This window comes from Gymnodraco acuticeps, unplaced genomic scaffold (assembly GCF_902827175.1).
Source record: "Gymnodraco acuticeps unplaced genomic scaffold, fGymAcu1.1, whole genome shotgun sequence".
Lineage (NCBI taxonomy): Eukaryota > Metazoa > Chordata > Actinopteri > Perciformes > Bathydraconidae > Gymnodraco > Gymnodraco acuticeps.
The window spans coordinates 94,713-166,801 of NW_022989830.1; the positions used below are offsets into that span (position 1 = coordinate 94,713).

Sequence of the window (72,089 nt, forward strand, 5' to 3'; positions counted from 1 at the left end):
AGAACAATTGACTATATCTTCACTTCTAAAAGGGGTAAATTAATAATCTTTTTTCTCAAAGCAATGACAAACTTGTGAGTTGGATGTAGAAAAGTCAGAATCAATATAGATTTTTTTTATTTTAAAGTAAATTCAGATTGAACATAGTAAAAAAATTTAAATTATAGTGTCCGTCCAAAAAAAACATGACTTATAGTGAAAACCACCCTTGAATGATGGGATCGGAGACTAAAAGCTTTAGGAATCCAAACTATAACATATAATAAGTACCCTGTATCAAGATTGATGCAAAACAAGTGACATTTGACCTTTTTAGAGAGATTTAGCACCAAAAAACCCACTTCTGGGGTCATTTGGGTGGATTTGACCTATCTCTGGAACCCTTTGGTCGATTTTGATGATTGACATCTCTTTTGAACCGTTAGAGCCAATAGAATCGATGGGAAGTTCCTCAAATCCATCTAAACATTACCCATTGGTGAATGAGTGATGCGCAGCCAGAATGCCCCGGAATCGGAAGCTACTCTCTAGCTATCATAGCAGCTAATATGTTATTGACATAAAAATGAAATGATGGATTATCAGTAATCATTTCAAAGGGACAGACACATTGGATTAACCTTCAGCCGCGTCTTTATCGTTTTGATGCCATTGAACACAACTTTTCAGAAACAGCAAAGGGTAAGACAAATTGGTCGTGTTTGCTCCACGTGGTGTGATGTCTGGTTTTGTTTCCCATGCCGCGTGTTCTGATCGCTCCGTGGTGATACTTATAAGTCTGGAATCTGTGGAATCTCAGCTAATCGATATCTTGTTTGTGCAGATCCGATAAGTAATAAGGGTATTTTACCTTGAGTTCTGTGCTAAGTGCGTTAGCATTTTTTCGCTCAGGGCTAATTCAGAGCCTTTGTTTTTACCCTAATGTTTCGTTTCGCTAAAAGTTGTTAATATTGTCTGATAGCTGAGTTTCTTCCCGTTAAGTGGGTATGACACATTCATAGTTTGTTAAATGCAAGATGTTGCGTTTTGCCCCCGCCCGCGGGGCCGTGGGGTTTAACTGGTTAAAGTATCGTTATATTTGGACTAAGTTCCTTTATGTCGACATTTGTATGTATTGCTTCGTTAATGTGGCGCTAGATGTAGTTACTTTGAAAAAACAATAACGTAAAATGTTTAATTATAATTTTATTTAGTAGTTTTCTGTTCTCCAGAGGTTATTTTAGTACATTTGAAGGATTTGTTGTGTTTTAAATTGAGTAGAAGCCGGTAATACAGCTTTTTGAATGAATATTTCTATTAAAAAACATGCCTTATAGACGTTTTATATTAAATGTTGCATAAAAAGAACAAAGCGTACTGGAGAAGAAGTGTATGTAAAGGAGCAGTACATTGAAATACTCCATAAAAGTACAAATATGTCACAATAGTACAATACCACTGTTTATAACATGTTTGATTTTGAGTTTTGTATAATTTATTTTCATAATGTGACATTCTGTGTTATCTTGGTTTAAATAACATCGTTTTATCATTTAAAAGTGATGGTAATTAAATAAATAAAGTATTTGCTGGAGAATGACTGTTTAGTCATCAAAACTCTTATTATGTAAAATATGAGGAAACTAAGAGATTTATCCTCATTTGACACAAACCTGCTTTAGGGTTATTTAAATATATTGCGCCATCTTGTGGCTGCAGGAAGAAACTACACACAAACGAATTTATAAAATAAACTTTATTTATAACACGCTGCCGCTCCTTCTTTATTTAAAGTCTCACAGCAGCCCTATCATCTGGGATCATTTCTCACAAATAGTCACACAAAAATCTGAATATTCTCTACTTAAAATGTGCATCATGTCAAATATAAATATGGTGGGTTTTAAAAGAAATTCTGATCTAGAAAGAGTGCCTGGTGTAGATTTACGGAGGGGTTAAAGGTCAGGTCAGGGAGGGTTTTGGTTGGTATTTCACTCGGTTGAAGTCGTCGACTGTAGTTTCCACCGGAGGCTTCTTCCAATATTGCTCCAGACCCAACGTCAGACACAGAGCAATGGCCGCCATCTGGAAACAGAACAAAAATCATGCTTTATTTAAAAAACATTCTTACATTTATCTTATTTTCTGGAGGAAACTCTTGCCTGTCGTGTCAAATGATCATATAATCATTTAAAACATATAGTCTTAGGTCGCATTCACACCTAATAGTCCGCTTCTCTGGTGCGCACCAGACGACAGTGTGTTTCATTTTTCAGAAGGTTCGGTTTGCGTTCACACGGCAAAACTCAAACGGACTATACACTTTAAACACAAGTCATGTGCTCAGAAATGCTGTTCAACCATTGGTCAGACATTAAGGGGGTAAAAACGCAAATCCCGGTAATTTCTACCGGAGCCTCCGCCACGGAGCATCGGCACTTTCAGCAGGTTATTCTCATGCTGCTGTTAATCTGGAGATCAACAGACTCTAGCGGCCCGCACATATGATTATATCATCAGACAACGTCCGTTAAAAAACATTATAACACATGAGAGACGTTCTGCAGTCAGGAGGGCGTTTCACCGACGACAGTGTTCTTACTTTTATGTAGCTGACGGAGCCTTTTTACTTTACACAACACTGTTCAACTCTTCATTCTGCTTCACTCTTTCACTAAACAACCGCGGATGTCTTGAAAGACTCTTTCGCTAAAGATTTTGAAGATATCCGCGTTCTTGTGACTCGTAAATACTATGTTTTGGTGCGGACTGCGTTCACACCAGAGATGAACCGCTCCAGAGTTCACAAGCAAGCGGTCCGACTCGAGACCTCTTTTAGGCGGACCAGAGTCCGGTTGTTTAGTTCACTTCAGAGGTCTCGGACTGCGTTCACACCGACCCAAACGAACCGCACCAAGCGGCTAAACGCACCAGGGTTCGATTCAACCGAACTATACAAGGCTGGTGTGAATGCGACCTTATACTCTGATTGCCTTTTACTCTGTTAAATTGTATTTGTAGTCTTGTATGTGTTTAACAGAGGCAGATGTTAATGGTTTACATTTCAGAAGGGCAAGAGGAAGTAAAAGGTGAATTTGCAAATGGTTAAGGACTGGGGGTTTTATGGTTTTATGGTTTTATGGTGGGGATTTTTAGATAATGCTTAAGAGAATTTAACCTGTTAGGCCCCGAGCCTGTTTTTTAGGTCTCAGGCTCGAAAATGACATTCCCAGAACAAATGACCATATCTTCCCTTCTAAAAGGGTTACATTAATAATATTTTTTCTCAAAGTAATGATAAACCTGTGAGTTGGATGTAGAAGAGTCAGAATCAATATAGATGTTTTTTATTTTAAAGAAAATTCAGATTGAACATAGTAAAAAACTGTAAATGATAGTGTCCGTCCAAAAATTATTTTGTACTTATAGTGAAAACTAACCTTGGATGATGGGTTAGTAGACTAAAAGCTTTCGGAATCCAAAGTACAACATATAGATAAGTACCCTGTATCAAGATTGATGCAAAACAAGTGATATTTGACCTTTTTAGACAGATTTAGCACACAAAAAAACTCTTCTGGGGCCATTTGGATTTTCCATATCTCTGGCCCCCCTTCTTCGATTTTCACATGTGACATCTCTTTCAGACCGTTACCCCCAAAACACACCAGGAGCGTCTGCGTCGCGTTACGGCCGCGCCGCGGCGGTCGTAAGGATCGCGGCCACTCTAGTCAATGGGTGCTATTACACCACACGCGCCGTGTTACGGCTCAGACGCGTCCCAGAAGCGGCTCGGCGCAGCGCTTCTCTAAAATTAGGATGAATCCTATTTTTGCCGCGGCGCAGCCGTAAGGTAAACTCCTCCCCCCATCCCCCCGTAGTCTTTCAAGTAGGAGAATACATGCCAGCGTTCTCCTCCGGTTTACAGGCACTGTAAATGATATATATATATAGAATAATTATGATGATGAATGCATATTTTTTTACCACTAAAATACAGCAACACATCTTTGATTCATGTCGTTTATAACTGGAATATTACAATTATTATTAACTGTGTCTGTAGTCTACAACACAACAAAATAGGAAATAACAACAATAAACACGATTTAAACAGACACAAACATAAACCATTTAACTACGTATAGCCTACTTACTTGTAGAAGTACAAATGTCCAGGAAATATTCCAAAAATCAACAACAACTGCGAGGCTGCATACACGACGCTCCGCTTCCGCAACGTTTTGAAACGCGTCTGGTGTGTGTTGACGCAGGAGGAGGTCGCAGCGTGGCGCAGCCGCAACGTAACGCGGCGCAGACGCTCCTGGTGTGTTTTGGGGGTTAGAGCCAATAGAATCGAGGGGAATCTCCCCACTCACACACATGGTAAAACGAAAAGGTGGGGGCTTCGTGAACAAGTTTTGCTCCAGAGTGAAGCTGTCTCTAGGTCTGACATCTCAAAACCGAAAAGCAGATTTATTGCTCATGGATTATCAGAAATAATTCAAAGTGACACAGACACATTGGATTAACCTATGGATTAACTTCAGCAGCTTTTTTATCGTTTTAATGCCATTGAAGACCAGTTTTGACCAGACTACGACACAGGTGTGCCATGTTAGCGTTTTTAGCTAACGAGCGCCACATGTTTTGATGTATGTTCTTGTTATTATCTCCGAGAATTCGTATAATTGAGTGATAATGAGGGTACCCATCGATTCTGTGTCTCCTCACGATGGGTTGAGATGTGCAGCAAAGATAAATAATAAGGTTTCGTGAGTGAATTTCGGTGCAGTCATCTGTTAGCATATTTCGTTCATTGCTAATTCAGAGGCTCAGTGTTAGCATTGTGTGGTTTTGTTTGAAAAACAAATTAAAATGATCAGTTAGATAAGTTTATTCCGTTACATGGATATAAAACATTCATAGTTTATTAAATGAACATGCCCTCAGACACTGTTTCCTGCTAGATGTTGCAAGAGGCCCTCGTTACCGGGGTCTCTCGGGCTTAATGTTCTGCAACAGTTGGATGCAGAACTTCTCTATCCTCTGAGGGTGAAGTAGCTCTGTTCCGACATTTGGGATGAAGATAGAAACTCTCAAAATGTACTTGAAATATTGTACCGTGAGGGTGGCGACGGCTGAAATGATTCCTATCCTCAGTTTGATGGGAAAGCTCAGGTAACTCTTCAGGATCGGACCGCAGGGCTGAGGGTCAAAGGGCGACGTTTAATGAAAAACAATCATTAGAAACATGTATTTTTCTCTGCTAACTATCCAAAGTAAAGGCAGTTATGTGAGTCAAATGGGAAGCGTCCATACAGGTCGCATGTTTGTGTTTTTATGGACGAAACTAAGAGAAAATAGGAGGACATATAGCAGAAATGCAGGGAAATTAAACAGTTTTCGATACCATTTTAGTAAGAAAACAAACAGTGAATACATTTTTTTCAACAAACACTCCTTTATGATTGGTTACTAACTATTGGTTACTTCTCCTCTCATGATAACATTACAATTTACCTTGGTCCGAATTGTATTTTTTGTAATTATAAAGCCTAATTTTAACATCATGCAACTCTATAGAGTCTCACTTTACAGGAAAGCTAACAGCTAACGTTAACTAGCTGTCCTGCCTATTTCAACACAGAATTCAGCATTATCAGAGAAAACAAGTGAGTTTTTCTGCTAACAAAACACTATATATTGACTACTGTACGCCTTTAATATCGAGGCGTTACTGTACTTTGACTAGATAGATAGATAGATAGATGGATAGATAGATAGATAGATAGATGGATGGATAGATAGATAGATAGATAGATGGATGGATAGATAGATAGATGGATAGATAGATAGATATATAGATAGATAGATAGATAGATAGATAGATAGATAGATAGATAGATAGATAGTAGGGGTGTAACGGTTCACAAACATTTCGGTTCGGTACGTACCTTGGTTTTTTGGTCACGGTTAGGTTCGGTACGTTTTCGGTACAGCAGAATTTTTTTTCACAAAACAGGTGCAGCATTTCGATGAACTGAAATAATCTGTATTTGAACTTTACTGTACTAGTACTCACAAAACATAAACTATTAGTTTTGGGTTTTTAATTATTATTAAACTGTGAATATTCACTCAAATAAATACAAAATATAATAAAATGAACATTAAGGTGCAGCATTTCGATGAACTGAAATAATCTGTATTTGAACTGTAGCCTACTGTACTAGCACCTAAGCAGCCAGTTTGACATTAGGACTTGCTTGTCATTGTATTTTCATGTTTTTTTAAAGAAAGATGAACTTGTCCACATTGCTTGCCGAAAGGGCAGATCTGCTGGCACTAACAATGTCTCCTGCTGTGGAGAACACCCTCTCTAGGGACAGAGGTAGCAGATACAGCCAGGTAGCGCTTTGCTAACATGGAAACATAAGGATATTTGGTGTTTGTAATAGCTTTGGCTCGGTCTGAACTCTCTGCGAGTGGTGGAGGCTTAAATGCTAGTGGGAGTTGGGTTTGCACTTCAGTCTTTTTTCTTTTGGTACCGGTGATATTCACGTTCGGGTGATGCCTTTTCAAGAGTGTGCAAGTTTGATGTATTGCCAGCCGCGTAACCAATTTTAGTTGAACAATGCCGACAAACAGCTTTGGTTCGGTCCACCTGTCTTTGTCCGTCATCCTTGTACGTAACTGCGAAACCAAAATGTTCCCAAACCGGAGACTTCAATGATGCTGGAGGATTTTCGAGCTCAACTTTAACTGCGTTCGCCATTAATTTTCGACAGTTCCTCAAATTACTGACTACATTTGAACGCATCCCTCTGACCAGCTCTCATAGTATGCCTCTCGTCCAATGAAATGACTTGCTCGCTCTATGACGCGTTGAACCCAATGTGAGCAAATTACTCTGAATGCTGCGACGCAGCACCTGAGATTACTTCCAAAAAGTTGTTCACGTTCTCAATTGTTTACGTTTAACGATATATTCGTTCGGTACACACCTGTACCGAACCGAAGGGCCCGTACCGAATAATTTCGGTACGGGTACGTGTACCGTTACACCCCTAATAGATAGATAGATAGATAGATAGATAGATAGATGGATAGATGGATAGATAGATACCTCGGAGTGAACCCAGAGTGGAGGTGGAGTTCGGAGGTCGCTCTCCACCATCACACAGGAGCTTGGGGAAAAGAGAAGATATAACAGTCACAAAACACAACAAAATAGTCAAGTTTCTGCAGTATTTAATTCCTCTGGCACAGGAGCGTAAAGAAAGTTATGTTTGTCCAAAAACTTCTGATGTTCTGATGTTCTCAAAGATACATACTGACATACACCTGAACATCAGCAGGAGAGGACTCTTTAAAGTAGAGACACTACATACTGATATACACCTGAACATCAGCAGGAGAGGACTCTTTAAAGTAGAGACACTACATACTGATACACCTGAACATCAGCAGGAGAGGACTCTTTAAAGTAGAGACACTACATACTGATATACACCTGAACATCAGCAGGAGAGGACTCTTTAAAGTAGAGACACTACATACTGATATACACCTGAACATCAGCAGGAGAGCACTCTTTAAAGTAGAGACACTACATACTGATATACACCTGAACATCAGCAGGAGAGGACTCTTTAAAGTAGAGACACTACATACTGATATACACCTGAACACCAGCAGGAGAGGACTCTTTAAAGTAGAGACACTACATACTGATATACACCTGAACATCAGCAGGAGAGGACTCTTTAAAGTAGAGTCACTACATACTGATATACACCTGAACATCAGCAGGAGAGGACTCTTTAAAGTAGAGACACTACATACTGATATACACCTGAACATCAGCAGGAGAGGACTCTTTAAAGTAGAGACACTACATACTGATATACACCTGAACATCAGCAGGAGAGCACTCTTTAAAGTAGAGACACTACATACTGATATACACCTGAACATCAGCAGGAGAGGACTCTTTAAAGTAGAGTCACTACATACTGATATACACCTGAACATCAACAGGAGAGGACTCTTTAATTAAATCCATAAATGTTTTACTTTTTAATCAGTTTTATTTATATTTTGAGATATTTCCCAATTTGGGATCAATACATTTAATACTTAAATTCCTTCAGAAAACGCTTTTTTTTAATAATTATAAATGTGTCCCAAATCTTTTTCTAACTCTACACATAGTTTGATAAATGCCAACAGACTTGTCTAGCAGCTGGTCGGCGGCGGGCGGTGTGCAGAAGCAGGAAACAGGAAGTTGATTGTCCCAGTCCTCAAAACTCCTCAAACCACAACAAGAGTCCTGAGAAAAACACTCAGAATTAGTTTTGGTGCTTTTATTCTGAAGACTACACTGTTGCAGGACTTTAGACTTGTAACAGAGTATTTATATCAGAGGTGTCCAAACTTCCTACGAAGGCCTGGGCCGCTCACTAGAGGTCAGGTTTATAGAGTGGTGCCGGGATGACGTACCCGGAGGTAAGATGCGCATGGGTTCCCTCGACAAAAACGCAACGGGATTTCTTCATAGGTTTTTGGAAAATAGCTCGAAATAAGGTCTGTGGAAAATGAACCACGTTTTGTTCAGCCGGATAATCTCCACATGTCTACCCTACTTTTATAATGTTCTAATCATAAATCTAACAGCCAGAAGCTAAATGCTAACGTGATGCTACAAAGGAACTACAGCCGAGTCCAGCAGCACGACTTCAACGTCACGCCAACTTAAGATCCATATTCAAACATGCAGATTCAAAATGGAACGAGTTGAAGCGTTTGTTTGAACAGTTTGCAGGAGGCAGGGACTTGCTTTCAAGCAGAACAGAAACTAACTTAGAGGCGCGTTTCCCACTGCAGGCCTCGCTCGGTTTGGTTAGGCCTCATTAGGCCCGGCTCACTTTAATGCTGCGCTTCCATTACAGTTTAGGAACTGGGGCAGTTACTATAGTAACGCAGTGTAGGCGGAGCCGTGACGTCATCTTCAATGAGAGCCCCAGAAAAACAACACAGCCGTTAGCTCTTAGCACTCAGAGCTCACAGCTCCTCATATCTGTTCCGAAACTAGACTAAAGTTAAACAAGTACAAACCACAGACTGCCTGTGTCATGGCGAATACAGTCGCTGGTTTATTTATGTCTGTAGGCCGTTGATGTGAGTGTGGACGGTCGGAGCATATACTGCGTTAGCTTAGCCAATCTCCATTCAGAAAACACGCATTTTAAAGGTTTTTCGCCTGCCGTCTGTCTGCAGACTTGTCAAAGCATTAATTCATGGTTTTTACTAACCGGTATCAGTGTGTTGTTACTTCGGCATCATTTTTTAAACGTGTATTACAATTAAATCACGGTCAAATATGTTCATCTTGTTGTAGTTGTAGCCCCCTTGCCAGCGATTCTCTCTCTAGTTTAGCATACTCAGACTGACTCAGCCTGGTTGTTCCTGGCCCTAGAACCACGATTTAGTCGGGCCAGAAAAAAGGTGAATTAGGACCCGCTAGCCGGTACTAGGCCAAGTGGAAACGCAACCAAAAACGGGCCCCGCACGGCTCGGCACGCTTAAAGCGAGCTACCCGCTGCAGTGGAAACGCGCCATTAGCGGAGTGTTTACGTGTTCGGCGTAATGACGTACAACGGCCTCCACAACTTCTGTAGTCCTATTCAGCCACTTGGTAACAACCATCGTTTTTCAGACAACTCTTCAGAAATCACCAGTGGGGTCACTGCTGATGGATTTAATGTCGTAGAACAAAACGTGATTCGTCTCTTCAATGTGTCTCAACCACAGACCTTATTCCAGATAGTTTCCTAAACCCTATGGAGGAATCCCATTGGCTCTGAGACGAGGGAACAGGAAGTGGTAAAATGCTAACTCACTTCCGGGTTTTAGGACCCGTCACTGCACCGCTCTGTTGCCTCATAAGTTAAATTATAAGTTGGACAAATCTAGCGCATGTAGGTACATTACTCTTGATACTTTAAAACAGCTCACAGCTCTCCAGAGGGTTTGATTTATTCTGTTAGCAGCTCATTCCTCAAAACAGAAGCTTCAGACTGATTATCATGAGGAAATATGAAGGGTCTATTTCAAGGTTGTTATATAAATGTGTTATTGGGCTTTTTTCTTATCAACTTAGATTTGTTAGAACATGTTTTCAACTTTAATGAATAACCTCAACACCTTCAAAAAACTCACCTCTTCAACCTGGCTTTTAATGTGTGATTGTTGTTTTATTGTTTGGTTTTAATTTGACTTTAACTATATCTATTTGTTGTTCTTTTCTTTTCACTTTGAGCACCTGTAAACGCGCTTACAAAATACATCTATTATTATTATTTAATCGACTGAATTGATTTGAAAAGTGGTCTTATTAACACATGAATACTGTGTAATATATTTAAACACATATATTTAAGAAGTAAGACAAGCAGAAGTTTATTATACTTAAGTCATTATACTTTTTCAATTTGATGAGGGTCGATTCAAAATGGTTTGCGGGCCGCATTTAGCCCCCGGGCCGTAGTTTGAACACCCCTGCCTTATACACTCTGGTACCTCTACTTTTACTCAAGTTAACTGTTTATATATCGTTTTATTCCCTGTTTCTCTCTGTGCGTTTCTTACAGAGAACTGCAGTTTGCTCAGTTCCCCCTGAATGTAACTCTCTGTTCTGTACAGCGGCGTGACGTTCAGGAACACCTCGTCAACAGCGCCGTCCATCTGCAGAAAACAGAAGAAAACAGTAGGAAAAAACGTAACATTAAAGCTCCCATGTCATGCTTCTCTGGTTCTCACCCGTCCCCTTGTGTTATGAAGGTTCTTCTGCATGTGAACGGTCTGCAGTCACAAACCCTCAGAGTGCACCCTGTAACGAGTAGAACTCTAACACAGAGAAGACCTGTCTGTGCTGCCCCAGAACGCCTCGTTGGACATTTCTCTTTTTCCATTTCTGTCTTCCTGGATATAGTGACGTAACGATACCCAGGTCCAAATGGACCAATCCGTGGGGCTCCTCACTAGTGCTGTAGCGACGCGTCGACTTCAAAATATCGTCGACGACATATTTCCGCGTCGACGCGTCGCTACACACACGTGGGTCACCCAAAGCAACAAGCAGTTCGCAATCGCACTTCAAACACAATGGAGACTGAAACGGCTACCAACTCCTCCTCACAGGATTGCGCACGAAGCCCCCAAATGAAAACATCTCGCCCTAGGTCTTCAAAAGCATGGGAATATTTTAAAGTTAGTCCAAAACGCAAAGATATTTATATATTTATATCTCACTGAGACTGCTGCATAGCCTAGACCGGAAGCAGCAGCTAGCTGTGGTGGCTACCATTAGCAGCTAGCATTTGCTCTCCGATTTTTACATAAAATGGAATTATGGATTATAAATTCAATCATTTTTTTATACATAGACGTTAAAAACCTATGGATTAACCGATTCAGCCGCGTTTTTTCTCATTTTAATGCCATTGAACACGTCTTTTGATCAGATTACGGTGGTGAGACGATCTCCCTAGAAGCTCTGTGAAGGTACGTGTTGTGATGACTGTATTTGCTTCCCCTGTCGCAAGTCCGGATCACTCAGTGATGAAACTATATACCTACATAATCTGTGGAGTCTCAGCTTTAATCGGATATATTGTATGTGCAGCTACGATAAGTAATAAGGGTACTTTTATCTTGAGTTCTGTGCCAATGTCCGTTAGCATTTTTCGCTCAGGGGTCATTTAGATGCTTCTTATGAGACTTGTGTTTTGTTTTGGTAAACATGGTTTGTATCGTCAGTTAGCTGAGATTATTTCCGTTAATCTGGTATAACACATTAATAGGTTCTTAAATATTAAGATCCCCTGAGACACAGTATCGTGAACACATTTTTTGTTTACATTACGTTTTTTATGAATTGAACAACAGAAAAATAATCGTTAGATTAGTCGACTAATCGATCAAATAATCGCCCGATTAATCGTTTTCAAAATAATCGTTTCCCCCCAGCACTACTCCTCACACACACTCTTACACACCTTATCGTTTCTCAGCCGCCGCTCCGTGGATCTCCACTCACAGTTCGCCACACACCCACGTGTGTGTGCTCAGGCTGAGTTCAGGCTGAGGTTCGGTGTGTCTCGCAGACCCACGCAGCAACCAGGAAACGACACCAGTAACCCAGCTCACACTGTCCGCAGCAGCGAGCCCCGCAACGTCCCGCCCACACGGCACCCAGACCTCACGCAGCATTCTCATCTGTCTGTCATTACTGGTGTCATTTCCTGGTTGCTAACAAACGCCATTGTAACACATAATCACTGATGTTCAGCTGTAACGGTGGTGGACTCATCAGAGCAGAGTGGGCGAGCTGACCAATCAGAGCACAGTGGGCTCACAGGGAGGGGGGGGGCAGGAGCTCCAACAAGCGGTGTAGGACAGAGAGTGAATACACAGACTATACAGAGATGCTGTGAGAAACCAATGTGAGTTTGGAACATTGAACAATGTAAATATATTCTAGTAGACCTCAACTATGGAGTTATGATCAGCAGAAATGGCCATGGGACCTTTAAGGCTCTTAATAAAGTACTTTAAAAACGGATTTATTTTTCTTCAGAGTCTAATAAATAATAAAATAATTGAATAAAATTGAAATAATTACAGTTGTAAATAAATCAAAGTGTTTAAGAAATGATCAAATATATTAATTAAAATAAATAAATAATTTACGTTCTTAATTATATACTGTATATATATTTATTTTTTATTTTTATTTCTTTAAACATATGATATAAATAATAAAATAAATTAATGAAATTATAGCCCAACATTGAAGACATTCAATTCGTTTTTTGTTCTTAAAAAATATAAATAAATAATTAAAGCTCAGCTTATAGTTTATTGATTATTCATAACGTTTGATAAATATTTTCATAGATATTTAAAATAACAATAAAATAATTCAATTGTATTTAAAATAAATAAATAAAACTAATTTAATTAATTAATTAATTAAATAAATAAAGAAACTGTACAAAATAAAATAGCGCAATGTGATATTTTTTAAGGCAATATTATTATTAAAATCTTCTCTGTGCTGCAGTGACCACAGCGGCCTGCAGGGGGCAGCAGCAGATCAGAGATTATTTATTATTTATTTATTACACACCTGAGCCTGAACCTGGACCAGCGGAGAGGCGACGACCATCAGAGCCACAAACTCCACGAAGATCAGAGCGGAGAACTGGAGAGAAACACAAGTGAGGAGGGTGTGTGTGTGTGGGGGGGGGGGGGTGGTATGTGTGGTCTAGCATTACAGTCACGTGTGGGGACTCGCCTCCCTTATGGGGACATAATGGAGGTCCCCATAAGGGGAATCATTCATTTAGGGTGAAGACTTGGTTAGGGTTAGGCATGTGTTGGTTCTGGTTATGGTTAGGATAAGTCTCCAGGAAATGAATGTAAGTCAATGTAATGTCCCCTGAAGTGATGTATACATGGTGTATGTGTGTGGGGGGGGGGTGTGTGTGTGTGAGGGAGAGAGAGAGTGAGTGTGTGTGTGTGTCTGTGTATCTGTGTGTGTGAGAGAGTGGGTCTCTGTGTGTGTGTGTGTGTGTGTGTGTGTGTGTCTCTGTCTGTCGGTCTGTCTGTGTGTATGTGTTTTTGTGTGTGTGCGTTTGTGTGTGTGTGTCTCTGTGTGTGAGTGTGTGTCTGTCTGTCTGTCTGCGTGTGTGTTGGTGTCTCTGCGTGACAATTTGACTGGGGGGCCAGTTATTTTCTGAGGGGAGCACAATAAATGCAGGACGAAAAAGAGAACTAGACAGTATGAAGTAATTGCGCATAAGAAAACAATGCAATCCAGTTATTGGTATTTGTTTCAGTACACTTATTTATTTCAGATAGATCTTATAGTTATTACTGTTAGCTTCAGCTTAAGTTATAGTGCAATGTTTGCACTAACACCATATTTATATAAAAATAAAGGCAATGAACAGTTACATCTCTACTCTACATAAGGGTGTCTGCACAATCTCACAATCTCACATTACAGCAACACAATCCTGAGTACCAGAAAATATACATTTATAAAAAAAAAACTAAAAAAAAAACTTGTCATTGTTAGGGGGGCCACAGGGGGGTCAGAGGTCAGTGTTAGGGGGCACTGCCCCCCCCCCTAGAACCGCCCCTGGTGTGTGTGTGTTCTCTGCGTGTGTGTGTGTCTCACCACCAGCAGCAGTGTCTTCAGGTCCAGAGCAGCAGCACACACTCCTAACACAGACAGGATGACTGTGATTGGTCCAAATCCCTGAAGCAGCTTCAGACCATCGCTGCTGGAGAGCTGCTCGAACAGCTGGGGAATAAAGCTCAATAAATCTGACTTAATTATCTTTCAAGAGTCAAAAGTTACTAAATACTAAAATACATAAATACAATTAAATCTCTAAATTCATCAAAACTAATCCACCTTAGTGTTCACTTAATAATAGATACAATTAATGATAGCAACTTTTAAAGCTCTCACTTAATCACTTTAAATTAAATAGTTTAATACATAATCAATTAAACAAACATGTAGCTCTAAATAAATCAAATTAAATTCTGATTAAATTCTTTATTTAAATAATTTAAATAATATATAAAATTAATCACATTACATTTAGATTATAGTTAAAAATAGTATTAAAATAATTATGAATAAAGCTCTAAATTATTCACCTTTTATTCAGCTTTCTTTCTTTTTTAATAAATAATTAAATACACATCGATGAAATAGAAATAATTGAACAGATTTATTTTTAAACATAAAAAATGCAATAAATCATTAAATAAAACAAACAATAAATCATTAAATAAAACAAACAATAAATCAAATGAAATTCATACTTTTGTCTAAAAGCATTTATTAAATACATAAATAATGAACACCATATATAATGAATTGTACGTGATGATTTAATAACGTTGACTGCCTTTTTCCACGAGTTTAAATTATTTACAGACATACAAATGCCAATGTATTAAATATCCTAATTATGTAACGTATTAGTTATTTCTTTAATCCCTTCCCTATAACGATAATTACCTCTGGAGCTCAGACAGACCAGGCCGGCTGTAAAACGGTTTTATTTGTTGTGTTTTGGTTAATCACACACACACACACACACACACACACACACACACACACACACACACACACACACACACACACACACTGTTACCTTGGCGACCGGTATGTTTCCGTCGATGGAGGAAAAGCCGACGCCGATCATCACCAGGCCGGACGCCTGAGGAGACGTTCAATTAGACGTGTGTCGTTGTGTGTGTGTGTGTGTGTGTGTGTGTGCGTGTGTGTGTGTGTGTGTGTGTGTGTGTGTGTGTGTGTGTGTGGGTGTGTGTGTGTGTGTGTGTGTGTGTGTGTGTGTGTGTGTGTGTGTGTGTGTGTGTGTGTGTGTGTGTGTGTGTTTCACAGAGAGTCAGGAGGAGGAGTTTAACTGCAGCAACATTCCTGAGAAACTGATTTTCCCCCGAGAGCTGCAGCGCTGACGTCTCCGGGTAAAACTTTTAAAGAACTAAAAAAAGAAATAATTCCCCTCAGCTGAAAGTTTCCGTGCTGCAGAGAATATCCTCTGAGTTCTCATGTGCTGCGGAAACATTAGAATACGAATCTGAAACTCCTTTGTTTACTTCCAGATCACGGTGACAACACACAGAACACTAGCGCTCCAACACATTGTACATGATAGGCTAAAGGGGGCGGGACATCTCTAAGCTGGTTGACCAATCACAACAGAGCCGGCCAGCTAACCAATCAGAGCAGGTTTCAGACAGAGGGTGAAAAGAGGCAGAACAGCGTTACAGAGAAGCAGTCGTTGTTAATCCAACAATGATGACGAAATGAAGTAAAAGTACATTAAATCAAAATATACCGTTTTTTACTTAATAATTACAAATAAATTGGACAATTGTGAATCAATAGAAAGTAACAAATAAAATGAAATCATATATAGTCACACTCAGTCATTTACATAAATATATTTAACTTGTAATGTTGTAAAGATTTTAAGATATTTTTACGACGTCTTTCACGACTTTTAAGTAAACGTTAGAATCCAATTGTGAAAAAGTTTAAAATATTAGAATATAATATTAAAAACAAGATATTTTGCATAGCTATAAACACAATTATGAATGCATTGTATAGGAAGTAAAAAGCTTAAAATAATGCATGCACTATACAGTTAGCGGCCAGTCGTTAGCAGTTAGCGGTTAGCGGTTAGCTCACCATCAGCAGCACAGTGACACAGATGGAGAGACCTCGTAAGTAACTCCTGTAGCGAGCCATGATCCCAACTGAGAGAGGAGAGAGGAAACACAGAGAGAGAGGGGTGGGTGTGTGTGTGTGTGTGTGTGTGTGTGTGTGTGTGTGTGTGTGTGTGTGTGTGTGTGTGTGTGTGTGTGTGTGTGTGTGTGTGTGTGTGTGTGTGTGTGTGTGTGTGTGTGTGTGTGTGTGTGTGTGTGTGTGTGTGTGTGTGTGTTGATGGATATTGTTTAAAGCTCACAGGAGTGTTTGGCTGCAGAACGAAGAACATGACCAAGTTAGGAAGATCAGCTGGAGAGAGGAGGAGAGGACACTAGGGAGGAGGAGAGAAGGAAATGAATGAAGGAAAGGGAGGAGGAAAGGAGATAAAACAAGTAGAGGTAACAACAGCAGGGGTTAGAAAGGAGGTTAGGAAATGAGAAAAGGAAAGAAGAACACAAAGGGTGAAAGGAGAGGAGGGGAAACAAGGTGAGGAATCAAGTGGGTAGGATACAAGAGAGGAGAAGTAAAAGGAGAGAAGGACACAAATGGGGAGAGGAGAGGAAACAAGGTGAGGAATTGAGTGGGTAGGAAACAAGGGAGGAGAAGTTAAAAGAGAGAAGGACACAATGGGGGAAGAAGAGGAATCAAGGTGAGGAATTGAGTGGGTAGGAAACAAGAGAGGAGAAGTTAAAAGAGAGAAGGACACAATGGGGGAAGGAGAGGAAACAAGGTGAGGAATCGAGTGGGTAGGAAACAAGGGAGGAGAAGTTAAAAGAGAATGACACAAATAGGGAATGCAGAAGAGGAAAGGAAACAAGGGTGGAAACTAATGAAGTTAAAACAAGGGGGGAAACAAGAGGAGAGGAAACAAGGAGATAAGGAGGTTATCTGAGGTAAGAATCGTCTATAATTAAGGAAAGGAAGGAGGAGTGATTGATGGAGAAGGAGATAGGAATGGAAGGGAGATAAACAGGAAGAAGGATGGAAGGGAACGAGGACAGAAAGTGAAAGTATGAAGGACATTAAAGAACAACAAATAATGACGTCAGCATCGAGGCTTTGAATAAATAAACAAAGGCTTTAGAAACCGGAGAACGAATGATCGCCTGAACGTCAAAGGAAACACTAAATATATGAACATAATTATTGTAAAAAGTCTCAAATCACAAAATTAAAAAGATAAATAAAACATAGAAAAAATAAATGCTAAATGTACCTAATTTGTTGTATTGAGAAAAAATAAATAAAAACACCAATCACTAATAATAATCTCTAAGTTAATTTAAAATGTACCTTTTTAAGTTCTAAAAAGTCTCAAGAAAGCGAACAACTGCACCAACGGTCAGACTATAGTTGAAATCCTTTCTTTGTTATATTTATTAGATTTGATTTATTATTATTCTATTGGCGCAAATAGTGAGAAATCCCCCAAAAGAAACTCACCAAAATGTATACTCACATTTTTGATATTGTAAATTGTCTTAGAAATATATAAAAAACTAAATCTCCCTTTTGTTCCGTCACAATAACATGTCCAAATATTGTTTTAAGATCTCAGAGCGAAACAGTTTGCCCGTAAAGATCGTTGAGAAGAAAATAATCAAACGTAAACGAACAGAGGAATTCAGTGAGTCATTGAACGCAGCGCCGTGTTGACGTTAGACTAAAAATAACTGAAGGGGACAGACTCACTGTCTGAGTGCGTGTGTGTGTGTGTGTGTGTGTCTGAGTGCGTGTGTGTGTGTGTGTGGTGTGTGTGTGTGTGCGTGTGTGTGTGTGTGTGTGTGTGTGTGCGTGTGTGTGTGTGAGTGCGTGTGTGTGTGTGTGTGTGCGTGTGTGTGTGTGTGTGTGTGTGCGTGTGTGTGTGTATGTGTGTGTGCGCATGTGTGTGCGTGTGTGTGTGTGTGTGCGCATGTGTGTGCGTGTGTGTGTGTGTGTCTGAGTGCGTGTGTGTGTGTGTGTGTGTGTGTGCGTGTGTGTGTGTGTTGTGTCTTGAAGTGCGTGTGTTGTGTGTGTTGTGTTTGTGTGGCGTTGTGTGTGCGTGTTGGTGTGTGTGGGTGTATGTGTGTGAGTGTGTGTGCGTGTGTGTCCTGAGTGCGTGTGGTTGTGTGTGTTTGATGTGTGTGCGTGTGGTGTGTGTGTGTCTGAGTGCGTGTGTGTGTGTGTGTGTGTGGGTGTGTGTGTGTGCGTGTGTGTGTCTGAGTGCGTGTGTGTGTGTGTGTGTGTGTGTGGGTGTGTGTGTGTGCGTGTGTTTGTGGGGGTGTGTGTGTGTGTGCGTGTGTGTGTGGGCGTGTGTGTGTGTGTGCGTGTGTGTGTGTGTCTGAGTGCGTGGGTGTGTGTGCGTGTGTGTGTGTGTCTGAGTGCGTGGGTGTGTGTGTGCGTGTGTGTGTGTGTCTGAGTGCGTGGGTGTGTGTGTGTGTGTGTGCGTGTGTGTGTGTGTCTGAGTGCGTGGGTGTGTGTGTGCGTGTGTGTGTGTGGGTGTGTGTGTGTGTGCGCGTGTGTGTGTGGGTGGTGTGTGTGTGGTGTGTGTGTGCGTGGGTGTGTGGTGGGTGTGTGTGTGTGTGCGTGCGTGTGTGTGTGGGTGTGTGTGTGTGTGTGCGGGTGTGTGTGTGGGTGTGTGGGTGTGTGCGTGTGTGGGTGTGTGGTGGTGTTGTGGTGGTTGGGTGTGCGTGCGTGTGTGTGGGGGTGTGTGTGTGTGTGTGTGGGTGTGTGTGTGCGTGTGTGTGCGTGCGTGTGTGTGTGTCTGAGTGCGTGTGTGTGTGTGTGTGTGTGTGTGTGTGTGCGTGTGTGGGTGTGTGTGTGCGTGCGTGTGTGTGTGTCTGAGTGCGTGTGTGTGTGTGCGTGTGTGCGTGTGTGTGTGTGTGTGTGTGTGTGTGTGTGTGTGTGTGTGTGTGTGTGTGTGTGTGTGTGTGCAGCTGGTTGCTCAGCTGTGTACCCTTACATAGTGATGATGGAGATAAACACACACTCTCTGATACCTGACGCTTTAACGAGTGTTTCATTTTCATTTCTGAATACTTTTAAATCCAGCACTGAAGACTTTTCTTTTTGTCGCTGCTTTATAATTGAACTATTCACATCTTAAACTGCACTGTAACTTTTATCCATGTACTTTTTCTTTTAATGTTTATTTTATTAGCTTTTCTTTTTAATGACTGATTTTAAATGCCTTTTTCTGAATGTCTTTCATTTTTTGTAAAGCACTTTGAATTGCCTTGTGTTGAAAAGTGTATATAAATAAACGTGCCTAAAGAGTTCCTTCTCTGCTTGTTGGAGGTGTTCCCTTTCCTCTAGAGCAGTGATTCTCAAACTCTTTTCACTCATGTTCCCCCTTTGAAAACACAATGCAGCCATGTACCCCCTGATCAGCGCAAAGACTATTTGTTAAGGAAGAAAAGCCTATATAGAGAGGTACAGCACATCGCTGCACCTTCAGTGTCTGATTTATTAAAACAACAACTTTGTAACTGAGAAATACTTAAATGCTACATTTCAATTGTTTACAATCCATCACTAAATTCATGGCAAACCAATTTTAACATCATGCAATAACACTAAGACGACATTAGTTGCATTGAACTGATCTTTTTAATAAGTTGTACTTACAATGTAGGCCTAGTGAGAAACATGGGCTCGAGCTTCACTGAGGATCTGTGTCATTCTGACAGGGAGGCTAACTGCAGCTATTACACGTTTTGAAATATGTAACTCTATTCATATAAAACCCAAACTGCTCAAACTTCGTTACTTTTCCTAAAATTGGTATATTTATTTATGTTGGGGCGTGGAGAATGAAGAGAAAAAATATATGAGCATTTTATCAGCATGGGATTTTGACCCCTCATATAAACATATGCATAATGCTGCGCTATACTTTGCGGCCACACGCCGTTGCCAAGCAACGCTTATTGTTTAGGTCCTTTGATAAGCAGGCAGTCATATCATTAACTAGAACTAGCTAGATCTGATAGATTTGGACATAAACGCGAGTGAAGTCTAACCGGAGAGAGAGAGAGATCAGATCAGCTGCTGCTGACGGAGAACACGCAGCTCTGCATGATCACAGCTCCGTCGCTGTGACGGACCGTTGAGTGAAATACACTGAGAGTTAGACCTAACACACTTAGCTAGTTTATCTACTCTGGAACTAGCTAAACTAGTTATACATATATGTATTCTTTACTGTCGGGTCACTCATTACAGGTTCAGCGAGCTGCACGAGCCTGACGGGCTGTCAGGAGAGGGAGAGGAAAAGAGAGCAGAGTTTCTGTAAACCTTTGAAGAAAGCAGTTCATCTACTATCAGTAGTTTGTTTAAATGCATTAATTATGTTTTCTTTTTTCATTAACATAAAATAAATCTCACGTACCCCCTGCAGTACTCCAACGTACCCCTAGGGGTCCGCGTACCCCCATTTGAGAACCACTGCTCTAGTGTGTTCTATAGGTGTTAGTGCATGTCAATGGTCTGCAGAGGTTAAAATCACAAAGTTCCAGAACATAATGACATCACTATGGAACACTCGCACTCCTATTGGCTCGCGCTCCCACACATCGTAGGTGATTTCCAGACATTTTACTTTCCTCACACAGTATCTCCGGGACAGTTTTCAGATACTCACATTTAGAAACAAACAGACTTTTCTTTACAAAGTCGGACATACACGTCTTTTCCTTAAGTTTTTCAGGTTTTTTCTTCCAGGTATTTTTTTGACTTTTCATGTTTTATTTCTTGTTTTTCTTTTGGATACTGGCAACATATTTTCTGAAACGTTCTGAGACATTTTCTCACATGTTTTGGAAATCCTTAAGGCATTTTCCTCCCTTCCTTTGGCCTTTGGTCTGTCATCACCGTCCAGGTCACCGTCCAGGTCACCGTCCAGGTCAGCGTCCAGGTCACCGTCCAGGTCACCGTCCAGGTCACCGTCCAGGTCACCGTCCAGGTCACCGTCCAGGTCAGTGTCCAGGTCACCGTCCAGGTCACCGTCCAGGCCAGGTCACCGTCCAGGTCAGCGTCCAGGTCACCGTCCAGGTCAGCGTCCAGGTCACCGTCCAGGTCACCGTCCAGGTCACCGTCCAGGTCACCGTCCAGGTCAGCGTCCAGGTCACCGTCCAGGTCACCGTCCAGGTCACCGTCCAGGTCACCGTCCAGGTCACCGTCCAGGTCATCGTCCAGGTCACCGTCCAGGTCAGCGTCCAGGTCACCGTCCAGGTCAGCGTCCAGGTCAGCGTCCAGGTCACCGTCCAGGTCACCGTCCAGGTCACCGTCCAGGTCAGCGTCCAGGTCACCGTCCAGGTTGTTTCTCAGCAGAGCGGCTCCTTTGAAATCTTCATGTTGGTCCCTTTCAGCCTGTTCGCAGCTGATAATCCCACATCACTTTTTAAAGCTTCAGAAAGACTCAAAATCATCCGGAGACACACGGGGTCTTCTTTTTGATTTGGATTATTTAGTAATAAATCAGGAAACTGAGATCTGTTGCTCTGACGACCTGCAGAGGAGGAAGGAAGCGAGCGGCTGCACAGCTTCATCTTTATTGTATTTAGACGTTTTGAGCACTCCAGGTTTCAGTTTGGAGATAAAACGTCTTCCTCTGCTGTGTTTACAGCTGGCAGCTCAATGGGGCTCAAACTGTGGCCCCGGGGACAAAAGGAGGTCCTGACGTGGAGTGGATGAGGCGACAGAAAACATCTCTAGCCCTAAACAGCTGTTAAATGCTGAAAAGGAAACCTGGAAGACGACTGAAAAGAGGCCAAACAAAGTGAGTCAAATGTCTTTAAAATGTGGGGGAAATAATAATAAAAATACATTTTATTTGGGGGGTGCCTTTCATAGCACCCGAGGACACCTTACAGGGCATAGGGGCAATATAGGGAACAATTAAAACAGTGGATTTAGTGAAATATCGGCCGGGGGAAAAAAATATCTGAAGAATGTCCAAAAAAAAATCTCAAAACGTTTCAGAAAATATCAGGAAAATATGTTACAAGTATCCGTTGGCTGCAGAGCGAAGAACATGACCAAGTTAGGAAGATCAGCTGGAGAGAGGAGGAGAGGAAACTAGGGAGGAGGAGACGAGGAGAGGAGAGCAGAAGAGGAAAGAAGGTGATGAATGAAGGAAAGGGAGGAGAGTAAAACAAGGAGAGGAAACATCAGGAGAGGTAAGAAAGGAGGTTAGGAAAGGAGAAAAGGACGCAAATGGGGAAAGGAGAGGAGAGGAAACTAGGGAGGAGAGCAGAAGAGGGAAGGAGATGAATGAAGGAAAGGAATCAAGGGAGGAGGAATGGAGAGGAAACAGCAAGAGAGGTAAGAAAGGAGAGAAAGACACAAATGGGGAGAGGAGAGGAATCAAGGTATGTAATAAAACGTCTCTTAATGTTTGTTTATAAAAGTGAATATCTGAAAACTGTCCCAGAAATATGTGGAAAGTCAAAAAAGATGTAAAATGTGCGGTGATTGTTCTGAAAGTATGTGATTGGTCAACAGCTCAGAGATGTCCCGCCCCCTTGACATTTATTTTATATTTTTTCATATTAAGGCACCTTTTATAAATGTGTCGCCCTCTCATGTCGTTAAAAAGTCACAATAAAACATGAAAAATAATTTGTTCTGAAATAATGGAAAAAAACAATAAATACCATGTTATTCTCTTTTAACCAATCACATTTCACCATCATCTCCAGCAGCCAATCATTGAGCAGCAGTCAAACTTTAAAATGCTCTTCATCACCCTCTTCATCTCCTCTCATCTACCACAGAATTTAAAAGGTGAAATCTCAATCAAGTGTTTGTGTGCGCGTGTGTGTCTGTGTGTGCCTGTGTGTGTGTGTGTCTCTGCGTGTGTGTGTGTGTGCATCTGTGTGTGTGTGTGTGTGTGCGCGTGTGTGTCTGTGTGTGCCTGTGTGTGTGTCTCTGTGTGTATGTGTGCATCTGCGTGTGTGTGTGTGCATCTGTGTGTGTGTGTGTGCGTGCGTGTGTGTCTGTCTGTGTGTGTGTTAATACTAAAGTCATAATAGCATGTAATTCATGGGCGTTCTCTTTTAACCAATCACATTTCACCATAATCTCCAGCAGCCAATCATTGAGCTGCAGTCAAACCGAGGTTGTTGATAGGTCACCCCTAATCCTACCCACACTAAGCCTTGGCAACACATCACCCCTACCCTCATCCACCTTCACTGGCTCCCGGTCAAGTCACGCATCCAGTACAAACTCCTCCTGCTAACTTACACATCTCTCCACTCCCTAGCCCCTCCATACATCTCTGACCTCCTTCAGCCCTACACCCCCTCTCGTCACCTGCGGTCCTCTGACAAAGGGCTGCTCTCCATCCAGCGCTCCAAGCTGAAAACATTTGGCAACAGAGCCTTCAGTGTCGCAGCCCCCACCCTCTGGAATCCTCTCCCCTCTGCAATCAGGAATGCAGACTCTCTGGACACCTTCAAAAAACACCTCAAGCACCATCTGTTCACTCAGGCCTTTGGCCTCAACTAATATACAGTACTCTGCAACCTGTTCCTGTTTTGTTTTCTTCAGCCTATGTATCTGTATGACTATTATTACTTTTTGTTTTGTTACTTCCCATTGTAAAGGGTTTCGTGAAAGGCGCTATATAAATTGAAATTATTATTATTACAGGTAGTCTCAGGTGTCTGCCAAACATCAGGAGAGATGGGGCATAACTGGTTGCACTATGTGTCGTGCTATTATATGCATGCACCAACTCAGGCAAGTACTCATGCCAGCGGCTTTGCTTCTCAGTCTCAAGGGTGCGAAGCATGTTCAGCAAGGTCTGGTTAAACCGCTCTGCACTACTGTTCCCTGCAGGGTGATAAGCTGTGGTGCGACTTCTGGCAATACCATAGGTCTCGCACAGCGGTTTCATTAGTGCTGACTCAACATTTGGTCCACGATCTGAATGAAATCTTGCTGGACAACCAAATGGCTGAATTACATGTGTCCACAAAGCTTTAACTGTTGTGTGTGCTGTCTGGTCATGTGTGGGTATGGCCCAAGAGAACTTAGTGAAAAGGTTAGTCGCAACAAGGATGTTTTGGTATGTGTCTGTGGGTTAACAAATCTAAACCTATCAATCAAAGTTTATTTATAGCCCATTATCACAAATGTTACATGTGTCTCAGTGGTCTTCACAGTGTGTACAGAATATCAGTATGACAATACGACACCCTCTGTCCTCAGACCCTCACATCGTACAAGGAAAACTTCCGGAGAAAACCCACAGTTTAAAGGGAAAATGGGAGAAACCTCAGGGAGAGCAACAGAGGAGGGATCCCTCTCCCAGGACGGACAGACGTGCAATAGATGCCGTGTGTAAATTGAAAAGATAATACATTTGCAACATAGGTAGTCCAAATGTTTGGAAATGCATGTGTGTATAATAGGAAGATGAATCCACGAGGATATCCATCCAGGACCTATGATCCAGGACCACAGCCACGACTCAAGATCCAGGACTCGCGATCCAGGACAGAGGAGCGCAGGATCATCCATGACTCCGGATCCCGGCGTATATTAGACACCAAAAAGAAAGACATTTGGGGAAGCTGGGTTAATCGGAACATGAGAGTACACAGGTATAGACAGAGAGAAGGAAGAAGTAAGATGTCCCCCGACAAACTAAGCCTATATCAGCAAAACTAGGGGCTGAATCTAATCAGCCCTAACTATAAGCTTTATCAAAAAGGAAGGTCTTAAGCGCACTCTTAAAAACGGATAGGGTGTCTGCCGCCCGAACACAAACTGGAAGCTGATTCCACAAATGTGGAGCTTGATAAGAAAAGGCTCTGGCTCCCATTGTACTTTTAGAGACTCTAGGAACAACCAACAACCCTGCATTCTTGGAACGCAATGCCCTAGTAGGACAGTAGGGTATAATGAGTTCTTTAAGGTAAGATGGCGCCTGCCCATTAAGGGCTTTGTAGGCGAGAAGAAGAATTTTAAATTCTATCCTGTGTTCAGGGAGCCAGTGTAAGGCAGCCAGAACAGGAGTAATGTGGTCCCTTTTCCTAACTCTGGTTAGTACACGAGCCGCAGCATTTTGAATCAGCTGAAGCAACTTGACTGACTTCTTGGTACACCCTGATAATAAAGAGTTACAATAATCCAGCCTTGAAGTAACAAATGCATGGATTAGTTTCTCTGCATCGTTTTGAGGCAAGATATGCCTGATTTTTGCAATGTTACGTAGATGGAAGTAGGTGGTCCTTGAAATAGATTTTATGTGGGCGTTAAAGGATAAATCCTGATCAAATATAACACCAAGATTCCTTACAGTCTCACTGGAGGCCAAATTAATGCCATCCATAGTTAGTATATCTTTAGATAATTTGTTTCGTAGATTCTTCGGGCCAAGTACAATAACTTCAGTTTTGGTCGTGTTTAACATCAAAAAGTTTAAGGTCACGTCCTTGAGGCAGTCTTGAATTTTATTTAGATAATTAATTTCATCAGGCTTGATTGATAAATATAGTTGAGTATCATCCGCATAACAATGAAACTCCACAGACCTATGACCTCTAGGGGGTAAGATACAGCAATAGGTTTTAGTGGGGCCTTTGGTTCTACCCTTACCTTTTGCAGACTGCAGGTGACACAACCCTGATGGAACCGACGCACCTCCCCCTCCATGTTTGGCCAGTAGAAGTGCTGACACATCCTGGGGAGGGTCCTGTCCACACCAGCATGGGCAGCAGCTTCGTGGAATTTCTCCCAGACTTCCTGGTACCTGGAGCTTGGACACACAATCTGGTAGTGTACTTCATGGGTGTGCTGGTCAATCACCTTACGACAGTTTATTTTCCTTCACTTGCAATTTCTTCCATTGTTGCAATATTTTCTGTGTTTTGCAGGACAAGGCCTGGCGTTCAGGTCCTTTGGGTGCCAGCCGGTTTTCCACATACCTCCTAACTGTCTGGATGTCGGGGTCATTACCTCGTGCCTCTTCCCAGTCACTGCTGGCGAACTCATCCTGTCCTCCAGGTGCTAACTCAATGGCTGCTGTGGTTGCAGCTGGTCTTGTAACACCCTCCTCGTCTGGAGCCCTAGAAGACAAGGAGGCAACTGGGCATCTTGAAAATGCGTCTGCATTAGCGTTGCTCTTACCCGAGCGAAACTTTATTTCGTAGTTGAAAGAGGCGAGTTGTGCAACCGCTGTTCTACGGCACCCAGACGAGCCATCTGTAGATGAGCAACAGGGTTATTGTCAGCAAAAACAGTGATTTGCGCGCCGCCCCAGTTAGGTAGTCCTTGAATTTCTCTGTCACTGCCCACTTCAGGGCCAACAGTTCAAGCTTGAATGAGCTGTAGTTGGCATCGTTCCGTTCAGTAGGGTGTAGGCTGCGGCTGGCATAGGCTATCACTCGCTCTTGCCCCTCTTGCACTTGGGACAGAACTGCTCCTAAGCCTTGGTTGCTGGCATCTGTGCAGACTATAAACGGCAAGGAATAGTCTGCATATGCCAAAAGAGGTGCTTGCGTCAGTGCAGTCTTTAATGCCTCAAATGCTGTTTGACACTCAGAGGACCACTGTCAGTAGAGTGTTCAAGGGGCGGGCCATTTTAGCAAAACCAGCAACAAAGCATCTGTAATCTCTTCAATCCTGGGCAGAGGGAAGGCATCTTTATGGGTTACAGCATTACATTTTCTGTAATCAACACAAAATCTCCAACTACCATCTTTTTTCTTTACCAACACTATAGGTGCTGCCCAGGGACTACAGCTCTCCTTAATCACTCCTTTCTCTAGCATTCCGGCAAGTAGAGTCTTCATTTCCTTGTACATCATAGGAGGAAGGGGTCGGTACCTCTCTCTGACAGGTACGGTGCCGTACCAGGTCCGTCCGCCCAAAATCCTCCCCATGTGTGGCGAAAACTTTCTCCCATTTGCGCAGCAGGGTGCTTAGCTCTTCCTGTTGCGGTTCGGACAGATCAGGTCTGTTGGCTAAGTCTCTCACCTCCTTTGGTAATGCCTGTTTTCCATCTGTAGTTGCGGCATCCACCAAGGTCACTTCCACGACACAGTCGTCATCAAGGGACAGGTTCAGGTCACAGGGTCCATGGACATCAGCCTCATCTACATGGTACAGCTTTCCAAGCTTCTGGTACCGACCTATAGACAAGCTGTAGGGGTGTGGGTTGTAAACACGTACAGGGACTCTGCCATTTCTCACCACTGCCAGTGTCCTCGCCACTCCCACGTCGCTAGCATCTGGCAGTGTTTCCACCAAGGCACAGTAGTCTGCTCCTTTCGGGCCCATCCGAGCACGACCCCACACCAGCAGCTCACTCTTTGGAGGGACTACAATGTTGTGTCGGCCAGCCGGCCGCACATATCCCAGGAGCCCGTCCTCTGCCATGATGGCTTCGACACGTCGACAGCTGGCAAAGGCATCTCTCCAAACTCTGTTGTTCAACTGAGGTGGGGGGGAAGCAGACTTTCCGGGCCATTTGAAGAGGGCATTCCAACAGGCAGTTCCAACATTCATACCAATTATGAGCGGGTGTGTGCAGTGTTCATCCTTTACTATCACAATCCCCCGCCCTGGTATTTTAACACCTTCAACTTCCATATCCAACACAGCATAGCTAGTGTAAGGAATCTCAAGGCCATTGGCAGCTCTCAACTTAAAAACTACAGGGGTCTTCCCAAGCTTAGCCTGGTTGAAATGCTTCTCAAACAAACTCTGTTGCATTAATGTCACTTGAGACCCCGTATCTAGTAATCCTTGTAGCTTTACCTCTTCAATGGATACAACAATTGTTGGACATTGCCCAATAAATGTGTCAGTGGCCCTTGATTCTCCTGGTGGATTAGCAAGCCCTGCCCCTCGGACCTCAGCAGCAGGGAATGCTAGTTTAAAGCTGACTGGGGGGCAGCTGCCGTCCTACAAAACCTTGCAATGATCAGTGGTGACTGGTCATTAGGCACAGCCCCACCTAGTGTCAGCAGAAAGTATTACAAATAATGATTCCAAAAAAATGCACAAAAAAAAAAATGTAAAAATATATTTTAAGATCATGTTTAATCATCTGATTCGTCTCATTGCTGTTTCAGTCTGTGTTCTTCTAATTAGTGTCTACAGTGTGTGCCTATTGAGCTGTTTAGAGCCATGTGGGACAAAACCTGATCCTGTCCCTCCCTCTCCCTGTTTAAGTCAATGGTGACTGTAAAAACTACACTGCGCATGCTCAGAATATTGTCCTATTTAATGTGTGTGGCAAACAAATAATGACCATAGGGGCATAGAGCTGCCATCCCCACCATACGTCATCTCACATCATTCAGAGCTGATTGGCTGTAAGTACGTGTGCCGCGAAAAGTGTGGTGTGTGAAGAGGAGACGAGAGAGCTGCAGTGACGCATCCTAAAACCCGGAAGTAAGCTGCGCATGGCTTCCCTCCACAAAAAAGCAATGATATTTCTCCATAGGATTTTAGAAAATAGCTCAAAATAAGATCTGTGAGAAACAAACCTGTTAGATAAATGCACGTTTTGTTCAGCCGGATAATATCCACATGTCTACCCTACTTTTATCATTTTCGAGTCATAAATATATCGATTAGATTTATGATAGACTTTTGAAACTACAAGAACATAAGGAGGACTTTTACAAAAAAGTAATAGAGATTTTTGTCCAGAAGGATAGGCCAATGGACTTCATCTTCATGTCAAGGTAAGACTGCAATGTTATTGAAAATGGGATCTTACTGAGAGAGAACAATTCAATATTTAAATGATAAAATAAAAAAATGTGGGTATCCTTTTGTTGAACTGTATGTTTAAAATTAATTGAAGCATCAGACTAAAAAAGCTTTTGAAAATAATATTATATTTTGATTTAGGTCAAAATATAATATTTGTAAACCTGAAGAGTCAGAGCCTCAGCAGCCATGAACCTCACTGCAGAAGCTTATAGACATCTACGTTTTTTGTGCCCCACCACTTTTGTACATATAAAAACGCCACTGGCAATGTGCCCGGACTGTTTGCATTGACGGCAGATAGGCCTACCTTGCTCATCCCAGTTGTTAGATTGTGATGTTGGTTGTCGTCGCTCTCGCCAAGGCTGAGTTGGTGGTGGGGGTGCAGCAGTGACTGGTTGAAGAAGTGGTTTGATTTCCTTCATCAGTTCCTGTGCGAGTCCTTGCATCTGGGATTTCACATGATCCATGATCTCTCTCTTCAGTGTCTCTTTCCAGCCTTCTGCCTGCGGCTGGTTAGGGGGGGACCAGGCCCGGCTCCAGGATGAAATGACTGAGGGGGCAATGCCCCCTTTTGCCCCCTCGTGGCCCGGGGGGGACATGTGAGCCACTAACCAAATGGCATGTTCCCTCTGGTTGAGATCTGCCATATTCAGCCTCGAGCAGTAGCGCTTCCTGGCGTATTGCAGCAAAGCCCTCATCAGGGTTTCGCCGGGCGTATACCTTCAGGGGCTAGAGGGCCTTCACACAGCCCGAGCAAGAGCTGGTCCCGCAGGGCGACATCGGAGGGGGCGTCACGTGGGTTGTGCCGCCGCAGCCTGCAACATAGTTATCTCAACCTTAGAATAAAGGATGGCACTTTCATTTGGTTTCTGTGAAGAGCTAAATAATTGTGACCTCAACACTGGGGTAGGGGTTCTATCGCCATAAAGGGAATCTAAATAACAAAATATCTGGCGGACCTCATTCTTCTCATTGTCCTCAAGGACACTCACCTGGCGTTTAGCTTCCCCAGCAAGCGCTCCCAACACAATACCAACTTTACTAGCTTCAGCTAATTCTTCTGAGCCCAACAAACCTTTGCATCTTGGTATTTTAAGTCATCACCTGACCCATTGAATTTAGGGAGCCAAGGGGCACCGGGATACACAGGCATCATCATGGTCATCTAAAATGTGCTTAAAAGGTGTGCTAAAAGCTATGCTAAAAATGGTGCTAAAACTATGATACAAGCTAGGCTCCTGATTACCACAGCTGCTCTCAAACCCAATCCCGCCGACAACGCCACTTTATGTAAAGGAGGGGGAGGGGTAATAACTTATGGAGAGGGAAAGGGTTCTTTTAAAGCAGGTGGAGTGGAAAACTGGGTAATCAAGGAGCCAACTACTAAGTTTAAAACACAATAATTTATTCAGTAGAACATAACATCTTTACTAAGAAAACTAAAATCAGAGCTGTCTAAAATATAATCTCAGTAAAAAGATAGTCTAAAACTATGTTAAAATACAATTAAACGCAGTTAAAACAATACAAAGAATTCAAATGTTAAAAGGGTTAAAAGTATTTTCTCAAAACCAGTCTTTCCAGGGCTGCAAAGGTGCTCCGTCGACCCTCTCTTGGACTGTCTCTTAATCCCTTTGTTGCGTGTGCCTCTGCTCCCGGTGCGCTCTGCCTCTGCTGCCTCCTTCAGTTTCCGTCTGTCCTCTGCTGCTCTTCTCCTTCCCTCTATAGGCGTGTAGATTGGCTCCAGGTGTGGTCACTCATTGTCAATCAGCATGGCAAGGCCAATCCAAACATTTCAAAAATAAAAGCATGCAGCAGGAAGTTAAAACCAGTTCAAAAGGAAAACACATTTCAGAGTAAAATCACACAATAAAAAGGTATAAAACACACACTTAAAACCATGCAATAATGAATAATTAAAATACATTGCCATGTGCGTGTGTGTGTCTCTGTGTGTGTGTCTCTGTGTGTGTGTGTGTGTGTCTCACTGTGTGTGCGTGTGTGTGTGTGTCTGACTGTGTGTGCGTGTCTCTGTGTGCGTGTGTGTATCTCTGTGTGTGTGTGTGTGTGTCTGTGTGTGTTAATACTAAAGTCATATAGCATGTCATTCATGGGCGTTCTCTTTTAACCAATCACATTTCACCATAATCTCCAGCAGCCAATCATTGAGCTGCAGTCAAACTTTAAAATGCTCTTCATCCCATCTCTTCTCATGAAAATAGATTTTATAACCCACAGAATTAAAATGGTAAAATCTCACTAATAAAAATAATGAAACACAAACAATGTTTTAATTTCTTTATTTCCCTTTTTCTTTAGTATGACACTTGACGTCCTAAACTTAATTCAAGTTAGGCTTAAAAAATATATAGAAATAGTGGTGAGGAATCGAGTGGGTAGGAAACAAGGGAGCAGAAGTAAAAAAAAAGATATCCTCACAACGAGATCAGAGTAGTTTATAATGAAAACAATCAAAGCTATTTCAACAACGCGGTCTAAGATATGTAAAGCTTATTCTAAAAAGGCTTGTGTATGTAGCTCGATTACCTGGGGGTTATTTTGGGATCATTTGTGAGAAAAAGTCAGCTGACTAATAACAGAAATACCACCTGATTACTTCATTATAATTTGATGTTAAGCTTTTCTCACGTAACGTAGGGACAGGTTACAAAGAGGAACCAGCAGAAACACTAATACGGGGGCTTTTAGCAGACGGGCCCAAAATGGTACACATTATTTATTTCTTTACAATCATTTGGAAGTGGATTTTGTTCCTCGAGGCCACAGTGAGATGGAAACATGGACATTGTTACATTTAAAGTCACATAATGTAGATATTTACTTAGTTTAACAGCTTTTCACTAACATTCACGTTTGCTTCCAGTATTAAAGCCATGGATTAAGGTTACAGCAGCACTGAGGTCACATGGGTCCTTTGGGCTCTGCTGATTGGCTCCTGATGTTCAGGCGGTGGTGGTCAAGCCGTCCTTCTTGCTGATCTGACAGTAGAGGATCATAGAGAACACCATGCCGAAAATCTGCAGAAAGGAGCGGGAGAAACACGTTCAAATCAGCCGTGATACGGGGGGGGGGGGGTGCTTCAGTTAAAACTCTGTATTTGTGGTTTAATGTCATATTTTTTTACTTTAGAAGGTAAAAATGTAAAATCCCAAAGTTCCGGAACACAGTGACATCACAAGGAACACTTGCGCTTCTATTGGCTAGCGCTCCAACACATTGTACGTGCTAAGGGGCGGGACATCTCTAAGCTGTTGACCAATCTAAACAGAGCCAGCCAGCTAACCAATCAGAGCAGACTGGGCTCTGGTTTCAGACAGCAGGAGAGGACTCTTTAAAGTAGAGACACTACATACTGATATACACCTGAACATCAGCAGGAGAGGACTCTTTAAAGTAGAGACACTACATACTGATATACACCTGAACATCAGCAGGAGAGGACTCTTTAAAGTAGAGACACTACATACTGATATACACCTGAACATCAGCAGGAGAGGACTCTTTAAAGTAGAGACACTACATACTGATATACACCTGAACATCAGCAGGAGAGGACTCTTTAAAGTAGAGACACTACATACTGATATACACCTGGACATCAGCAGGAGAGGACTCTTTAAAGTAGAGACACTACATACTGATATACACCTGAACATCAGCAGGAGAGGACTCTTTAAAGTAGAGACACTACAGACTGATATACACCTGAACATCAGCAGGAGAGGACTCTTTAAAGTAGAGACACTACATACTGATATACACCTGAACATCAGCAGGAGAGGACTCTTTAAAGTAGAGACACTACATACTGATATACACCTGAACATCAGCAGGAGAGGACTCTTTAAAGTAGAGACGCTACATACTGATATACACCTGAACATCAGCAGGAGAGGACTCTTTAAAGTAGAGACCCTACATACTGATATACACCTGAACATCAGCAGGAGAGGACTCTTTAAAGTAGAGACACTACATACTGATATACACCTGAACATCAGCAGGAGAGGACTCTTTAAAGTAGAGACACTACATACTGATATACACCTGACCATCAGCAGGAGAGGACTCTTTAAAGTAGAGACACTACATACTGATATACACCTGAACATCAGCAGGAGAGGACTCTTTAAAGTAGAGACCCTACATACTGATATACACCTGAACATCAGCAGGAGAGGACTCTTTAAAGTAGAGACTCTACATACTGATATACACCTGAACATCAGCAGGAGAGGACTCTTTAAAGTAGAGACACTACATACTGATATACACCTGAACATCAGCAGGAGAGGACTCTTTAAAGTAGAGACACTACATACTGATATACACCTGAACATCAGCAGGAGAGGACTCTTTAAAGTAGAGACACTACATACTGATATACACCTGAACATCAGCAGGAGAGGACTCTTTAAAGTAGAGACACTACATACTGATATACACCTGAACATCAGCAGGAGAGGACTCTTTAAAGTAGAGACTCTACATACTGATATACACCTGAACATCAGCAGGAGAGGACTCTTTAAAGTAGAGACACTACATACTGATATACACCTGAACATCAGCAGGAGAGGACTCTTTAAAGTAGAGACACTACATACTGATATACACCTGAACATCAGCAGGAGAGGACTCTTTAAAGTAGAGACACTACATACTGATATACACCTGACCATCAGCAGGAGAGGACTCTTTAAAGTAGAGACACTACATACTGATATACACCTGAACATCAGCAGGAGAGGACTCTTTAAAGTAGAGACCCTACATACTGATATACACCTGAACATCATCAGGAGAGGACTCTTTAAAGTAGAGACACTACATACTGATATACACCTGAACATCAGCAGGAGAGGACTCTTTAAAGTAGAGACCCTACATACTGATATACACCTGAACATCATCAGGAGAGGACTCTTTAAAGTAGAGACCCTACATACTGATATACACCTGAACATCATCAGGAGAGGACTCTTTAAAGTAGAGACACTACATACTGATATACACCTGAACATCAGCAGGAGAGGACTCTTTAAAGTAGAGACACTACATACTGATATACACCTGAACATCAGCAGGAGAGGACTCTTTAAAGTAGAGACCCTACATACTGATATACACCTGAACATCAGCAGGAGAGGACTCTTTAAAGTAGAGACACTACATACTGATATACACCTGAACATCAGCAGGAGAGGACTCTTTAAAGTAGAGACCCTACATACTGATATACACCTGAACATCAGCAGGAGAGGACTCTTTAAAGTAGAGACACTACATACTGATATACACCTGAACATCATCAGGAGAGGACTCTTTAAAGTAGAGACACTACATACTGATATACACCTGAACATCAGCAGGAGAGGACTCTTTAAAGTAGAGACACTACATACTGATATACACCTGAACATCAGCAGGAGAGGACTCTTTAAAGTAGAGACACTACATACTGATATACACCTGAACATCATCAGGAGAGGACTCTTTAAAGTAGAGACACTACATACTGATATACACCTGAACATCAGCAGGAGAGGACTCTTTAAAGTAGAGACACTACATACTGATATACACCTGAACATCATCAGGAGAGGACTCTTTAAAGTAGAGACACTACATACTGATATACACCTGAACATCAGCAGGAGAGGACTCTTTAAAGTAGAGACACTACATACTGATATACACCTGAACATCAGCAGGAGAGGACTCTTTAAAGTAGAGACACTACATACTGATATACACCTGAACATCATCAGGAGAGGACTCTTTAAAGTAGAGACACTAGATACTGATATCCACCTGAACATCAGCAGGACAGGACTCTTTAAAGTAGAGACACTACATACTGATATACACCTGAACATCAGCAGGAGAGGACTCTTTAAAGTAGAGACACTACATACTGATATACACCTGAACATCAGCAGGAGAGGACTCTTTAAAGTAGAGACACTACATACTGATATACACCTGAACATCAGCAGGAGAGAACTCTTTAAAGTAGAGACACTACATACTGATATACACCTGAACATCAGCAGGAGAGGACTCTTTAAAGTAGAGACTCACCAGCAGGATGGCGATAGCGAAGGCGATCCCCAGCACCACCTCCATGTGCTGCTCCATCAGGTTGATGATTTTGTCCGAGCAGTTCTGCAGGGAGAGAGCAGGACGTCAATAAAACTGTACTTATATATTTATTTATTTTAACGGTACACTATGGGATGTCTACCTCTTGGTAAATAGCGTTGGACTTGCAGTCTGTCTCCGTGGCGTTGCAGCGACACGAGTCGGGTATTTTCGTCCAATCAGAGGGTCCGTCAACGAGCCCACAACACTTCAGCTGGAGGAAACAACAGAACATTTGAGATTTAGCTGCTTATACAAAAAACTCGCTGCTATATAATAAATATGTGTTGGGAAAATCCTGAATGTCCTCTTCCAGTCTGAGAGTAGCATACTACAAAGGTATCAACTGTAGCTGTGAACATGACAGGATGTGTGATTACCTAGAAGAGCATCAGGACTGTTTGAGGCAGATGATAGCTCTGTGATTAACATGATGATTCAGCCTCTATGGAGAGAGACATCAAGCATGCTCATTTCTGAGCATTGAATACTGCTTTCTATTCCTCCATCTTGTGACTGTGTAACTCCCTCTCTTGGATATCAGCATGTGAAGGACACTGTTCAGGAACTAGTCTCTGTATGTGATGACTCCTTCCATTCTGGAGAGGATCACAGACACATGGATCCTGAGGCTGAAGCTCACGCCGGGGACCAGGGATTATTAACATGTTTAAGTATTCAGAAAAAGTTTTGAGAAAAAGTCAGATTTTTGAGAAAAAGTCAGATTTTGAGAAAAAGTAATTCGAGAAAAATTTAAAATTTTGAGAAAAATATAGAATTTTGAGATTTTGAGAAAAAGTCATAATTTAGAGAAAATGTGAAATTTTTGAGAAAGTCAGATTTTTCAGAAAAAGTCATAATTTTGAGATTTTTGAGAAAAAATAATAATTTTGAGATTTTTGAGAAAAAGTCATAATTTTGAGATTTTGAGAAAAAGTGAAATTTTTGAGAAAAAGTCAGATTTTTGAGAAAAAGTCAGATTTGAGAAAAAGTCATAATATTGAGCTTTTGAGAAAAAGTCATAAATTGAGCTACAATTCAAAATTGAGGTAAAAGTCAGAATCTTGAGATTTTGAGAAAAAGTCATAATTTAGTGAAAAACCTCAGTATTTTGAACATGACAGCAGGATGTATGATTACCTACAAGACCCGGCATTCCTCCATCTTGTGACTGTGACTCCCTCTCTTGTCGATCAGCATGTGAAGGACACTAGTTGGACCGAATGCTCTGTATCTGCCACTACGTTTTTTTTGTACTACTAAATACTGCTTGTCACTATACAGTGTTTTATATGTTGCATTAATGATGTCTGTGTTTCCTGTAGATATTTAATTGCTCTTTTTACGGCACTGTTAGTTTACAGTTTTATTACCATGCTGCTGTGTTTATTGTATTTTTGTAACTCACACAAAACTGGCACAACAATTTCCTTCGGGATGAATAAAGTCCTTTCTTATCTTAATTCAAATGTCCTGTCCAGAGCTGGAGATATGTTTTGTTCATTTTTTATGCTGTGCAACTCACACATGTCCCAACTTGGGATCAATAGCGTACATCTTATGTTATACCTTTGTTTCCATGTAACCTTTTATATTTGCAATCACACGTTTTTGCTTTTCTTAATTATGTAAGCGTTAATTATCGGTGTGTGTCTCTATATTTGGTGTATACAAGTCTATAGTATAAAATAAATCCCTGTTTCAATAAAGAATTTAAGAAATGTGACTAAATTTCTTTCTTGTGGGTCTAATTGTTCTAAGAAATTGACATGTTTTGAACATTTTATATGAAGAATGTCTTTAAAATCAATCACTAAAACTGCTCTGTAGTCATTTGTATTAAAGTCTCTGGAAATCAATTGTGTGTGATCTTGTACAGCTGTCTTTGGGTAGACTGTGTGTGTGTGTCTTTGGGTAGACTGTGTGTGTGTCTTTGGGTAGACTGTGTGTGTGTCTTTGGGTAGAATATGTGTGTGTCTTTGGGTAGACTGTGTGTGTGTCTTTGGGTAGACTGTGTGTGTGTCTTTGGGTAGACTGTGTGTGTGTGTCTTTGGGTAGACTGTGTGTGTGTGTCTTTGGGTAGACTGTGTGTGTGTCTTTGGGTAGACTGTGTGTGTGTGTCTTTGGGTAGACTGTGTGTGTGTCTTTGGGTAGACTGTGTGTGTGTGTCTTTGGGTAGACTGTGTGTGTGTCTTTGGGTAGACTGTGTGTGTGTGTCTTTGGGTAGACTGTGTGTGTGTGTCTTTGGGTAGACTGTGTGTGTGTCTTTGGGTAGACTGTGTGTGTGTGTCTTTGGGTAGACTGTGTGTGTGTGTGTGTGTGTGTGTGTGTGTGTGTGTGTGTGTGTGTGTGTGTGTGTGTGTGTGTTCTAGCATTAGGATTAGGTTTAGGGTTAGGCATGTGATGGTTAAGGTTAGGATAAGTCTCCAGGAAATGCATGTAAGTCAATGTAATGTCCCCTGAAGTGATGTATACATGGTATGTGTGTGTGTGTGTGTGTGTGTGTGTGTGTGTGTGTGTGTGTGTGCATGTGTGCGTGTGTGTGTGTGTGTGACCTCTTTCTGCAGTTTCTCCAGGTCTTCAATCACATTGTCTGGCTGCGACGACAGTGGTGTGAACTTCTTCAGACGGTCCTTCATCCAGATCTTCACCTGCACACACAAATAAAAACATGAATAAATAAAGTGTTTTCTCTGTAATTTAAATAGAAACACTTTGATGTTACTTCCTGTTTACCTTCTTCTCCTCCACGGCTCCCAGGATGCCGGCAGCGAGCAGCAGGACGAAGATGACGAGGAGGCTGATGAAGAACTGAGGGGAGAAAGGAGGTTCATTTTCGTCTCAGTGTGTTGCTGGTGTTTGTGTTTACGAATGGGATGTTGAAAATTAGAAAAACTCACACTTTTTTCGATAAACTCTGACTTTTTTTTCCCTTACCGACATACTATATATACTATGCCTTATTTCGACTTACTATGACTTTTTCTCGACATACTATTTTTTATGACTTTTTTCCCCTTTTCGACATACTATACTATGCATTTTTTCTACATAAAAAGTAATATACTATGACTATTTCCCCCCAAAAAATCGACATATTATAAATAAACATTTTGTTTAAATCGACGTACAATACTATAACTTTATTTCACATTAAAAAAAAGGAGAAAAAAGTCATTTGTCGGAAAAAGTCAAAAATTCATAGTAAATATATTTCTTTTCTTTCTATGAAACAGAAAACCTTTGCGTCTGATCTATAATAATCTCATGTAATCCTCACCAGCAGCAGCATGCAGCGGTTCTCTCTGATCGCTCCGCAGCATCCCAGGAAGCCCAGCACCAGGATGATCACTCCGATCGCGATCATCAGGTCGATCCCCGGGAGAGACTCGCTGGTGATCTGAGGGGAGAGAAGAATATCACTCAGAGGAGAACAGTTAACATCCATCTCCATCTGAGGGAGAGAACATCCCATAATATCACTCAGTAACAGCAGAGGAGAACATTTCAAACATCTGAGCAGGGTTATGAGTCCTTTACTTTCCATAACTAACTGTTCATGTAGAATTGTAACCCTGTTGTACCTTTTCTGCATTATCCGTTTGTGTAACATAACAATAAATGGAGGCAGTGCAAACTTTTTTTTAATCTTTTCTTTGCATGACAAGAAGAAGGAAATAAAATGATGAGTCTGCATGGTGTGATTCTCACTAGTGTTAATTTCGTTGACTAAAACTATGACGAAATATGTTCGTCAATGACCTTTTTTTACATGACGAAAACGAGACGATGACGAGACGGCACCGACGGCAGTAAACAATAACTGCAACGAAATCATCATGCAATATCGTTGACGAAAAGTGACGAGACGAAAATGTAGTTCACTAAATAAAAACTATGCCAAAATCTCTCTTTACTTTCGTTGACGAAAAATGAGGAGACGAAATATTATCAAAGATAACGTTACATCTCTGATAGTCAGTTTTTCTCCCAGCAGTTCCATTTCCGGTGCTGCGGCTGGGCAGCAGCTGTGTGTCCGTGCTGCGCGCGGCGGTAGATTTGAATTACACCGGGCAGCGGCACACTGTGAACTGTCAGGAAGACTCGGGTCTAACTCATGGTCTAACTAACCTTATTTAACAGAAAATGAAATGGCAACAGGGCTTGGGAGCAGTGGTCGCACTCGCGTTAACCGAATACCCCCCGTCAGCGCGAGTGAGTGATAAATTGTGCACTCGACGGGTAATAATGGATTATGACGGAAATGTTACGATCCGTCAAAATGACTGACAACGAAAAAGTCTAAAGCCACCACTGCTTGGGAGAAAGAAACGATGTGATATTTGGGCCCATTGTCGCTACAATGAGGCGGAGAAAAAAAGCGAATGCATTGTTTCATCAGAAGGGAAGCAATGTGGCCAAAACACAGAAAACACCACAAACCTGAGCAGATACTCTCTGCAAAGCTTCTTAATCATTCAACCTGTGTTTTTCATCAAATAAGGACAAGATATAATCTTATTGTGAAATACGTTTGACTAAAATGACAAATTATTGGTTTTGACTAGTTTGACTGAAATGTTCTATATAATCTGATGACTAAAAAAAGACTCAACAGTTTTCATTGACAAAAAGTAGACTAAAATAATTAGTTTTCTTTCACTAAAATAAGACTAAAATGCTCAGACTTTTAGTCGACTAAAACTTGACTAAATAAAAACAGGATGAAGGTGATTAATATATGACTAAAACTAAAAAGGAAATTTAACACAGGACTAAAACTAAATAAAAAAATAGCTGACGAAATTAACACTAATTCTCACCAGGTTCCCATCCTTGGAGACCTTCAGGTAGATGGAGACGCCGAGGATGATGCAACCACTAATCTGTAATCAAAAGAAAAACAAAGATTTAGTTTCAATACAGAAAAATGTAACCGGTGTTTATTTGGTGAGACTGTGGCGCCCTCTAGTGGAGAAAAGCGACAGCGAGTTGAAAACAGCTGGTGATTGAAATAATAGCGGATTCATTGTTGCAGACAATTAAACAGTAGCATTTTGTGTCACAAATTCAACAATATATATCTATTTGTTCCCCTATGGTCAACCAGATTAGCTTTCAGTTTAATTTGTAGGGTAGAGACACGAATATATCCAAATTAAACTCTTTTTTTGTAGTTTGGTTTGAAGGTGTTAGATACAGTAGTCAAATGTATTATTTATTCAATACAACTTTGTGAGGACTGTTAGAGGCATGTTATCATCTAATCAAACCTTTAATTATTTATATTCTGCTTCCCCCATAGTGTGTTCTATAGGTTTGTGTGCATGTAAACGGTCTGCAGAGGCTAAAATCCCAATAGTCCAGCTGTTGTTGGGCTCAGGAGGACCGATGACTGACATGTATTATTCAAACACACACACACACAAAATCTGCCATCAATATTTCATCATGAGAGCGGAAACAGAAACCAGACACACAGCGTCACCATGGAGACACATTAAAGATGATTAAATTAAAACACAAACTCTGCTCCGACCTGCCTTCAAAATAAAAGCACAGTGTTGTTATCATATGTTAAACAATACATTTCATTTAGTTTAGTTTAAGTAAAGTGTCGTTGGGATTTGTAAAATGCACTTAATTATAATAATACAAAACATATATACTTATTTTTTTAATGTTACAGTCTAAACTCCTTGACTTTTTTATTTTAAATATATTGAATCATCGGTCAATTAATACATTGAAATCATAATTGTCTTGCTATTTTAATTTAATATTTATACAGTTTTTACACGTTGGACTTTAATACAAACTTACATATTAAAGTTAATTTCGAGCTGTAATAATACATGAATTAATAGACTATGTATTTTAATATTTATTTAAATATTTTAAATATTTAAATCCTTCTTTTTGAGGATTTTGAGGAAGCCAAGTATCCAATCCAACTTTATTTATATAGCACTTTAAAACCTTCAGACCAAAGTGCTGTACACAGAGATCAGCTCACAAAACATAAAATAAATACATTTAAACTTAAAGATACAAAACAAACCAGAATAAACGTAATAATAAAAAAATAAAAAACAGACATATAATAAAAACAATAGAACACTGAAAGCAAATAAAGCAACAATCTACTTGTTTCTGAATGCGAAGGAGAAGAGGTGGGTTTTAAGACGGGATTTAGAAGCAGACAGTGTGGGAGCCTGATGAGCAAGGGCAGGTCGTTCCACAGGCTGGGGGCGGCAGCAGAGAAAGCACGGTCCCCTCTGCGCCATCAGGAGCGACTGATCAGCTGACCTGAGAGTGCGAGTGGGCTGTAGCTGTGTGACAGCTCAGAGAGGTAGGGCGGGGCCTTTGAGGGCCACACACACACACACACACACACACACACACACACACACACACACACACACACACACACACACACACACACCACACACACACACACACACACAACACACACACACACACACACACACACACACACACACACACACACACACACACACACACACACACAACACACACACACACCACACACACACACACACACACACACACACACACACACACACACACACACACACACACACACACACACACACACAACACACACACACACACACACACACACACACACACACACACACACACACACACACCACACACACACACACACACACACACACACACACACACACACACACACACACACACACACACACACACACACACACACACACACACACACACACACACACACACACACACACACACACACACACACACACACACACACACACACACACACACACACACACACACACACACACACACATCCCCTGATTTAAAGGCTAAATAAATAACAGAGTCAATCCACCACACCCACCAGTAATACCAGTACAACTGTCAGGTAGGAGAAGAAGAACTACTCTTGTCTTGTCTTGTCAGCACGCTTTGTGTTTGAAGACAAACACAAAGCGTGCTGGTGGAAACAATCCTCCTTCAGTCAGAGGGTTAGTTTGTTATTGAGACGTCGACCCGCATTATAAGAAACTAAAACTATAAAATGCTGAATCATACTGGTTTAAAACAGATTTAAAAGACGACCTCCTCTCCTGCTGATGTTCAGGTGTATATCAGTATGTAGTGTCTCTACTTTAAAGAGTCCTCTCCTGCTGATGTTCAGGTGTATATCAGTATGTAGTGTCTCTACTTTAAAGAGTCCTCTCCTGCTGATGTTCAGGTGTATATCAGTATGTAGTGTCTCTACTTTAAAGAGTCCTCTCCTGCTGATGTTCAGGTGTATATCAGTATGTAGTGTCTCTGCTTTAAAGAGTCCTCTCCTGCTGATGTTCAGGTGTATATCAGTATGTAGTGTCTCTACTTTAAAGAGTCCTCTCCTGCTGATGTTCAGGTGTATATCAGTATGTAGTGTCTCTGCTTTAAAGAGTCCTCTCCTGCTCATGTTCAGGTGTATATCAGTATGTAGTGTCTCTACTTTAAAGAGTCCTCTCCTGCTGATGTTCAGGTGTATATCAGTATGTGGTGTCTCTACTTTAAAGAGTCCTCTCCTGCTGATGTTCAGGTGTATATCAGTATGTAGTGTCTCTACTTTAAAGAGTCCTCTCCTGCTGATATTCAGGTGTATATCAGTATGTGGTGTCTCTACTTTAAAGAGTCCTCTCCTGCTGATGTTCAGGTGTATATCAGTATGTAGTGTCTCTACTTTAAAGAGTCCTCTCCTGCTGATGTTCAGGTGTATATCAGTATGTAGTGTCTCTACTTTAAAGAGTCCTCTCCTGCTGATATTCAGGTGTATATCAGTATGTGGTGTCTCTACTTTAAAGAGTCCTCTCCTGCTGATGTTCAGGTGTATATCAGTATGTAGTGTCTCTACTTTAAAGAGTCCTCTCCTGCTGATGTTCAGGTGTATATCAGTATGTAGTGTCTCTACTTTAAAGAGTCCTCTCCTGCTGATGTTCAGGTGTATATCAGTATGTAGTGTCTCTGCTTTAAAGAGTCCTCTCCTGCTGATATTCAGGTGTATATCAGTATGTGGTGTCTCTACTTTAAAGAGTCCTCTCTTGCTGATGTTCAGGTGTATATCAGTATGTAGTGTCTCTGCTTTAAAGAGTCCTCTCCTGCTGATATTCAGGTGTATATCAGTATGTGGTGTCTCTACTTTAAAGAGTCCTCTCCTGCTGATGTTCAGGTGTATATCAGTATGTAGTGTCTCTACTTTAAAGAGTCCTCTCCTGCTGATGTTCAGGTGTATATCAGTATGTAGTGTCTCTACTTTAAAGAGTCCTCTCCTGCTGATGTTCAGGTGTATATTAGTATGTAGTGTCTCTACTTTAAAGAGTCCTCTCCTGCTGATATTCAGGTGTATATCAGTATGTGGTGTCTCTACTTTAAAGAGTCCTCTCCTGCTGATGTTCAGGTGTATATCAGTATGTAGTGTCTCTACTTTAAAGAGTCCTCTCCTGCTGATGTTCAGGTGTATATCAGTATGTAGTGTCTCTACTTTAAAGAGTCCTCTCCTGCTGATGTTCAGGTGTATATCAGTATGTAGTGTCTCTACTTTAAAGAGTCCTCTCCTGCTGATGTTCAGGTGTATATCAGTATGTAGTGTCTCTACTTTAAAGAGTCCTCTCCTGCTGATGTTCAGGTGTATATCAGTATGTAGTGTCTCTACTTTAAAGAGTCCTCTCCTGCTGATGTTCAGGTGTATATCAGTATGTAGTGTCTCTACTTTAAAGAGTCCTCTCCTGCTGATGTTCAGGTGTATATCAGTATGTAGTGTCTCTACTTTAAAGAGTCCTCTCCTGCTGATGTTCAGGTGTATATCAGTATGTGGTGTCTCTACTTTAAAGAGTCCTCTCCTGCTGATGTTCAGGTGTATATCAGTATGTAGTGTCTCTACTTTAAAGAGTCCTCTCTCCTGCTGATGTTCAGGTGTATATCAGTATGTAGTGTCTCTACTTTAAAGAGTCCTCTCCTGCTGATGTTCAGGTGTATATCAGTATGTAGTGTCTCTGCTTTAAAGAGTCCTCTCCTGCTGATATTCAGGTGTATATCAGTATGTGGTGTCTCTACTTTAAAGAGTCCTCTCTTGCTGATGTTCAGGTGTATATCAGTATGTAGTGTCTCTGCTTTAAAGAGTCCTCTCCTGCTGATATTCAGGTGTATATCAGTATGTGGTGTCTCTACTTTAAAGAGTCCTCTCCTGCTGATGTTCAGGTGTATATCAGTATGTAGTGTCTCTACTTTAAAGAGTCCTCTCCTGCTGATGTTCAGGTGTATATCAGTATGTAGTGTCTCTACTTTAAAGAGTCCTCTCCTGCTGATGTTCAGGTGTATATTAGTATGTAGTGTCTCTACTTTAAAGAGTCCTCTCCTGCTGATATTCAGGTGTATATCAGTATGTGGTGTCTCTACTTTAAAGAGTCCTCTCCTGCTGATGTTCAGGTGTATATCAGTATGTAGTGTCTCTATTTTAAAGAGTCCTCTCCTGCTGATGTTCAGGTGTATATCAGTATGTAGTGTCTCTACTTTAAAGAGTCCTCTCCTGCTGATGTTCAGGTGTATATCAGTATGTAGTGTCTCTACTTTAAAGAGTCCTCTCCTGCTGATGTTCAGGTGTATATCAGTATGTAGTGTCTCTACTTTAAAGAGTCCTCTCCTGCTGATGTTCAGGTGTATATCAGTATGTAGTGTCTCTACTTTAAAGAGTCCTCTCCTGCTGATGTTCAGGTGTATATCAGTATGTAGTGTCTCTACTTTAAAGAGTCCTCTCCTGCTGATGTTCAGGTGTATATCAGTATGTAGTGTCTCTACTTTAAAGAGTCCTCTCCTGCTGATGTTCAGGTGTATATCAGTATGTAGTGTCTCTACTTTAAAGAGTCCTCTCCTGCTGATGTTCAGGTGTATATCAGTATGTAGTGTCTCTACTTTAAAGAGTCCTCTCCTGCTGATGTTCAGGTGTATATCAGTATGTAGTGTCTCTACTTTAAAGAGTCCTCTCCTGCTGATGTTCAGGTGTATATCAGTATGTAGTGTCTCTACTTTAAAGAGTCTACTATATTTACTTTGAATTACTGGAAATGAGCTAGTTCAGAGGAGGAGGGACTTCCTGATTTATCACTGGAAAAAGAAACAGCCTCACAAAGCCAGTGTTTACATTAAAGGTGGGAGTCAATGGTTACCAAAAAAACACACAAAGATTCAATGAAAAGCCTCTATAGGAGTTGTTATCTGTTGCAAATCTGATTCAAACACAATCTCCCACACACACACAAAACCTGCAGAGCAACATAGCTCTGAAGGCTTCAGTTACTCTGGAAAAAAACACACCCTCTGAGCACACACTGGCCGTTTCTCAATCGCGAGTACACATGCTGCAGAGCAACTATTTCAAGTATACTACGTCAGAGTGGCGCAGAATGCTGGGCATTTAAACAGTCCTTCGGCACCACTCCATGACGTAGTACACTTGAAATAGTTGCTCTGCAGCAGTTTTACTTTACGGCCAGTGGCACGTTTACTCCGAATTAAGATCTGAGGGACAGATTACAAACAATAACGTCACCACCGCTAAGCTAAAGGTGGCTAATGTTGGGCTATAAAGGAACTACAGCACGGTCACATGACTTCACGTCACCACCGCTAAGCTAAAGGTGGCTAATGTTGGGCTATAAAGGAACTACAGCACGGTCACATGACTTCACGTCACCACCGCTAAATTAAAGGTGGCTAATGTTGGGCTATAAAGGAACTACAGCACGGTCACATGACTTCACGTCACCACCGCTAAGCTAAAGGTGGCTAATGTTGGGCTATAAAGGAACTACAGCACGGTCACATGACTTCACGTCACCACCGCTAAGCTAAAGGTGGCTAATGTTGGGCTATAAAGGAACTACAGCATGGTCACATGACTTCACGTCACCACCGCTAAATTAAAGGTGGCTAATGTTGGGCTATAAAGGAACTACAGCACGGTCACATGACTTCACGTCACCACCGCTAAGCTAAAGGTGGCTAATGTTGGGCTATAAAGGAACTACAGCACGGTCACATGACTTCACGTCACCACCGCTAAATTAAAGGTGGCTAATGTTGGGCTATAAAGGAACTACAGCACGGTCACATGACTTCACGTCACCACCGCTAAGCTAAAGGTGGCTAATGTTGGGCTATAAAGGAACTACAGCACGGTCACATGACTTCACGTCACCACCGCTAAGCTAAAGGTGGCTAATGTTGGGCTATAAAGGAACTACAGCATGGTCACATGACTTCACGTCACCACCACTAAGCTAAAGGTGGCTAATGTTGGGCTATAAAGGAAATACAGCATGGTCACATGACTTCACGTCACCACTGCTAAGCTAAAGGAGGCTAATGTTGGGCTATAAAGGAACTACAGCATGGTCACATGACTTCACGTCACCACCGCTAAGCTAAAGGAGGCTGATGTTGGGCTATAAAGGAACTACAGCACGGTCACATGACTTCACGTCACCACCGCTAAGCTAAAGGAGGCTAATGTTGGCCTATAAAGGAACTACAGCACGGCCACATGACTTCACGTCACCACCGCTAAGCTAAAGGCAGCTAATGTTGGGCTATAAAGGAACTACAGCACGGTCACATGACTTCACGTCACCACCGCTAAGCTAAAGGCGGCTAATGTTGGGCTATAAAGGAACTACAGCACGGTCACATGACTTCACGTCACCACCGCTAAGCTAAAGGCGGCTAATGTTGGGCTATAAAGGAACTACAGCACGGTCACATGACTTCACGTCACCACCGCTAAGCTAAAGGTGGCTAATGTTGGGCTATAAAGGAACTACAGCACGGTCACATGACTTCACGTTACCACCGCTAAACAAAAAGGAGGCTAATGTTGGGCTATAAAGGAACTACAGCACGGTCACATGACTTCACGTCACCACCGCTAAGCTAAAGGAGGCTAATGTTGGGCTATAAAGGAACTACAGCACGGTCACATGACTTCACGTCACCACTGCTAAGCTAAAGGTGGCTAATGTTGGGCTATAAAGGAACTACAGCACGGTCACATGACTTCACGTCACCACTGCTAAGCTAAAGGAGGCTAATGTTGGGCTATAAAAGGAACTACAGCACGGTCACATGACTTCACGTCACCACCGCTAAGCTAAAGGCGGCTAATGTTGGGCGTGATGGTGTTTAGTCGAATCATTTAGACCAGGGGTGTCAAACTCAATTTCATCGCGGGCCACATTAGAATTATGGTTGCACTCAAAGGGCCGGTGGTAACTTTAAGACTATATAAATATACATAATAAATATATAAAATAATGTATTATTTTACAATATTTCCTCTGCATTGGATTATTATCGGATAGGGTAATAACTTCATAATTAACTACGCCTGAAAGCATAAGTCTAGTAAGTAATTACAAGTCTCTTCAGTGCGCATCTCACAAAATGAGATGCATTGTGGAACATGTAGTTTATGGGCAACGTGCTCCTGTAAAGCGGCACGTGACCTTATAATAAACGTATTATATTCTTTGCAAGCTCTTGTGGGCCATCAAAGAAGTGGCGGGCCGGATTTGGCCCCCGGGCCTTGAGTTTGACACCCCTGATTTAGACACTTGTTAGCAACCACCATTTTAGAGCCTATTTCTCCATCTTGGGTATGTGTGAAAACATTGTGATAAAAATAATAATTACAAGCTGCTCCTGCTAACCAGAGAGGAGGCGTTTCATTCCTCAGCAGTTTGTAACTCAGTAGTAATGAGTCATTGTGTAACTGATCGGCTGGATTACACGTAGATCTTTTTTCAGACGAGACATACAAAACTGGAAACTCCTGCAGTGACACAAGGACTAACAGAGGTGTGTACACTCATCAGACACAGGAGCATTGTGAAAGAAAAGACATCGGACATGTTTTCTATAGGGCGTACAACTGACTAGAAATCAATCGGCGTCTTTGAGTTTTTAGGAAAGTGCTATATAAGTGTCATGTATTATTATTAATATGAAATGGACTGGAGAATATGTAAATTGGGCGGATTATCAAAGTAGCAAAAAGCCCATCAAAGTTGTTTGTTTACTTTTTAAATGTTCACTAATCGCTACCCAAGAACCAATTCCATTACTTTTAAAACCCTATTTTTTTTTTTTTTAATAGAGACAAAAGTACTATCACTGCTGCGAAAGAAGTCGATAAATTATATTAAAATGTAACTGGAAGTTAACATTTAAGTGGTTAGGACTGGGCGATATGAAGTATATGAAGAATTGCTGTACCTTGATACATAGGGTTGGTTATTGGTGCTTACAAAATACTTTCTATGATTGGATTTTCTTTACAAATAATCATCAGTTATGTGGATATAATGTGGGTAATGGCACATCCGTTAATGGGATGCAGCCGTTAAAACGTCACCACTAATGCTAAAAACCACAATGAATGTGGATATTAGTGCTCTGGTAATAGGCGTTACCAGAGAGCTGCACATAATGTATCTTCCATCAAACACCATGAAGGCACTTCATATTCAGAGCCACAATAATGAAAGATTGTGATTTACCATTTCCTGGACTGAAAACAAATACAAAATACATGCTCAACAATATTCTCTGTCATTCAACACTTGGGAAATCCACTAAATGGATGAATTATTCGTATTTTGGGGCAAAAGCCAATTAAAATGTACATTTGGTGTCTGAATTATACTCTATTACTGAAGGAAAGAAGAAGATATAACAGCTAACTCCTAACTTTCTTTAAAGACCCCACTCGAAATAATCGGAGAGAAACAGATTGTAAACATTTGATCTTTTCTATAACGTCGTCCATGTTGTTTACCCTCAGTTGAAGTGAAGCTAAATGCCCCTCCCTCCCCATCATCATCATCATTAGGGAAACACATCATGTCCGCTGAGTGCTACAATTAAGTTAACATGGATCTAACATCGTTTCTGGGAACATGAGAGAAGGACTGAAGGACTGAAATAACCCCAGCTGGCGCCAGAACACACGGACACAGGAGGACTGTTTACAGATAAACAGAAAGGTGCGAGATGAAGAAATGTAAGCAGCCTGGAGAATGACTGGAGTTTAGAGAAACCAAAGAATCAGAGCAGAAATGCCCAAATACTCCTCTAAATCAAGATCAAATAACTCATGTTGGTGGTGTCCGCCAGAGATGAATAAAGGTGTACGTATAGATTTCTGGAGACCGAAACTAATAGATGTCTTGAGAACCTGAGGAGAGTCTTTTCGTGACGATTGAGGACGACAGGAACTACTTTTTAGCCAGCTTATCTTCGGGAAACCTATGAATCAGAGCAAAAACGTCCCCTAAATATTCCTCTGATTCAAGATAATCTTAGGTCTGCCTTATGGCACATTTCCACTGCAGCGGGGTAGCCCCGTTTAAGCGTCCCTAAGCGTCCTCGCTCAGGCCTCGGGCTGCCTCGCTGGCCGTCCGAGGCCGTGGCGCATTTCCATTACAGTTTAGGACCTGGGGTAGCAACGCAGTGTAGGCAGGGCTCCCGTCGAGCTCCCGCTGGATTTTATCATCCCCAATGAGATGTAGGAACGTCGTCACCTCCTCGGTCGACCACGGTGTGCTTTTCTTTGACGTTGCCATTTTTGTAGCTCCTCCGTTTATAAAAATGCTGCAAGCTTGCTTCTAGATGCGACGCTAGGGATGATCTCGCGCGCGATCTTGTGACGATTCTCTCTGACCAATCAGCAGTCGAGAGTGTTGACGTCACTAGTTCAGCCCTGGTCTGATAGAACCACGATTTTATGGGGCCGGAAAAAGAGGGGAAAAGTACCCGCTAGCCGGTGCTAGGCTATATGGAAAGGCCACCAAAAACTGGCCTGGCCGCTTGAGGACGCTTAAACGGGGCTACCCGCCTCAGTGGAAATGCGCCATTAGTGTCCAGATATGGTGACAACAGGAAACTAACCTTCAGTATGTCTTGAGAACAATACAATGAGCAAGAAGAGTGTTTTCGTGATGATTGAGGAAGACAAGAACTACTTTTTAGGAGGAGTGTTTACAGATAAAGAGAAAGGTGCGGGATGAAGAAATGTAAACAGTCTGGAGAATGACTGGAGTTTAGAGAAACCAAAGAATCAGGGCGAAAATGTACGCAATTGTTCCTCTAAACCACATGTGTCAAACTCAAGGCCCGGGGGCCAAATCAGGCCCTTGGTGGATTTAATTTCGGCCCGCAGGATAATTTCTAATTCCTATTAGATCTGGCCCACCGGTATATTGCACGCACACCTTCACTCCATCCTGAGGGTCTCCTCCGCTCAGAGCCTGAGCCCAAACATTGATGACCTTGCACCCAAGATGAGACGCCAAGTATCTGAGCTAGCATCACAGAGCAGCACACTGAGTTTAATGGATGCTTCCTTCTGCACTTTCGACAACAGGGCATGTTTGGTTTTCTCTTTGAGGGGAATAGTTTTGTTGAAGCTGTTGTTGGCCTGTGGGGAAATGTACTCATAAGAAATGACTGTGGAAAAGCTGCAGATAGAGCCATAAGAAATGAATGCAACTGATTATTTAATGTTGAATGTTGTTTTTAAAGTAATTTCCTGGTATTTTTAATGTAATTTTCTGGTATTTTTAAAGTATTTTCTGACAGTTTCTTAACATAACTTTCTTGTATTTCTTATGCAACTTTCTGGCATTTAAAAAAAATCTGTTTAATGACATTGATAATAATTCCTTTCATTACTTTGACTTTTTAGATCTGAGAGGTATTATAATCCTATTTGTCATTATTTCTTCAACAACACAAGACTTTAAGAGGCTTTGTACGTTAAGTCTTTCTTGTTCCTACATATCATGTCTTTGACCAACCTATGAAATCAGACCAATCGAAGCAAGAAAAGCTCTCTAAATATTCCTCTAAATTACGATGATGTCCATAAATGATGACAGAAAAATGAGGCCTTGAAAATTACTACAACGTGCAAGGTGAGCGTTTTAGTGACAATTAGTGAAGACAAAAACTACTTTTAGGCAACTTCCCGTTAGCAGTATGTTTTTTGTACACAAACATGCTTTTAAAATTAGTACAACTGTCTGCAGCAAGGACAGAAACACAATCAAGTGTGTTGATCAACCATCTCCGTCTTTATATCTAATATAACTTCAAAAATATACTTTATACTCTCCATTTTCATTGAAACGACAACATGGTCATTTCTGTTTTGGAGTATTTTTGTTAGTTTTTACTTTATTCGTACAATTTGGACATCGTTTCCCTTGGACTCCACTCATTGGTTTAACTTGTTTTCTGCTTCTTACATTTGGCTGGTTTTGTCTTGTTCTTGTTTTTCTGACACTATTTTATGATCTCCGCCAAGGACGTCAAGTTTGATGTCTGTTTTTGTCTCTGGTGGGTTTTTAATTTCTCAACAGCCTTACATGTTTTGATCTAAAACTGCAGTTAAGTATAAATTACATTTCATTTTGCACAACTTGTCCATCCATGTGTCCAGAACAAATGTTCCACTTTAGGAAGTTATTTTATAGTTATTTGACCGATATTTGTCCTGTTCCTACATTTCCCAAGATGCTTTTCGATGTGTCGCTTGAGTGACGCCATCATGAGGCGACGTTACAGGCGTATAGAGGAAGCAGCAGCATTGTGGTCAGGTAAGGTGGTTTTCATTTCAAACCTTTATTTAACCAGATTGGTCCCATTGAGATCATAGATCTCTTTTTCAAGGGAGACCTGCAGCATATAGGTTCCACATGAAACAATAAAGGACATCATACATTATATTTACAGGATACATTTACATAGTTATAGACATTTACAAGTGGCCATAGTATCAACAAGCATTTCATTTAGCCTAGCTTTAAAAACATGCAGAGGAATGAGATTGCTCAGTTTCAATTCTTGCTGAAGACTGTTCCAAGCAAGTGGAGCTGCACATAAAAGCTGTCTTACCTAAGACAGTCCTTGCTCTTGGCACATCTAACAATACTACATCATGCGATCTCAGACAATAGCTGCTTGCAGCTCTCTGTGTTATCAGAGAGCAGATATAATACGGGAGTTTACCCACAAAGCTTTATAAATAAACGTGTACCAGTGACTGAGCCTCTTTACAGTAAGTGATGGTAGACCTGCCTTGGCATGCAGGGTACAGTGATGAGTGAGTGCTTTACAATTCGTGACAAATCTCAACGCTATGATAACGCTATGAACTTGTTATTGAACTCATTATTGAAACCACTTCGGTTTTTTGCATTCTATAAATGAACACGTTTTTTTGACAGGAAATACTGTCAGTAGTTTACAGAAAACTCACCGTGGTCTCTTCATTTTAAACAGAGAGGTAAATCTATAACTTTTTTGTAGTAAAACCCCAATTTTCAGTTGTAAGCGCCCCCCCCCCCCCCCCAGGGCTCACTTCCTCAAGAGGAAGAAGCCAAAATGACTAAAGATTAACCAACAAATGGGGCTTTTTGTTTTAATGACAAACTGAAAGCATTACTTTGGTTTCAGTTCCTGTTTTCCTCCAGTGATCAAGCCAATAGAACTCATTTCGTTATATCTTTTTGTCATTTTCTGCCAACAAATGATCCAAATGACAGCATTTTAATTTGAAATTTGGACGAAATTGTGTAAATCGATCAGTAATTAAAACAAAAATGTTCTTTTTACTCAACTAACTACCTGTAGATGGTGAAACCAGAGGAGTAAAACCCCCCTGACTTGTTCCCCCACCGTTATCTTGACTATGTATAATAACAAAGACCATGTTTGCACTTCTATAGCCCGCCAAAACAAGTATCGTCAGGTCTGAGTTGAGCCAGATCGTAATCAAGTGCCGATACGGAGTATGAACACGGGGCTTTTGGGTTTGAATGGGAAACTCCCGGCAGAGAGGACAAACTGAATTGTTAATCAATGTTTACGGGTCATTATAACCTCTGAAGCGTGGCATTGTGGGTAATACGAGGCTTCAGGAGTGATGATGAGCCACACCCTGAAACTGAGCTCATGTTTGTTTGGGAGGGCGGGAGAAACCTGTCTATCAACAGATAAAACCTGTTCTTCAACAACTCTGAAACACTGCGAGAACAGGGAGGTCACAGCAGAGGAACAATACTGTGAGAACAGGGAGGTCACAGCAGAGGAACAATACTGTGAGAACAAGGAGGTCACAGCAGAGGAACAATACTGTGAGAACAGAGAGGTCACAGCAGAGGAACAATACTGTGAGAACAGGGAGGTCACAGCAGAGGAACAATACTGTGAGAACAGGGAGGTCACAGCAGAGGAACAATACTGTGAGAACAGGGAGGTCACAGCAGAGGAACAATACTGTGAGAACAGAGAGGTCACAGCAGAGGAACAATACTGTGAGAACAGGGAGGTCACAGCAGAGGAACAATACTGTGAGAACAGTAGTGCTGTAGCAACGCGTCGACTTCAAAATATCGTCGACGACATATTTTCGCGTCGACGCGTCGCTACACACACGTGGGTCACCCAAAGCAACAAGCAGTTCGCAATCGCACTTCAAACACAATGGAGACTGAAACGGCTACCACCTCCTCCTCACAGGATTGCGCACAAAGCCCCCAAACGAAAACATCTCGCCCTAGGTCTTCAAAAGCATGGGAATATTTTAAAGTTAGTCCAAAACGCAAAGATATTTATATATTTATATCTCACTGAGACTGCTGCATAGCCTAGCAGAAGCAGCAGCTAGCTGTGGTGGCTACCATTAGCAGCTAGCATTTGCTCTCCGATTTTTACATAAAATGGAATTATGGATTATAAATTCAATCATTTTTTTATACATAGACGTTAAAAACCTATGGATTAACCGATTCAGCCGCGTTTTTTCTCATTTTATTGCCATTGAACACGTCTTTTGATCAGATTACGGCGGTGAGACGATCTCCCGAGAAGCTCTGTGAAGGTACGTGTTGTGATGACTGTATTTGCTTCCCCTGTCGCGAGTCCGGATCACTCAGTGATGATACTATATACCTACATAATCTGTGGAGTCTCAGCTTTAATCGGATATATTGTATGTGCAGCTATGATAAGTAATAAGGGTACTTTTATCTTGAGTTCTGTGCCAATGTCCGTTAGCATTTTTCGCTCAGGGGTCATTTAGATGCTTCTTATGAGACTTGTATTTTGTTTTGGTAAACATGGTTTGTATCGTCAGTTAGCTGAGATTATTTCCGTTAATCTGGTATAACACATTAATAGGTTCTTAAATATTAAGATCCCTTGAGACACAGTATCGTGAAAACAATTTTTTTTACATTACGTTTTTTTTACATTACGTTTTTTATGAATTGAACAACAGAAAAATAATCGTTAGATTAGTCGACTAATCGATCAAATAATCGCCCGATTAATCGTTTTCAAAATAATCGTTTCCCCCCAGCACTAGAGAACAGGGAGGTCACAGCAGAGGAACAATATTGTGAGAACAGGGAAGTCACAGCAGAGGAACAATACTGTGAGAACAGGGAGGTCACAGCAGAGGAACAATACTGTGAGAACAGGGAGGTCACAGCAGAGGAACAATACTGTGAGAACAGAGAGGTCACAGCAGAGGAACAATACTGTGAGAACAGGGAGGTCACAGCAGAGGAACAATACTGTGAGAACAGGGAGGTCACAGCAGAGGAACAATACTGTGAGAACAGGGAGGTCACAGCAGAGGAACAATACTGTGAGAACAGGGAGGTCACAGCAGAGGAACAATACTGTGAGAACAGGGAGGTCACAGCAGAGGAACAATACTGTGAGAACAGGGAGGTCACAGCAGAGGAACAATACTGTGAGAACAGGGAGGTCACAGCAGAGGAACAATACTGTGAGAACAGGGATGTCACAGCAGAGGAACAATACTGTGAGAACAGGGAGGTCACAGCAGAGGAACAATACTGCGAGAACAGGGAGGTCACAGCAGAGGAACAATACTGTGAGAACAGGGAGGTCACAGCAGAGGAACAATACTGTGAGAACAGGGAGGTCACAGCAGAGGAACAATACTGTGAGAACAGGGAGGTCACAGCAGAGGAACAATACTGCGAGAACAGGGAGGTCACAGCAGAGGAACAATACTGTGAGAACAGGGAGGTCACAGCAGAGGAACAATACTGTGAGAACAGGGAGGTCACAGCAGAGGAACAATACTGTGAGAACAGGGAGGTCACAGCAGAGGAACATACAGGTGTATTTCTCTGAGGTACAACTTCATTTTGTTGCATAACTTCATCATAGATTAATAGTGGACTGAACTACGACTGCATTTCGTAGGGAAACGCTGTGTTCAGTAAACAAATGACCCTTGAATTCTCGAACAGATCAAGTATCAAAGCCCAAAACGTGAAACCTCTCGATAGATAGATGATCCTTCAATTCTTGAACGGATCAAGAACTGGTTAAAGAAGAGTTCAAACTCATGTACAACTTCAACAGAGATGCACAATGACAAGAAATGATCATTGGATTCTTGAATAGATGGGAAAGATGTAACAAATATTGAAGAAATGTTTAAATATAAAAAGGCAAGACATCTAACACTGGCTCCATTTGAACAAACACCCGAAAAACAAGTTGAAAAAATGCAAAAGATGAGTTGAATTCCTTATTCAATTAAAAGCAACCTCCACAGCCATAAGCTGTACAGATTAGAGATGTTAAGATTCACCGATTCGCATCGGTGCACCGGCATAAACGTTCAAGATGCGAGTGCACCGGTTGAAAGAGTGCACATCGGCTACAGTTTGGGTTGAACCGGGTTGAACTCGCGATGCATCGATTGCGTAGCGTCTTTGCATCGGTAAAAAACCGATTCATTCATATAAAATCCCCTCATCTTGTCAACGCTAAGCAGAGACTATCTTTGATATTTGCTTCGCCACTACGGAGGCCGAGAGTCTCAGTTATCAACACACACGGGAGTTGAGGAGAAAGAGAAACACAGCGCACCGAAAAATACCTACAAATCAAACGTTTGGCAACACTTCGGATTGTTCAAGAAAGACGGTGTAATAGTCCTTTATGCTATATAGTTGACCGCAGGTCATGGAGAGTAATAAGGTATCCGTAGACCTTTGTATGAGGTATCTTTATTACTTAACAGGTCTACAGCCATGATACATAGATCCGTCCTAGATGCGGGCTTGCATACACACAGTATCACTCCGCAGCCGCGCCCCATCAGTAACGTCCTGATGGTATATGTGCGCGGCACTATATACTACAGACGGTCAACTTGAAAAATCGCTCGCAAATTGTTAACGATGCCGAGCCGCTTTAAAGTACACAAGTAGTACGAGGAACTTAGCGACGCACATAAAGAGGCGACATGGGGTCTGCGGCTGAAAAGAGAAACCTGAAAGTTAGACATATGAGTTAAATCACTCAGTGAGGTGTTCTGTCAGAGAGAGTGGTGTTTAGTTTACAGCAGCCTGTGACGGCCAATAATAGTTTAAATGTCTTCCTTACTGTAAGCAGTTATGAAATACCTGTTTGTGAAAGGTTATTTGTATTCTTTATTGTTCATATAGAACCCAATGCTTTCTGCTCACTGATGAGTTAGCCTATGGATGAGTGTTAAGCACATCAGGCTGGCAGCTGTATGGGCATTGCACAATGGTAGCTGTTATTTGCACATTGTTAATCATGAGCAATGCCTCCTTACATTGTTTAACTGTGAGGTGTTATACAATTGTACTGTAGCCTACTCTGGAGAGCTTTTAAAGTTAATTTTTTGTTAATGTATGATTTGCTGTATATAAGGAATAAAACAAAAATCCTCTGTCGTACCATATTGAAGTATCATTATTTTTGTATCGTGTTGAATCGTATCGTATCGCACCGAATCGCACAATGTTGAATCAAATCGTATCGAACTGTATCGCAACAGGGGTGAATCGTATCGTATCGCATCGCCTGGTCTTTCAAATGTATCGTTAATGTATCGTATCGTGGCAACGTATCGAGATGCGCATCGCATCGGCCTCAGTGATGGAGATGCACATCCCTAGTACAGATGCATCAGAGCTGATTTAAACACGGCACATTTCATTGAAATTCAAACAGCTTTCATTGTAAGAAAACGTTTTTAGAGAGAACTTGTCCTTAATGGTACTGCTACTTTTATCGATACCGCTTATCGATCCGGTCCTTTAACGGTACTCTTATCGGTTCTTTTGAGAAAAAAAAGGTAAATTAACTAAACAACTTGTAAATAATGTGAACCAACCAAGTATTTACTTCAAAAATACAGTGGTACAGAGCAACAGGCATTAGGCGGTTCTTTTGGAGGAAGATTGAGGCTGTGGTGGAACATTATGGGTTTACGAGAAAGAGAGAGAGAGAACGTGATGGAAGTCAGGGAGGAACTGCAGGTACAGTCACAAAATAATGTAGGCTTAATAACCCTATATCTATCCATCTATCTAACAGTGTTTCTCAAACTTTTTCATATCAAGGACACTTAACCAATGAAAAAACACTCGCGGACCACCTAACCCCACAAATATCCAAAATCACATCGTTTTTCTAGAACAGATTACAAATCGCCTGAAAATGGTACAAATAAGTGGCAACATGTGTGATGAAGGTGTTTTGCTGGGCTATATCATACAATCGCAAACTGGTTTTATGAATAAAGTGAAACTTAAGCTCGCTCCATTGCGGAGATATTCCCGCGAGAGTGCGTAAAACTTTAATTTATTAATTTATTTAAAATGTGAAATTGTACCAATATACTCACGGACCACTAGGGGGCGCTCACGGACCACCAGTGGTCCGCGGACCACACTTTGAGAAGCACTGAATAACAATAGTCTTCATTTACAATATAGACAATAGGCATAATTGTAAAACAACATACATCTATTGCAGTTATGATGTCATTAACATACAATTGTATAAAACACAATTTGCTTACATCTTTGTTCTCTTTTGAGAATCAAACAAAAACAGATTTAAAGTAAAAAAATAATGCAAATAAACAAGTGAAATGAACTAAATTGCTGAATTGCTTTTAATTCACTGGCTGGAGCAAAAAGTGAACAACGAGGGAAAGATTGAACAAAGAGAAAGCGTAGAGGACAGAGAGAGTAAAGAACAGGAAGAAGACAGAGAGACTAAAGAAGATGGAAGAGAGGCTGCAGGTTATGGAAAGGAGAGAGACATGGAAAATTAATGTTGACAATGTGTTGTGATCATTTTAGCCTCTTCTGCATGTCCAGATCATTAATAGTAACAATCAACTGATTCTTATGCATCACACTTTCAAAAACAATGTATGTTGCAGCCACTGACATGGTTTGAAATCAATATTATCCAATGTGTGACCCCCCACAGGACTTAAAAAGCACCTAACTCAGGAAAATCCCCAAAATATAGGGGGGTATCCCCCGAGCCCCCTTAGCGTGTTTGGACCTCGTTATTTAGGAAATCCTGGATACGGCCCTGTGTGTGTGTGTGTGTGCGTGTGCGTGTGCGTGTGCGTGTGCGTGCGTGCGTGTGTGTGTGTGTGTGTGTGTGTGTGTGTGTGTGTGTGTGTGTGTGTGTGTGTGTGTGCATGTAGCAGCCGCGTGTGTGTAAACTGCCCCGCCCCCTCACACACAGACGGCCGGGGTGTCTTTTAGACTAGAAACGGAGTTGGCGAAACTAAAACTGCAATATAATGTTTATGTAGCAATAATACATGACATATATTTTTTACATGTCTCCAGTACCGATAAAAAGACCGATATCGTCGGAGCTTAACGGTACCGCTGTCTTTAATAATTCCACCGCGGGGCCCGTTTAATACCGGGGCTCGGTACCCATCCCTAATCCCACATGATAAAGAAGGACACGTAAAGCGGTCGCAAACAACAATGGCGGGCATGGACAATTTGCAAATGAGTTCTGCCTTTTTTAAACTGAATTTATCAATAATTTGACAATAAATATGGGCGAAAAAGTCACTTGTCCGTCAGACACGTCAATGGAAAGACGTACTTGTCCGATATTGTAAATAACACGTCCCGGACGATCGGACGTGTGTCAATTCGCACACTGGGTTTTGCAATAAACTCTTTAAACTAACTACATGTTTGGACTCACCCAGAAGAGGAGGTTGAAGAAGAAGAGCAGGTATTTGATGCATTTATTCACGGCCATGGTTTCTATCTGTCTTTATTCCCTTTTCCTCCTCAGTGGCTTCAGGAATCTTTTCTGCGGAGCGTCGAAACACACACTGACTCTGCTGCGGCCGGATCCACCTGTTTCCTATTTGTGGGAGTTTCCCTTTAGATGCCTCCTCCTTTCCTTCCCTACACCCTCCTTTCATTTCCCTTCACTACCTGCAGAGATGGCAGAAGTAGGCTACACACATCATTTACTCAAGTAGAAGTACAGATACTTGTGTTTAAAAATGCTCTGGTGAAAGTAGAAGTACTGACTAAACTTCTTTACTCAAGTCAAATTACAGAGGCTTTGAAATGTACTTCAGTAGAAAGTACCCATAACTAGCAGCTGTTTTAAAGAGTACCTGACCTCCCTTTATATTAATAGAACAATAATGTCATTGTTAGCTAATGAATGTTTCCATGCTGAACAACGGCAACATGACAACGTTTCCATTGGTCCCTCTTCTTTAGAGAAGACCAGGAAATGATGGATACACGGATCGTGTTCAAATCAATAGGCACGCAATCACTCTAAAGAATAATGATCACGCATCAAACACACATTCAGACTAAAGGAACCAGCTGTTTGGGAAATGAGAGAAGTAGAAAGTACAGGTATTTGAGTTCAACATGTAAGAAGTAGAAAGTACAGGTATTTGAGTTCAACATGTAAGAAGTAGAAAGTACAGGTATTTGAGTTCAACATGTGAGAAGTAGAAAGTACAGGTATTTGAGTTCAACATGTAAGAAGTAGAAAGTACAGGTATTTGGGTTCAACATGTAAGAAGTAGAAAGTACAGGTATTTGAGTTCAACATGTGAGAAGTAGAAAGTACAGGTATTTGTGTTCAACATGTGAGAAGTAGAAAGTACAGGTATTTGTGTTCAACATGTAAGAAGTAGAAAGTACAGGTATTTGAGTTCAACATGTAAGAAGTAGAAAGTACAGGTATTTGTGTTCAACATGTAAGAAGTAGAAAGTACAGGTATTTGAGTTCAACATGTGAGAAGTAGAAAGTACAGGTATTTGTGTTCAACATGTGAGAAGTAGAAAGTACAGGTATTTGAGTTCAACATGTAAGAAGTAGAAAGTACAGGTATTTGAGTTCAACATGTAAGAAGTAGAAAGTACAGGTATTTGTGTTCAACATGTAAGAAGTAGAAAGTACAGGTATTGTGTTCAACATGTAAGAAGTAGAAAGTACAGGTATTTGTGTTCAACATGTAAGAAGTAGAAAGTACAGGTATTTGAGTTCAACATGTAAGAAGTAGAAAGTACAGGTATTTGAGTTCAACATGTAAGAAGTAGAAAGTACAGGTATTTGAGTTCAACATGTAAGAAGTAGAAGTAAAAAGTCGTCAGAAAAATAAGTAGTGGAGTAAAGTACTGATACCAGGAAAATGTACTTAAGTACAGCAGGAGAGGACTCTTTAAAGTAGAGACACTACATACTGATATACACCTGAACATCAGCAGGAGAGGACTCTTTAAAGTAGAGACACTACATACTGATATACACCTGAACATCAGCAGGAGGACTCTTTAAAGTAGAGACACTACATACTGATATACACCTGAACATCAGCAGGAGAGGACTCTTTAAAGTAGAGTTACTTAAAAACATAAATACTTGAATGAAGTTCAACCCAATGAGCATTAAAGGTCAAATCAGTGACTCTCTTCTACCATCTAGTGGCAGTTGTTTGAAACTACACCACAGAAAACCCTTTTTTTCAATCCCCGCCTGTTTTTTATTTGACTATCAAATGTTCCTGATAGTTCCCAGGGCAACATGGGGAAGGTTTTACATGTGACACAGAAAGCCCTGCAGCTGGTTGATATTCAAACTTGAACTTAATTGAACTCAATGTTTGTTCAGTTATTAAACTGGTCTGAGCGGCAGCTGTGCTTCCAGTCTGTGCTCCCAGTCTGTGCTTCCAGTCTGTGCTCCCAGTCTGTGCTTCCAGTCTGTGCTCCCAGTCTGTGCTTCCAGTCTGTGCTCCCAGTCTGTGCTTCCAGTCTGTGCTCCCAGTCTGTGCTTCCAGTCTGTGCTCCCAGTCTGTGCTTCCAGTCTGTGCTCCCAGTCTGTGCTTCCAGTCTGTGCTTCCAGTCTGTGCTCCCAGTCTGTGCTTCCAGTCTGTGCTTCCAGTCTGTGCTTCCAGTCTGTCCTTCCAGTCTGTGCTCCCAGTCTGTGCTCCCAGTCTGTGCTTCCAGTCTGTACTCCCAGTCTGTGCTCCCAGTCTGTGCTTCCAGTCTGTGCTCCCAGTCTGTGCTTCCAGTCTGTGCTTCCAGTCTGTGCTTCCAGTCTGTACTCCGTCTGTGCTTCCAGTCTGTGCTTCCAGTCTGTGCTCCCAGTCTGTGCTCCCAGTCTGTGCTCCCAGTCTGTGCTTCCAGTCTGTGCTCCCAGTCTGTGCTTCCAGTCTGTGCTCCCAGTCTGTGCTTCCAGTCTGTGCTTCCAGTCTGTACTCCCAGTCTGTGCTTCCAGTCTGTGCTTCCAGTCTGTACTCCCAGTCTGTGCTTCCAGTCTGTGCTTCCAGTCTGTGCTCCCAGTCTGTGCTTCCAGTCTGTGCTTCCAGTCTGTGCTTCCAGTCTGTGCTTCCAGTCTGTGCTCCCAGTCTGTGCTTCCAGTCTGTGCTCCCAGTCTGTGCTTCCAGTCTGTGCTCCCAGTCTGTGCTTCCAGTCTGTGCTTCCAGTCTGTGCTCCCAGTCTGTGCTTCCAGTCTGTGCTTCCAGTCTGTGCTCCCAGTCTGTGCTTCCAGTCTGTGCTCCCAGTCTGTGCTTCCAGTCTGTGCTCCCAGTCTGTGCTTCCAGTCTGTGCTTCCAGTCTGTGCTTCCAGTCTGTGCTCCCAGTCTGTGCTTCCAGTCTGTGCTCCCAGTCTGTGCTTCCAGTCTGTGCTCCCAGTCTGTGCTTCCAGTCTGTGCTTCCAGTCTGTGCTCCCAGTCTGTGCTCCCAGTCTGTGCTTCCAGTCTGTGCTCCCAGTCTGTGCTTCCAGTCTGTGCTCCCAGTCTGTGCTTCCAGTCTGTGCTTCCAGTCTGTGCTTCCCAGTCTGTGCTTCCAGTCTGTGCTCCCAGTCTGTGCTTCCAGTCTGTGCTCCCAGTCTGTGCTTCCAGTCTGTGCTCCCAGTCTGTGCTTCCAGTCTGTGCTCCCAGTCTGTGCTTCCCAGTCTGTGCTCCCAGTCTGTGCTTCCAGTCTGTGCTTCCCAGTCTGTGCTTCCAGTCTGTGCTCCCAGTCTGTGCTTCCAGTCTGTGCTCCCAGTCTGTGCTTCCAGTCTGTGCTCCAGTCTGTGCTCCCAGTCTGTGCTTCCAGTCTGTGCTCCCAGTCTGTGCTTCCAGTCTGTGCTCCCAGTCTGTGCTTCCAGTCTGTGCTCCCAGTCTGTGCTTCCAGTCTGTGCTCCCAGTCTGTGCTTCCAGTCTGTGCTCCCAGTCTGTGCTCCCAGTCTGTGCTCCCAGTCTGTGCTCCCAGTCTGTGCTTCCAGTCTGTGCTTCCAGTCTGTGCTTCCAGTCTGTGCTCCCAGTCTGTGCTTCCAGTCTGTGCTCCCAGTCTGTGCTTCCAGTCTGTGCTCCCAGTCTGTGCTTCCAGTCTGTGCTTCCAGTCTGTGCTCCCAGTCTGTGCTCCCAGTCTGTGCTCCCAGTCTGTCCTTCCAGTCTGTGCTTCCAGTCTGTGCTTCCAGTCTGTGCTTCCAGTCTGTGCTCCCAGTCTGTGCTTCCAGTCTGTGCTCCCAGTCTGTGCTTCCAGTCTGTGCTCCCAGTCTGTGCTTCCAGTCTGTGCTTCCAGTCTGTGCTTCCAGTCTGTGCTCCCAGTCTGTGCTTCCAGTCTGTGCTTCCAGTCTGTGCTTCCAGTCTGTGCTTCCAGTCTGTGCTTCCAGTCTGTGCTTCCAGTCTGTGCTTCCAGTCTGTGCTCCCAGTCTGTGCTTCCAGTCTGTGCTCCCAGTCTGTGCTTCCAGTCTGTGCTCCCAGTCTGTGCTTCCAGTCTGTGCTCCCAGTCTGTGCTTCCAGTCTGTGCTCCCAGTCTGTGCTCCCAGTCTGTGCTTCCAGTTGTGCTTCCAGTCTGTGCTCCCAGTCTGTGCTCCCAGTCTGTGCTTCCAGTCTGTGCTCCCAGTCTGTGCTCCCAGTCTGTGCTTCCAGTCACGAGGAGGGAGTGAAAATCTAAATGCAAATAGCTTGATTTATTGGGCATAAAACACACAAAACTGCAAGAAAAACACATCAAATTGCAACAAAACATATTAAACTTCGACAAAATACACAAAAAACTGCAACAACATAATAATAATAATAATAATAATAATACAAAGTTCAGTGCAGTTCACGCAACAATGTGATAAGGATTACATTGAGTTTAATAATGTGTAAAGATGTTTTGTTTGTGCAATATTTGATGCAGGATTGAAATGGATAGAGGGAAAGAGCGGGATATGGAGTGTGTGTGTGTGTGTGTGTGTGTGTGTGTGTGTGTGTGTGTGTGTGTGTGTGTGTGTGTGTGTGTGTGTGTGTGTGTGTGTGTGTGTGTGTGTGTGTGTGTGTGTGTGTGTGTGTGTGTGTGTGTGTGTGTGTGTGTGTGTGTGTGTGTACGTGGCAGACAGGTAGAGGTTGGAGTGTGTGTCCAGTAAAGAGGGAACAGCTGTTGTTGCTCTACAGTCTCTTGTTCGGCTTTCTTCTTCTTCTTTGAATTGGAAACGTTTCTTCGGGATATCTCGAGTCCATAACTTTGGAATAGTTTCTCAAGTTCTCTGCGCTTCTATAGCTGGATTTTCACTTTCACTTTTGTCAACGTGGGATATTGTTGGCTGTCTCTGCAGGTATTTGAGGTTTCGTCATGACTTCCTTTCCTTTTCGTCTGAAGTAGGTCCAGGAACATGTCGTTATGTTAACCGCAAGACATGCAATAACTGCACTCATTCATGTGCAGAATCAACATTATGTGCACTATTATATATATGCAATCATTTAAAGTCAATTGTGTACTTCCTCTTGTCGTTCTACTGTCTCTTTCTTATATATTTAGTTGTGTTATCACTTCATCGTTATGACTCGTTTCACTCAAGTTTTCTTTGATGCTTCTTTAAAAATCTGCTTTGTTGAAAAGTTGCTGCTGTGAGTATTCCCACATTGTAGTACGAAATATAAAGGAATATCTTATCCTTTTCTATCTAATGCTTGGTGCATGTAAGGGCAGAAGTCTCTTTCATGGCTTTGTTTCATTCAAACAAAGAGGAAATCATTATAATACAGAGTTCAAACTAATGAAATGACACAGAAAAAGCCACTTGATAAGAGTTAAAGGGGGTAAATACACTCTCAATACTTCCAAAGATGATGTATCTGTATGTTAATATGTCAGGTTTTCTATTAGTACTTTCTGTCGCACACCTTTTATGTCACCGTGGGTTTTTCAGGTTGGGACACGTGCGTCTGCAGAGTCAGAAGATCAGAAGGAGAAAGAAAGTCTCTGTGATCTGGACGAGTTTTAAAAGGTAAGATCGCTTTCAGGAAACACGTTTAATGTCTTATGGTCTGTTTATATTCATTATACTGTGGCGGTTTGAACGTACTTTAATGTACATTTTGATTATCAAGTAAAATAGCAAGTAGGCTATGTGCCGTTCAGGAATAACCCTAAACGTTTTTGGATCTAGAACGAACTTTTGAGCATGTCAGCACTCGAAAAAAAAACTGAAAAAACCTGAATAAATGGAGAACGAGTGAGACAGAAAAGCCTCCTTTAGCTTAGCGGTGGTGACGTGAAGTCATGTGACCGTGCTGTAGTTCCTTTATAGCCCAACATTAGCCACCTTTAGCTTAGCAGTGGTGACGTGAAGTCATGTGACCGTGCTGTAGTTCCTTTATAGTCCAACATTAGCCACCTTTAGCTTAGCGGTGGTGACGTGAAGTCATGTGACCGTGCTGTAGTTCCTTTATAGCCCAACATTAGCCGCCTTTAGCTTAGCAGTGGTGATGTGAAGTCATGTGACCGTGCTGTAGTTCCTTTATAGCCCAACATTAGCCACCTTTAGCTTAGCGGTGGTGACGTGAAGTCATGTGACCGTGCTGTAGTTCCTTATAGCCCAACATTAGCCGCCTTTAGCTTAGCAGTGGTGATGTGAAGTCATGTGACCGTGCTGTAGTTCCTTTATAGCCCAACATTAGCCACCTTTAGCTTAGCGGTGGTGACGTGAAGTCATGTGACCGTGCTGTAGTTCCTTTATAGCCCAACATTAGCCGCCTTTAGCTTAGCAGTGGTGATGTGAAGTCATGTGACCGTGCTGTAGTTCCTTTATAGCCCAACATTAGCCTCCTTTAGCTTAGCGGTGGTGACGTGAAGTCATGTGACCGTGCTGTAGTTCCTTTATAGCCCAACATTAGCCTCCTTTAGCTTAGCGGTGGTGACGTGAAGTCATGTGACCGTGCTGTAGTTCCTTTATAGCCCAACATTAGCCGCCTTTAGCTTAGCGGTAGTGACGTGAAGTCATGTGACCGTGCTGTAGTTCCTTTATAGCCCAACATTAGCCACCTTTAGCTTAGCGGTGGTGACGTGAAGTCATGTGACCGTGCTGTAGTTCCTTTATAGCCCAACATTAGCCTCCTTTAGCTTAGCGGTGGTGACGTGAAGTCATGTGACCGTGCTGTAGTTCCTTTATAGCCCAACATTAGCCGCCTTTAGCTTAGCGGTGGTGACGTGAAGTCATGTGACCGTGCTGTAGTTCCTTTATAGCCCAACATTAGCCTCCTTTAGCTTAGCGGTGGTGACGTGAAGTCATGTGACCGTGCTGTAGTTCCTTTATAGCCCAACATTAGCCGCCTTTAGCTTAGCGGTAGTGACGTGAAGTCATGTCACCGTGCTGTAGTTCCTTTATAGCCCAACATTAGCCACCTTTAGCTTAGCGGTGGTGACGTGAAGTCATGTGACCGTGCTGTAGTTCCTTTATAGCCCAACATTAGCCACCTTTAGCTTAGCGGTGGTGACGTGAAGTCATGTGACCGTGCTGTAGTTCCTTTATAGCCCAACATTGGCTTTTCACTTCAGAAATCATAAAGTGGTGTTAATATGTGGAGTTTATCCTGTTGAACAAAATGTGTCATTATCATAAACGTTTTTTTGACACAGAGATTATTTTCTGGAAAAATCCGATCCCATTGTTTTTTGGTGGAGGGAAATTATAAAAAATTGTAGTTAACCTACAAAAGAAGTGCCATACCTGCAAAACAGAGGGTGTATTATGTTGCTGTTGGCTGGTTAGAATACTCAAGGTAAGTTGAATAGAGCGGTGCAGGGATGACGTATTTTTGTAGGCCGACCCTGAAGTGAGCTGCTGGTTCCCTCCACAAAAAAGCAACGGGATTTCTCCATAGGATTTTGGAATATTGTAAAAAATAAGATCTGTGGAAAACGAACCTGTTTGATAAATGCACGTTTTGTTCAGCCGGATAATCTCCACACGTCTACTTTTATAATGTTCGAATCATAACTCTAACGGCCAGAAGCTAAATGCTAACGTTATGCTACAAAGGAACTACAGCCGAGTCCAGCAGCACGACTTCAACGTCACGCCAACTTAAGATCCATATTCAAACATACAGATTCTAAATGGAACGAGTTGAAGCGTTTGTTTGAACACTTTGCAGGAGGCAGGGACTTGCTTTCAAGCAGAACAGAAACTAACTTAGAGGAGTGTTCACGTGTTCGGCGTAATGACGTATAACGTCCTCGACAACTTCTGTAGTCCTATTCAGCCACTTGGTAACAACCATCGTTTTTCAGACACGTCAACTCTTCAGAAATCACAGTGGGGTCACTGCTGATGGATTTAATGTCGTAGAACAAAACGTGATCCGTGTCTTCAATGTGTCTCAACCACAGACCTTATTTCAGATAGTTTCCAAAACCCTATGGAGAGATCCCATTGGCTCTGAGACGAGGGAACAGGAAGTGGTGAAATGCTAACTCACTTCCGGGTTTTAGGACTTATCACTGCACCGCTCTATAAGATAATTCTTTCACACACAGTGACGTCACAGCTACCCACAATGCAACGCACGCCATATATTTTTTTATAAAGACGCCATTTTTCTGGAGGTGCAAAAATCCTGGCGATGCTAATATAAACAGCTAGCTAATGTAGCCAGGCAGAGCGCACTAGGTTTTTTTTCTGAATTAACGACCGAAGAAATCGCTGCATGTCTTCGGATTACATCTCTGGACTTGAGGGGTGTGCTCTAGGTCGTTACCAGCGTAAACTAGAGCTGTATGGGTTGTTGGATGTACAATGTATGGAATTACGACCCTCAAAAGTGGCCTTCGGTCGATTTTAGCAGCATCTACGTCTATCTTCTGGAAACACCAGGTGAATACCCCACTTGTCACAATAATATTATCATGCCATTGCATATATGTGGTATTTTAGAGTTGACTATATTGATTAAGGCAATCAACTATGATATTCTGTATGCACCTCGTGTGAAATGGTTGATACCGGAAGTACGGTGTCGCCCTCGGCCCAAAACCCGTATGTGTGTGTGAAAGAATATAAATAAATAAAAGATTGTCCCTCCAATTGAAAGTTTCTCTTGTTGTTATCAGGAAGCCATAATGGTGAAACTGAAAGAGGAGCTCTGGAGGACTCTGCTGGATTTAAAAGAAGACGAGTTTAAGCATTTCAAGTGGTTCCTGGAGCAGGAGAATCTTCTGGAAGGTTTATCCGGGATCCCAGTTTCTCGGTTGGAGACGGCGGACAGGAAAGACACGGTGGATCTGATGCTGCAGAACTATCAGGATGTTGGAGCTCGGGAGTTAACCAAGAAGATTCTAGAAAAGATCGGCCGAAACGATCTGGTTTCGGTTTTGGTACGCAAAGGTACGTTTAGTAAAAATATTGTAAAAAGTCTCAAATGCAGCATCAAGTATTATTACTAGGGCCGGGACTTTAACGCGTTAATTAAGATTAATTAATTACACAAAAATTAACGCGTTAAAAAAATTAACGCATTTTAATCGCACTTATTTTTGCACCGCGGAACGTTTCTCACTGGATGAGTTTCAGGCGTACCGATTATACTGGAGCACCAACTAACGTTCATGACTTCAGACAACAACAAACCACAGTGAACAACAGTGGGAAATGTTGTTTTAAAAAACGGACGGATGGAAGCGTCGATAAGAGCACGGTTGTGTGCAAATTATGCAAAAAGGAATTCGCATATCACCGCAGCACATCAAGCCTCAAGTATCACCTCAATGCAAAACATATAGCAGCTAGCGTGGAAGCTAGCGTGGACGTTAGTCTCTTTTATCGCGTTCACACCAAAAAGAACCGGTACTAAAATTAGTTAATGAGAACCTTTTTACCCCCTTTTCAGTCCCTGCTAGAGAGCAGAGAGCTGCTAGAGAGCAGGGACTTTCGTACGGCTCTCTTGTGAGAAAAGAGCTATATGTTTGAATCGCTGGGCGGATTGCAAACCACGCCCCGTAAAACTCCCAAAAAGTTTTGTGAATTTTATTATCCTCGCATTAGCATTATTAGCATTAGCCCAGCGCAGAAACGCAGAGAGACTAATTTATGGCAACACAAAATAAAACATGGGAGCGGTGGAGATGAGGAGGTGTCGGCGTTCTGGCGATTTACTCGGAAGGCTGCTGGGACTCCCTAATCCACCCCCAGGTTCAGAGTTCTCATGAACTAAGTTCTCATGAACCTTTGTGGGAAAAGTACTGCGGTGTGAATGCGCCTAATGGTATACTAAAATCCATGTGAAAAAAATTGCTTCTCACTGTTCTCAGGTCAAATATTTATATGCGATTAAAAATGCGATTAATTTCGATTAATTCATTACAAAGCCTCTAATTAATTAGATTAATTTTTTTAATCGAGTCCCGGCCCTAATTATTACTAATGGAATTGAACTTGTGCTCAACTCAGTACATGTTTACATCCAACTGCACTTTATATTCTACTTCATACCGTCTCTATAGAACACATTTATTTCTAGTTTAGTAATTATCAACTGCACTGATACATACATGTGCAATAACTTACTTATTGTTCCTGTATTTTCATGGTATTGTTTTGTACGAGTACTGTTCAATGTATCATAGGTCCAATTTATAGTCACTTTATATATTATATATTAAAAGTTTTAGCTTGTATTGTCAAAATGATACTTATACTGTCTGTTATGTGTCATTGCACCATCGGGAATGCTTGGAATTTCGCTGTAGTGACAATAAAGGAATCTAATCTAATCGTTGTGTTAAGATTAGATTTATATGAAAGATGTCCTGAGGCAATCCTAAGCATCTGAACCTTTTAATATATTGTTTCAGATCAAATCCGTTCTTCAATTAACTTTCAACCTTTTATCAACTCTCCCGATGAGAAGGAGATTAGAAATAAAAGCAGTGTTTATAAAGTTAATCAAGCAGCGTCACATTTCAGCCGTCAATAACTGTTAATCCACCGTTAAAATGACAAACTGTGGGGGCCATCGATTAAATCAGCGCTTGCTAATCAACGTTTTATTCAAATTCAAAGGTTTTATTGTCACATAGGCTACAGTGTAGACATGGCAATGAAATTCGTCTGACCTGAGCTCCTCCAACGATGCAATATATATAATAAAATACAAATAAATAAATAGTGCAAGAAGTCTATATACATGTAAATAGATTATGATATGTACAAGAACAGAATATGAAATTAAATAACGTACATTAAGACAACATTAAATACGGTTTATTGAGCAATGGTGCATAACGGTTTTAAATTAGAAATGAACCTCATCTCACCGTGCTAGAAGGTTTCCAAAGAGCGTAGGCATGTAGAAGTTTTGATCTGGACATCAAGTAAACAGTTGACACAGTAAAGAATACTCTTGACTGACCAAATGTGTTTCTGTTTCGTTTCAGACCTCAAGAACCATGAGAAGGAACAGCTGGCGGAGACAAAGGCTGAAATCAAACAGATGATCCAGGAGAGACAGAAGAGGATCGATGAAATCAGTCGATCGGCGGAGATCAGCAGTAAATCAGCTGACAGACATATCGCAGACAGTAGGCAGGTCTATGAGGTTTTACAGAAGTCTGTGGAGAGAAGTCTAGATAATCTCATCGAGGACATTGAAAAAAAGCAGGAAACGTCAAGAAAACAGGCGGAAGGATTCATCGGAGGGCTTGAGAAAGAAATCTCTGAGCTGACAAAAAGAAGTGCTAAGGTGGAGCAGCTCTCATGCAGCGAAGACTTCCTGCAAAGCGTCCAATCACTGCACGCCATCCCCTTCACCACGAACTGGACGGAGATCAGTTTGACTCCACCAACATATGGAGGAAGTGTGGGGAAAGCTGTCAATCTGCTGGAGGAAATATTCAAGAAGGAGAAGGAGAAATTGTTAGCGAAGGCCAAGCTGAAAAGGGTCCAGGAGTCTGAAAAGGATGTGACTCTAGATCCTGAAACAGCGAATGCCTACCTCGTTCTGTCTGACGATATGAAAAGAGTCTACTGTGGTGATGTCGAACAAAGCCTTCCAGACAACCCAGAGAGATGTGATCCTTCCAGAAGCGTTTTAGGAAAGCAGAGTTTCTCTTCAGGAAGATTTTACTACGAGGTTCTGGTTAAAGGGAAGTCTTCGTGGGATTTAGGCGTCGTCAAAGGGTCGATCGCCAGGAAGGGGAAGATCCATGCGAGACCTCAAAATGGCTACTGGACAATATGTTTAAGGGAAGGAAATAAGTACCAAGCCTCTGCCGCATATCTCAAAGTTACACGCCAGCCGGAGAGGGTGGGCGTATTCGTGAACTATGAGAGGGGTTCGGTCTACTTTTATGACGTAGATTCTGCAGACCTGATCCATAACTTTACTGACTGTGCCTTCACTGAGAAACTCTACCCTTTCTTTAGTCCCGGTCTTCATTACGATGGTAAAAACTCGGCACCTCTAATAATCTCGCCTGTCGATTACAGTGATTAGATTTGATGCTTTAAAACAGGGCTGTCCAAACTTTTTCCACTGAGGGCCACATGCAGAAAAACATACGAAGGGCTGGGCCCCTCAGTCGAGGTGAGGTAAATGTCCTCTTAAGTTATGAGTTAGTGAAATCAATCAAATGTAGGTCAATTATTCTTTATGCTTGAATATGCTTTAAGAAAAAAAAACAAAGCTTTCCATCGAGTTTTATTTATTTATTTATCAGCTCATGTGTGGGCCGGTTACCTTGGTTGCTGATTGGCTAATGGTTACTCAAGCCAAAACGTCGTTATGACATCATAAAGTGGCCAAAATCTGATCAGCTCATTTTCAGAAAATGGATCAGGACAAAAAGAGAGAGAATCTTTGTTCCTGAAACTTTCAGAGTCTCTTTCCACAGAGGGGACACATGTTGATGTAGAAGAGACATGAAGAAGAGGGGACACATGTTGATGTAGAAGAGACATGAAGAAGAGGGGACACATGTTGATGTAGAAGAGACATTGAAGAAGAGGGGACACATGTTGATGTAGAAGAGACATGAAGAAGAGGGGACACATGTTGATGTAGAAGAGACATGAAGAAGAGGGGACACATGTTGATGTAGAAGATACATGAAGAAGAGGGGACACATGTTGATGTAGAAGAGACATGAAGAAGAGGGGACACATGTTGATGAAGAAGAGACATGAAGAAGAGGGGACACATGTTGATGTA

At 41.9% G+C, this 72,089-nt stretch overlaps 3 protein-coding genes across 3 annotated transcripts; 1 reads left to right on the forward strand and 2 right to left on the reverse strand.

Annotated features, from left to right (window-relative positions):
• Positions 1-1,720: 1,720 nt before the first annotated feature.
• On the reverse strand, positions 1,721-16,343 carry LOC117558245 (tetraspanin-14-like). The gene is made up of 9 exons (XM_034234294.1): positions 16,289-16,343; positions 15,225-15,290; positions 14,231-14,356; positions 13,175-13,249; positions 10,633-10,728; positions 8,217-8,314; positions 7,109-7,169; positions 5,104-5,187; positions 1,721-2,064 (listed from the first exon to the last, which is right to left on the reverse strand). The coding sequence occupies exons 1-9, from the start codon at positions 16,289-16,291 to the stop codon at positions 1,942-1,944; spliced, it is 732 nt and encodes a 243-aa protein (XP_034090185.1). The 5' UTR covers positions 16,292-16,343; the 3' UTR covers positions 1,721-1,941.
• A 14,964-nt stretch (positions 16,344-31,307) lies between these two features.
• LOC117558276 (tetraspanin-8-like) lies at positions 31,308-59,602 on the reverse strand. The gene is made up of 8 exons (XM_034234340.1): positions 59,354-59,602; positions 40,012-40,074; positions 38,469-38,588; positions 37,925-37,999; positions 37,744-37,839; positions 35,292-35,402; positions 35,129-35,212; positions 31,308-32,061 (listed from the first exon to the last, which is right to left on the reverse strand). Exons 1-8 carry the CDS (start codon positions 59,408-59,410, stop codon positions 31,987-31,989), a joined length of 681 nt encoding a protein of 226 aa, XP_034090231.1. The 5' UTR covers positions 59,411-59,602; the 3' UTR covers positions 31,308-31,986.
• Positions 59,603-63,992: 4,390 nt separating this feature from the next.
• Positions 63,993-71,706, forward strand: LOC117558256 (pyrin-like). The gene is made up of 4 exons (XM_034234305.1): positions 63,993-64,216; positions 64,814-64,891; positions 67,996-68,269; positions 70,318-71,706. The coding sequence occupies exons 3-4, from the start codon at positions 68,005-68,007 to the stop codon at positions 71,373-71,375; spliced, it is 1,323 nt and encodes a 440-aa protein (XP_034090196.1). The 5' UTR covers positions 63,993-64,216; positions 64,814-64,891; positions 67,996-68,004; the 3' UTR covers positions 71,376-71,706.
• Positions 71,707-72,089: the final 383 nt, after the last annotated feature.

What these genes read in the sequence shown, in the direction of transcription:
- LOC117558245 (XM_034234294.1), bottom strand. An exon ending in TGAGCAAACTGCAGTTCTCT is followed by an intron (nt 8,315 to 10,632) that starts GTAAGAAACGCA and finishes TGTTTTTCTCAG; the next exon opens with GACTCTTGTTGTGGTTTGAG. An exon ending in CACTCTGGGTTCACTCCGAG is followed by an intron (nt 5,188 to 7,108) that starts GTATCTATCTAT and finishes TTTGACCCTCAG; the next exon opens with CCCTGCGGTCCGATCCTGAA.
- LOC117558276 (XM_034234340.1), bottom strand. Translation starts at nt 59,410, where the DNA reads ATGGCCGTGAATAAATGCATCAAATACCTGCTCTTCTTCTTCAACCTC. An exon ending in GAGCCGTGGAGGAGAAGAAG is followed by an intron (nt 37,840 to 37,924) that starts GTAAACAGGAAG and finishes TTGTGTGTGCAG; the next exon opens with GTGAAGATCTGGATGAAGGA. An exon ending in TCGCTATCGCCATCCTGCTG is followed by an intron (nt 32,062 to 35,128) that starts GTGAGTCTCTAC and finishes TCCTTTCTGCAG; the next exon opens with ATTTTCGGCATGGTGTTCTC.
- LOC117558256 (XM_034234305.1), top strand. Translation starts at nt 68,005, where the DNA reads ATGGTGAAACTGAAAGAGGAGCTCTGGAGGACTCTGCTGGATTTAAAA. An exon ending in TTCGGTTTTGGTACGCAAAG is followed by an intron (nt 68,270 to 70,317) that starts GTACGTTTAGTA and finishes GTTTCGTTTCAG; the next exon opens with ACCTCAAGAACCATGAGAAG.